This window comes from Mytilus trossulus, chromosome 7 (genome assembly GCF_036588685.1).
Source record: "Mytilus trossulus isolate FHL-02 chromosome 7, PNRI_Mtr1.1.1.hap1, whole genome shotgun sequence".
NCBI classification, from domain to species: domain Eukaryota; kingdom Metazoa; phylum Mollusca; class Bivalvia; order Mytilida; family Mytilidae; genus Mytilus; species Mytilus trossulus.
In genome coordinates, this window is record NC_086379.1 from 15,678,223 (window position 1) to 15,750,311 (window position 72,089).

A 72,089-nucleotide genomic window follows, 5' to 3' on the forward strand; every position below is an offset into this window, starting at 1 on the left:
GGGCTTAGAATTAACTTGTACAGTGTATGGGTAATGTCATATATTCTGGTACAGGGCTTAGAATTAACTTGTACAGTGTATGGGTAATGTCATATATTCTGGTACAGGGCTTAGAATTAACTTGTACAGTGTATGGGTAATGTCATATATTCTGGTACAGGGCTTAGAATTAACTTGTACAGTGTATGGGTAATGTCATATATTCTGGTACAGGGCTTAGAATTAACTTGTACAGTGTATGGGTAATGTCATATATTCTGGTACAGGGCTTAGAATTAACTTGTACAGTGTATGGGTAATGTCATATATTCTGGTACAGGGCTTAGAATTAACTTGTACAGTGTATGGGTAATGTCATATATTCTGGTACAGGGCTTAGAATTAACTTGTACAGTGTATGGGTAATGTCATATATTCTGGTACAGGGCTTAGACATCAAACTATGACTGTAATTGCAAAAAATCGTCAAAATTATTGCATTTTCTCTAACTATATTTTCAGAAATTTAACTGATTGAATTCTTTCAACAGTGGTGATTAAAAGTGAAGAAAGCACATTAAATGGAAGATAACCATTTAAAAAATTGTCTTAAAATCATAAATCTCAAATTTCAAATCCATAGCTGATTTTTTTTAAGATATGACATGTTGTTGATTAAATTTCTATTCTGGTTATGCTTCTTATTCTAGTAATACAAGAAAAAAGAGACTAGTAAATAAATTATAAAATTTTCCGACAGTCTGAAATTAAATTTTCTCTTCCTTTTCGTTTGTTTCGTTTTCCACATGCAGACGGAGATTCTCTATTCCTACGAAGAACCATTCTCATTGAATTTATTTTTCAATTTGATAAGTCTTATCAACGTCAGTTTGAGGCTCTCTTGTGGTATAATATTTCTCCCTTGTGATTGTAAGCAGACAATAATTTCATTAGTTCTATATATACATTCACAATTGAAACAAAGAGTTTGAACTTGATTGAATTATCAGTTTTATAGTGTTGACATAAAGAATTGATTTTGGCAAGTGAAAACGTCTTCAGAGGAGAAGATCGGTATAATTACTCTCTTTTGGTCACTCTTATTTTGATGTTAATTAATCGAATGGTTGTTGATTTTTATACGTCAAGTGGCAATATTCCATGAAGATTCAATAAAGGGTCAAACATACAATAAATCAGTCTGTCGTGTCTTTAAAAGACGTGAACCCCCAAGGGTGACTAAGCGAATCGAAATGTGGTAATTCTTGGTCTTCTTTTGACCCTTGTAAAGTTAGGCGTTCGTTTTGCTGTGCCTGAGGATGCACAAGTACGTAGCCACGGTCGGTAGCACTCAGGACGTTAAAAATGATGCCTATATTAGAAAAAAGTCACGCTGTCTGATCGTAACAACTCTTTGTGAAAGGCTATATGTGGCCTGCTGCAATTCAAAATATATGTCCCTGATTAATTTACCCGCATTTTTTAGTTGCAGTCCCAAGTTTCATGAACTTCATCCAGGACGCCCCAATAACAGGACAATCATGATACCTGTGTATGTTTTATTGAGTTATTGTCACTGTGACTGCAAATGGTAGAAAAACAACTACTGTAACAATCAATCTATCATGGACATGGAATAATGTTGAGACTTGAAGTTTCACTGCGACTAAAGATCAAAGAGCAATATTGAAATATTTGGTGAAAAGGTGATATACAATCAACCATGAGGATGGTATCTAAAAACAAGATATTCGAGTTGACGTTGAAGTCGTGTGATCTCACTCGAAATACATACACATACACACAAAATAGTACCAAAGTGAATGCTAGCCATAAAATAGTACCGATGCTAGCCATAAAATAGTATCGATGCTAGCCATAAAATTGTAACGATGCTAGCCATAAAATATAATTGCCGTCAGATTAGGACGGTCCAGTCAAATCCTTTGAAGTAACTCGTTTTCCAAAACTATTTTTTTTTTACCTAGCAGTATTATTAACAGGTAAACAAGTAACAGTTATGCATCATTCACAAATACCCGATAAGGTCAAATACGCCGAAGAAACTCGATAAGTCCGCTACCATTCTATACACCGTGAAATAAAGCCCCGTGTTACTCCCCCTCCATCTTGAGCAAACGGTTATGTAAATATTTCTTTTTGTGTGACTGTTTATTTATGTGGTTCTTTTTGTGGTCCGCGTTTAACCTTTGTCGATTTCTTTGAAAAGTCGCAGATTACAATGTCGGGTTAGAAATGAAGGATAAAAACGGTACATGTATATGTACATTTATTTATATTCGCTCCGAGGCAGGAGTACCAGATTATTCTTTAAGCCATTTATGTTAACCTATGTTTCTCTATTTTTTATTTTAGTTTGTACATTTCCCTTAATATTTGCTCCATTTTCTCTCTTCTATACCCTATTATGCGAAAATACGTCAGATATTACTATATTTAATTCTTCTATTCGAAATTGGGAAAATCGCTTCTTTTTAAGGCAAATAAAACGAGAACTTTAAAAGTGCATACGGTGTCAAACCATTCCTTATAAATATGAAAAATGTAAAGCTATGAATTCAATATTCAGACAAAATAGGATTGAAAATTGACAATTTGTAATTTTCTGATGAAAGACATGATCGATAAATGAATTTTACTGTCTAGTGGAAATATGAATGGTTTTTTTTTTATTTTCCATAAAATTCTATCAAATAGCAATAACACATGTATTGAACATGTTAAATCTGTTTCCCAAGACGATCAACCTATGATGTCATCTGTGAAATAGAAAATCACGAATACATTTACTGCTAAAAGACTTCACAAGAATTCAATTACACCTAAACTGTGACTTGGTATATATTCTTTTTTATGGTAAATTTTCCTACACATTTGATTTTTACGTCCCATATGAAGCTGAAATTAACTTCACGGAGAAATAAATTCGGTGAATTAGATATCACCTAGAAGAGTACTAATAAAGAGGATGAAGAGGTAACATGTCGACTCTGGTTTTGCAAAACCTGCATGACTTAAATAGTAAACATACAAGATAGATATAGGAAGATGTGGTATGAGTGCCAATGAGACAACTCTCCATCCAAATAACAATTTATAAAAGTAAACCATTATAGGTCAATGCACGGCCTTCAACACTGAGCCTTGGCTCACACCAAACAACAAGCTATAAAGGACCTAAAATTACTAGTGTAAAACCATTAAAACGGGAAAATCAACGGTCTAATCTATATAAAAAAAAACGAGAAATGAGAAACACGTATAAATTACACCAACAAACGAGTCACAACTACTGACATCAGATTCCTGACTTAGAACAGGTGCAATCATTTGCAGCGGGATAAAACGCTTTAATGATACCAAACCTTCTCCCTTTTTCTGAAACATTACTATAACATGTATAACATAACAATATAGAAAAACACACGATACAATATCAATTGGCTCAATCAAAAAAACGTTTGACGTACACTTCACATAACTTAGTATGTGCATGTGCCATGTAAATAATGTTTTATTCCGAATACCTGTCTGTTTAAAAACAAGAAAAGTGTAAACATGCACTTATTTATTAAAAATGAGTTATGATAATGGACGTTTTTAATGACCTTGACTGGCTATACAGCCCTCGCACGATCGGAATAAGAATAAGTAAGCTTCCTGATAAAGAAATATATACATCAACTGCATGGTCGAGGTTTTTTTTTAAGTCTTGAATATGCATGAAATACACATAATTGCTAATAGCCGTTTAGCAATCATCAATATTGAAAAAACGAGACTTTTTATCAGTTTCCAAACATTTGATGAAAATCATATGTCAGGAAACTATATAAAAAAGAAGATATGGTATGATTGCCAATGAGACAGCTATCTACAAAAGACCAAAATGACAAAGACATTAACAACTATAGGTCACCGTACGGCCTTCAACAATGAGCAAAGCCCATACCGCATTGTCAGCTATAAAAGGCCCCGATTAGACAATGTAAAACAATTCAAACGAGAAAACTAATATATGGTTTAACTCTCTCAGAAAAAAGTTGACCTTTGCTGAATTTAGCTTTATTTCAGTCTTTTTTGTCATAAAGATCCTAACAATTCTTCGCATTTATACATCCCTGACTTTCAAATGTTTTTTCGTATTTATACATTCTTATCTTTCAAATGATTAGATAAACAAAAACTTTAATCGATAATAATAATCTGTATTTGTCATATAAGTAACATTTTACTTGTGACATAAACAAAAGTAACAACAGCAATAAAATAACTGAGTTGAACACACACATATTTATATATATACAAGTAAAACTAACTTGAGTCCCCTGTCCTCAGCTCCAAAGACTGTTTTATAAAGGAACCTGTTTTTTTTCACTTGGTTTATATTAGAAGGATTAAGTAGGACTACTAGTTATGATAAAGTCATATCAAGAAAAGCGTTTCGGGCTCACGAGTTTTATAAATGGTTATTTTCATTCTGACTTATGAAACATGGAATTATAATAATCTAAGAAAAATTATAACTTTCGTTTGCTGTGTTTATTTTTTTTAATAAATCTAGTAGATAATGTAATTGTTTTTCGTTTGTTATTTGCTTTTTGTTGTTGTTTTGGAAAGAAAAAATATACATGAACCTACAACATCTAATGTAAGAGTGTAAGAGTCCAGCAATATTCGTCTTTGGTGTTAATGGTTGACCAGCATGTCCGGTTGTACTGTCTAATATTTTTGGTAGCTGTTGTTATACCTTTTATGTACGTCTATCATTCCCCGTTAATCCAAAACATATATCATATAATAGGTGTATCATAATGATTGACAATTTCCACCCCTAAAATAACAAATATACCTGGATGTACACGGTAGCTTCCCTGTTGTACATGTACAATTTGTGCATATTATTTAATAAAGCCCCCAGGAGGTTAAATTGTCGTTTTTTTTGTGGCAATCTTTTAATTTTATTTCGGAGAGACGTTTATCAGAATAATATCTTGAAAAGGGTGAGTTATATCTAGATTTATTCGTTTTTATTTATTTATTTGCATTATTCTTAAAATCACTTTTATTGTAATTGGATATTTCCGTAAATACGCACGAAGTAAATAATAACAATATCTAAGAACATTCGGTTATAAAAGATAAACCATTCAACTAGAATAATTATACAAATTTGAACAGTTTTTTATTTGCCTATTTTCCTTTTTGATTGGCAACAATTTCTATGAAAAATATCAAATCAGTGTTCAAAAAGTCTCGAAACAAATGTAAGCATTCATTTGAATAAATCAGTAAGGCAAATTGGATATCCATTTAACCAATTGGAAAAGTACTAAATGAAGACTTTTTGACTTTCTTTGACATTTCGATTTAGATTAGTGCTGGCATCTATATACGATTAAAGGGCGAATTCCAATAAATGGGTCGTGTCACATGTTTAAAACAACCAATGCATTAAACTGGGGTTTATTCCCGATTGTCTCACTTTTTAAAATTTTAGAGTTCTGGTTGTCTAACATGAAAAGTTCTGATTATCCAACATTATTTTATCATGAAGTCAAATGTTCTAAAATATACAAGTTAACTGTTGATTGTTTTGCTAAATAAACAGGAATTAAATATTGCACATACAATATCAATTTTATAAAAGTATAAACAAAAACGTTTTTTTAAATCAAAAGTTTCATTCATTTTTACTTTTAATTAAAAACAATTTTATATTTCGGAATAATGAAAAATTCCATTTTTTTAAAACAAATGTCAATTATACCGTAAATTTAATTTTATTTTTCCTATAAACTTGGTAAATAAATTTAGAAATAAAACATACAGTTGGAGAAAAAATAATGCATAAACTCATTTACATTTTACACTTAACACGAACTAGTTGATGAAGCCGATATGTTTCCATTTGTCTTTGCAATTTTACTAGTGAAGTTAGGGGACATCAATACAACATTCTCTGCGCTATTGTGCAAACACCTAATGTCAGATCCATCTGAACCCAACAACTTTCTTTATTGACAACGAAGTTGCTGTCTAGAGTTCTGCAAAATCAACCTTTCCAAGAATCACTATTGAAGGTTGTTTTCCCCAATATTCCCAGTGTCTTTGCAATAAAGATCAGTTAACAGGAATTGTCACCAATTATAAAGAAGAACAAGGCTTTCATTAGAATTAAGAAGATGTGGTATGATTTCTTATCAGACAAATCTCAACAAGAGATCAAAATGACACAGAAATTTACCGCTATAGGTCTCCGTACGGTCTTCAACAATAAGCAAAACCCATACTGCATATCAAAACAATTCCCATCTGTCCCACATTTTAAGTTCCCAATTGTTCCACTAACATATTCCCGATTGACCCACAAAATTTATTTACTTTTTCACCTGTAATTTCAAAAAGTGGGACAATCGGGAAGACACCAAACTGCATGATGTTAAGCTTCAAATGAAAATCGGGAAAATAAGGCATTGTTCATGCACTATTTAATTTTCGGAAATATTATTGACTTTTATAATATTTCAAGATATATGTGCATTTGTATAGAGAGCACACGAAATTGTCACAAAAACTTTTTTTTAAACCGGAAAATTCATGTTTGTAATGCACTTTATTTTTTACGATCTGAAATGTACAAGTTGTATAATGAAATCATTGATGGAACATGATAAAAGCTGGTTGAATGATTATGATTTCACTAAATATTTTTGATAACTTTCCTCGAATTTTAGTGTAATTATTGACGCATTGTAAACATACTCCTTAATAAGTTTCTATTTTAAATTGAATTCCTCAAAATAGTAAAATCTGTTATTTTCAAAATCAGCTCAAGACAGTAATCATTGAATGGTTGTGATAGTCCCCATTATTATTTATAATCCGTTACCAGTTTGTTGAGTATGTTATTATTTTTTTTCAGGATCGTATCACCATGGGATGGCTACGTCACATCCATTCTGCTCTAGAAGATATCGACTATAGACAACTCTCAACAAAACTTATACTAGTTTTCCTGTTCTTTGTGACATACGTCATCGGTTTTGTTATTTCTGCACTACTGTCGAAATCATCAACAACGTACGTTAATATGTCGAAAAAAGAAAAAATATTTTGGAATTCAGGATTTGTTCGTACATGCTTTTCGATATTTTGTGTAGGTGGATGTTTGTTGTGTTTATTTGTCGATAAAGATTACAAAGAAAATACAGTACACGATACAACACCGGCCAGTTTTATCCTATGTACCTCAGCACTTGGTTTTTTTGCTTTTGAGTGTACTGCTTTAACATTTTCTGACATAAGTTATAGAAAGTTTAGTTACCTTTTACAACTACATCATTGGATAGGTATGTTTGTCTTATTACAAGTAGTAGTATCTGACGTTGGCCACTTGTTCACTGTGAGGTGTTTACTTTTGGAATCGAGTGCGCCGTGTACCTTTACATGCTGGGTATTGCTGAAACTTGGGAAAGGAAAAACGACTATCTGGAAATTAAACCAATGTTTATTAGTACACGTTTACCATTTTCGGTCTTTTGTAGAATTAAACATATGCTATTTAACATTTTTCAAATACCGAAATGATCTACTCTCGGTGCTTCCAGTACCAGCGTATATACTAGCTTGTACATATGTGGTGTTGCTGACTTTTTTGTTGACACCGTACTGGACATATAAAAAGACGACACAACTATATATACCAAAGGATTTTGAGTTCAGTGATTCAACCAATCAAACGCACTTAAACGGTGATGTGAAAAAATGTGCTTAGTACAAGAAGATTTTAAAGAGGAATATATGTACCTTGTCGGGACTGTGCTAAATCGAAAAGAATGAAAGAAAGAGATGGAAATATTGTTATATTAATTTGAAATCTTAGTAGATCCCTGTTACATATTTTATATTTTGTTGAATATTGAATGCGTCTTAAATAGACAATAGACACAATACAAAGCATTAGTTTAGGTTTGAACTATGAATTGATAAGAAACACAAGCTAAATAAAGAAAATATTAAGACACAAACATGTTGAAGGAATCCCGATCTAATTCTTTCATAACTGATGTCTTGTTCATGGGTTCTTATATAAATGTTCAGTTATCGTTTTGTTTTGTCAACCATGCTCAAAGATTTTGATATTTATTTAAATAGAAATTAAAGATTATAAATTCGTGTATACCTGTATTCGTTCATGTCTGTCCTAATTTTTTTCCTAAAATTTGGCAGACGGGAGGTAACTCCTAATCGGAATAATGTACTAAATCATATCGATTATAAATGAGGCGAGTTAAAACGTTACAAGCGTGCTTGCATGACACCATCAGGTTCATATAACTATTTTTTACATCGGGATGACCGTAAGGCCATTCCAATGTATTGTTGCCACAGATAGTTGACTTTCGTTTTTGACCGGTTACAAATTGTATAAATACGCGGTGGTAAAAGATCGTAAAATATTTAGCATATTTATAAAAGCACCAACCCGTGGTAAAATAAGTATAAATGCAAGCCCTCTCCCCTTAATTATTTCTAAAGTAAAAAAATCATTAATATACATGCACACGTTCAGAAAACGGATACGGAAGAATGTCACAGGACCATTTTGCCTTCTCAAATCCAATCTATTAGAAAAATAGAAATATTACAGAAGAGTGTCCACCATGCACTTAAAATGTACCTTTAATTGAATAGTAGCAAAGAACGATACATAAATGGAAAAAAAATTGCATGTAACTGTTATATATATATACAAATATTAATATAAATTAATATTTAATGTAACAACAAACTAGAGTATGTATACCCATTTGTATCACTACATTATAATAGTTATCATGGTTATTACGGTAAGGTTTGATTCCTTATCTTTTATTCATCATCCACGCAAGAATTCGAACTTTCCATGTTGTCTCAGAAATAATATATCTCTGTACATTAACCTCACTTTCACGTAAAGAGATTCTGATACAAGTGGTTGTCAGTGGCGTTTTGACGTAAACGTAGCTTCGTGCATACGCTTCATGATATGCAACAGGCTTCAATGATATCAACCGTAATTCATAACACTGGCTTCAAGACTTTCCATGTGTAAGCAGAGCATAAACAGTAGTTCTTGGAAGAGAGACATATCTAATAACATTTAGACAAGTAGACACTCATTAATTACAGTCTGATTTAGACGATGCCAGCAGATTAGAGAAGAGGGACGAAAGGTATCAGGGGGACAGTCAAACTCATAAATCGAAAGTAAACTGACAACGCCTGGCTAAAACTGAAAAAAGACAAACAATAGAACACATGACACAACATAGAAAACTAAACAACACGAACCCACCACCAACAACTAGAGGTGATCTCAGGTGCTCCGAAAGGGTAATATATCCTGCTCCACATGTGCCACCCGTCGTGTTGCTTATGTTATAACAAATCCGGTAAATAGTCTAATTAGAGCTGTCCTGATCACCCGGATAAATGCCATACTCTGAGCAACAAGCGGAAAACACGAAAACCTACACAATCATGCAACAGCGACCACCAGCTTAGTAACTGATATGCTGGGAGACCTAAACTTGTATCCACTTGAAATAAGACGAATAAGATCACTAACAAAACTATCCACGAAACCGTTGCAGTTCGTACATCCAATTAAGAACCATATATATAATTTCACACTAATTTAGGCAAATACAACCAATATTGGGAAACAAGCTATCATGAATTATTCAATTTATCCGCGCATAGTAGCACAGTGGAATATATTGCAGCACTTGGCGGATTCAGAACTTTTCACAGGGGGACTCGTTCACTGTCCTAAACAAAGGGGGGGGGGGGGGGGGGGCTCCCGTCATGCTTCAGCGATTCCCTATACAATCAACTACATTTTCCACATCAAAGGGTCCGACTATGAATTGCTAAACAAACTGTTTCATGAAATACCGGAAAGAGTTTGAACTCCCATAAACCAAAAATCTGCTATGATCCATCAGGTTTTCTGACTTTAAGATTAATGGTTATGTAGAATGACATATAGATCTTTATATGGTGCCCATGTTCTTTTTTTGGTCTTTGTTGGGTTTTTTTTTTGGGGGGGGGGGGCGGGGGTAATTTCAAAATTAGAAATAGATGTGTGTAGTCGACCTGTTTTTAGTGGGGTTCGTGTTGCTTAGTAACTAGTTTCTATGTTATGTTTTGTGTACATTAATGTTGTTTGCCTTCGATGGAAGTTGTCACTGCGTTGACAATTTGTTATTGATTTTTTTTTAATGGAGGAAACATTTATTTAACCTCAAGGGGGTAATGTTTTTTTTTTGTCAGAGTCTGGACATAGTTTAGTTTTTCGACGCTATCCGTCTATTATTTCTTTTTTTCTTTAGGGTATGGGAAAGTTCTTGTTTCTGATTATTTATTGTGCATCTGCTCGACAACAATATTTTGTTTCTTTATGAAATTGGAGATCATAATAATTTTGTTTAAGTTAAAATGGTCGTTCACTTGTCTATTGGGTTTGAATATCTATTTCAGTGTGTCTGAGACTCTCTCGCATCTCCCACTTAATATTTCTATTTTTGACAAACCTTTTTATTATTAATATGTATTTTTCTGTGCATATAATTAATTATAATGAGTCATGTGTTGCAATCGATTAAGGTGTGTCCATTTCCGGAAAATAAAACACAGATGTCCGGGTTTGGTTTTTGTTTAGACAAATTTAATCACTTCCGGTAAATTGGCGACCAAAGCTTCGCTTTGTAAATTTTCACCTGTGTTACAGGTAAAATTGCATTAAATACCTATGTACAGGTATGAAAACATAGTATAAACAACAATGAAATACTCTTTGACATATTGAACGGCTATTTTTGGAATATTTTAAGCAAATGCAATACGAAATTGTGTTCTTTCACGCGAAGCCATTTGTTTGTTTAAAATCAAGAATCTGCTACTCAATTTTGAAAATATTTACCGAGTTTTCGAAGCCAAAACTTTACTTGAACACTTTTATAAATGAAAGTTGGAAATTTTTTGATAAAATCATAATAAACTGTTGTGATAAACGTATATATATGAATGTGAGATATGTGACATATTGTCCAAGTCTAAACTATTTTAAATTTGGTTAAATTTCCTTTTTCTTTGATAGTTTGAATGACAAGTTCACTTATATTTCATATTGTTTATTTTGTTTTCTGGTCATTTGTTGAAATATATGTTACTTGTATTCATATTTGATGTTGCTTTATATATTATTGTGCTTTACAATCAGAAAAAAAACCCGTCAACATCTTTATTAATGTAAGAAGTGTATTTTGTTGACCTTTTTATGGGGGTGGGAAGTTCCAAGATGACCCAAGAAAGCAAGCTCATTCATAGATGAACTAGCCTTACAGATCAATAGTGTAAATAAGTTTGGTGGGTGTGAAACTCTTGACTAGCCATATGTGTTTGACTTCTTTTCGTTTTAGCAGAATTGATGTCTACAAAAATAATTTAGTCAATGTTTTGTGCATTAACCTGTATGAATCTGGGTCTGTTCGCCGTAACACAAGTTCGAGCCATGCTGTTTGTGATTAATTATTTGGTATTAAATTGAGTTTTGATAAATGTATTGCTCTAAATATTGTTTTCCAAGTTTCAAAATAAAGTGAGACAGGGTTCTCGCTAAGGATTTTTGAAGGCAAGTCCAGGGACTCCTCATTTTTAGCCATGATGAGTCCAACAGCAAGACGAAAATAAATTATTGCAATATAATGTAATATTTTAGTCTCCATTTTACCAAACTTTAGCATTCTATTATCATCTTCCTAATAAAGCAATGAAATGACATTTAATTCAGATCACTTTAAAACTTTTGCTATAAAATATTGATATTTGCATTTAACTGTGTTCAGTTGATACAAAATACTTCAATCTTGATGCATCTGTGGACTCACCACTTTTTAAAATGGCGAGTCCAGAAAGATTTTGATGAGTCCAGGACTCATGGATTCACCTTAGTGAGAACCCTGTGAGATTCTGACAACATTTTTTATGTGTTGAATAAATCTCAATCATTTATTGATTAGTGTATTGATATCTAAAAACAATCATTGTTCCAAAATAAAGTGAGATCAAAGGTACCAAGCTGTTAAAAGCAACTATCTTTCTTGTTTTTCATTTATATTCTTCTGGAGTTGGAATAAAAATTGGGTGCAAATGTGTAGGGTGCGAATCAGAGCTACATGTAAATGTACATGTAGGAGGCAAATGGATCTGATACCAACCTGTATTATCAATTCTTGCAAATTGGTAACTGACACTTCACTTTTTAAAATAAAATTGGGAAGCCTTCAATTCATTATCATTTCATTTTGCAATTAATTTGACATTTGATAGTGTGTTTTAGAATTAGAGGTATGTGTTTTCCCTTATCAACTCAAAGACTCCCCTGCAGTTCTGGCTCATACCTCTTTCTAAATGTTAATACATGTATGAAGATATAGTAATTATGTAATTTCTAATTAGACTATCCATGGTTGAGCAAGTGATGTTCAGGTAGAAGTTAGCCATTATACATGTTATAGGTAATCCTACTGCCTACATTTATGACAGCAAAAAACAAAACCCATACCTATGACAAATGTATGAAAGTCCCAAGAAAGATAAAGATTCAAACGAGGAGACAAAAGACAAGGCCTGATTAATGTACAATAAACAAAAAATATATTTTATATACACATGATACATTTGCACTTTGTAAACAAAAAATATATTTTATATACATTATACATTTGCACATTGTTCAGAAATTAACAGCAACTACATGTACTGCATTAAAGTCTATCATGGGACAGGCACACATATTATGTCACATTATCTGAATGGATGTCCTACCCAGGCTACTTTCCCCCTAAGTTGGGACAGTGATAAAACAGAAAACTGCCATAATAAAAGAACAAATCAAACTACACCAAACAGTAAGCATGATATGCGAAAAAACAAAAATGAGATGGAAGACATTGTTCTCGTTAACCAATGCACCTGAGGCTCTGACATTTGATATAAAAAGGGTTTACATGGTTTACCAAACAATAGCATTCTATTATCATCTGCAGTTTTCTCTAGATTTTGATGTTTTAATACACAACAGTTTAAGTTTATGTGTACAATGTACACTTAACATTTTTCACTCTGTTAACCTTTCTGTTACGTTTTACCTCTTATTAAGTGAACCTAAATGTTTTTCCCATCTTTAAATTGTCTTGAAGATATGGCACTTTAAGTGGCAAACACAACAAAAGAATTTCATGCAGTACCGGTAACTATCAGACTATGAAGATGTTTTCATTTTAAAGTGAGGATTTATGATGTTTAATATCACACTTTGCTATCCATCTTTATTACTCTACCAGCTTCGAAGGCAGAAAGTCAATGAAAGTGTTGGTTCACCTGACTTAGAAAATAATCAAAACAAATGGGCATACATGTATAACATGTATAATCAATTTGTGAGGTGTGCATGTACAAATTGCTGTCTGTCTGCTACATATGTATTCTTATCTTTATAAATAATAAAATAGAGAATGGAAATGGGGAATGTGCCAAAGAGACAACAACCGGACCATAGAGCAGACAGCAGCAGAAGGTCACCAACAGGTCTTCAATGCAACTAGAAATTCATGTATATGTACAAACATATCTCAAATAGGAATTGAATATAATCTTATATAATTTTATATACATTACAGATAAAAAGAATCATGATGCTATAAATATACGGCATATAGTCAACAGAGACAAGACTTCAACTTTCTCTTTGTGACCAGGTCAATTGATATGACTGTTTATTAAACAATAAAATGGAACAAGAAGTTCAAATCCAGAGCATGCAAAGAGTGGTGAAAAGGAGAAAAAGTAGTAAAGAAGATATTAGTAAGTATTTAATGAAGGCAAAAAATACTGTGGATTCATTTATTTTCGTGGTTACCAATTTTGTTTGATTGAGGAAAAATGTATTTTAATGGATATTTGATTTTGTGGGTTTTCCCAAAGTCTGCATACATGTACAAGCCAATAGAAATTGTGTACTGTCATGACTATGGAACATTTAAATTCATAGTTCACATGTAACAACGAAATCCACGGAAATTAGTATCCCACAAATAAATGAATCCTCAGTATATACATGTAAATACACTCAGTTTTCTTCTGAAAAGTTTTGAATGATTTAGGATTGACAGAAAGAATTGTAGTCATGAATTTCAAAGGAACAAGACTGTATATGTATATACAGTAATAGGAAATTTTACAGGATGTGGGGTATAAATTAATGCCTATACCCTTTAAAGAAAAGCAACCTGCAGTCATGTTATTAAGTTCAAGATGTAAATTTAAAAGTAAATACAACATGTGTACAAGGAGATGTATTAACAAAAAAAGGGTAAACATCAGACAAACAAAAACACAAATAAGTAAAAGCCATCTACAGGTCAGCATGCAGTCTAAACATTTACAATAGTCCACACAATATGTCAAATCTAAACTATGAATAAATAGAATGTGATATCAAATCAATTAATTTGCAACATTTGATTATAACTTTGTATGCAATAGTTAACTGTTGACAGAATGTTAGCCTTAAGTACTTACACACTACTACATGTACAATGTATAAAACACTTAAAATTGGCAAAAAGTTCGTCTTAAGTAGTTTACAAATAGTATAACGGTGACTTATAGTTGTTAATTTTTGTGTCATTTTGGTCTTCTGTGGATAGTTCTCACATTGGCAATCATACCACATCTTCTTTTTGATATACATGTAATAACATTTAAAGTTGGAATGCCTGAATTACTTCTACAATAATAACATTTTACAGTTGGCAAAAAGTTCGCCTGAAGTAGTTTACAATAGTATAATTACATGTAAAGTTGGAATGCCTGAATTTCTTATACAATCATGACAATAATAACATTTTACAGTTGACAGAAAGTTTGCCTGCAGTACCTGTGGCAAGGCATTTAAACACAAACATCATCGTACTGAACATGAAAGACTACATACTGGTGAGAAACCTTACCATTGTGAATGGTGTGGCAAAAGATTTGCCCATTCTGGTTCCTTCAGTCAGCATAGAAACCAAGCATGGTGTAAGAATGCCGAGGGTAGAGATAGAGACAAGAAAAAGAGCAGAAGTAAAAGTGTGGAAGCAGAAAAGAAAAAGCCTAATGCTAAAGGTAGGTTAAAAACCAAGCAGCATTTTTTTGCAAGGTAAAAGAAAGGTATATTTTCATGTTTATTTTAGTAATGTTGTCCCCAGAATTTTGAAATAGCACCACAGAAATTTACATAGCACTTGTAGCACTGGTTTTCCAAAAAAATACAGCACCATAGCCCCAATAAACTCTAAGGTAGCACCATGGTAGAAAATATAGCATCAGGATACCACAGTGCTATAAGGCCCTGGCATGGGGAGTACACTGTTATGCTTATCGCCAAGAAATGAAACTTTTAAGCAAAATAAAAAATAAAAATGATACAAAAGGTATGGTTTGTGACCATGTTTTAAGTTGTTGATTGCTGCTACTAGCTAAATCAATGTAAATCCTATATTGTTTACCCTCAGTTTCTACTTTTTTTTCTCTTTATTATGAGAAAGTTATTGAAAAAAATCAAACTTTTTGTGCCTCAATCATGGAGCACTTTTCTCTTTCAGTCTCGTCATTTCTCCCTATCAGTTTCAAAAGTCATATCTTCCTAAGATTCTGAAGTAGTGTTATTCAGAAATGGGATTTTTAATCTTGTATTTTTTATTAGTAATAGAACTTAATAGGACTGCAACTATTTCGAAACATTACAATATTATTCAAGTGACTTTTTCTGAGGATTTAGGTACTCCATGCAGCAGATGTTCATGCTAACATTACTGATTTCAGGTAATGTATATGCATGAACATGTAAAGGTATTTTGAAAAAATTCATTGGAATAGTTGTTGCCATTAGGGGAAATAAAGATGAATTTTGTAAATGAAGTTATACATTACAGAGATGAAGAAAAGATAGAATGACCATTACTGGATTTCATTAAGGTTCCCGTAAATTTTTGACATCACAATAGAAAATGTCTGCATCTCATACGAAAAGTGATTGTTGTATGACATCAATAGATTAAGTGTGACTGTCACAGATTTCTAATTAGTGATAAGGTTTATCTTATCTTTGTAAATATAAATCCCAGGACATGTCTTAATTCTATTTTTCTATTTTGTAGTTTTAACTGCAAGACCAACGGAGCAGACAATTGTTAATCATCCCCATCCTCAAATTGTTACTACGGAAACCATTAAAATAGAACCATCAACTAAACAGACATACCCCATTTTAAACAGTCAGCTTTCACAACAAGCATACCATCATGTACCAAGCACAACAAGTGAACAGTCCTACCAAGTTCCAAACACATCTGTTGAACAATCTTACCAGCAAGCTGCCATTGAAACAAAAGACCTGTCTTATCATCAACAGATAGCCAAATTGTTACAAGGAGAAAATGGTGTTCAGATACCACCAGAATTTGCACAGTCTGCTTCAGCTTGGCTTGTTGATAATGCCGCTAACATGTTAGACATTCATTTAAGCAGTGTGGCCGAACAACATGAACAAGCGGGAGGAAGTTCAAACGTGCAATATTTGTATACAGTACCAGGAGATCAAAATACATACTGTCTCTCAGGCATTCCTTACGTTAACAAAGTTGTGGAGGCTCAGAATGAAGGCCAGGAAGGGGAGAAAGGAACACTCAGTGGTGATGGAAGCCAGTCTGCCTATGACTGCTTCAATATTTTCAATGTACAACCAAGATCTGAAAGTGAGACTATTAAAAAAGAGGGGGAGGCAAAGCCGGCCAATACTGAGGATTTCAGTGTTTTTAACGTACAACGTAAAAATGACGCAGAAAAAGCTGCAATGGAAGCTGGGGCCTTAGAATCATCAACAGCAGTTAACAATTTACTAGAATATGCTGCTGCCATAGAAAACAATGCACGTCTACATGAAGAACAGCAATCTGTAGGAGATGATATGGTAGGTGAGATTAAAACTGAAGATGGTGCTACAAACAAGTTACCTACTTATGATGAAGCTGTTAAAAAAGAAGATGGAATCAGAATCCAGTACAATGTCCCCATCAAAACCGAACCACATACCAGTGAAGATACTAAACAGTTTATTCCAGGTATTAATACTATTATTAGTAATGACATAAAACACAGTACTAGAATTTACAAATTTTATAGCATTATCTTATTTCGTTTTCATAAGGAAGACCACTTGCATACATATACAATGTAACAATGTAGAAGGCCATTTAAATTGAAATGACGCTATTGAAAAAAAAACTTCCTCATTGTGCTAAATTTTCTTTATCAGAATTTCGTTTGTTTAAATTAAGCTACAGATGTACATGTGATACTCAAAATATTTTATCTTTTTATTGACCTTAGCACAGTTAATAATTTATTTTGTTTTTTTCCTGCAAATTTAAATAAAAAACACATACCCATTGTAAAGTTTAATGCAAATAGTTTGGGTTTTTGCAATCTTATACTCAATGTAAAATAGCTTTCAAAGACAAAATCATAAAATACACATACATGACATAAATCATAATGAGCAAAGAACTCAACTGACTTAAACAGAGCATTGTTGTTTGTCTTTCTTTACCATATACATTTATTTCCTCTAGAGTTTATTTTTTTTGGTAAAGATTGCATGAAATGCAATCAAAACCTCATGGGACTGACTTGATATCTTTAATGTTCCAAGGCTTATCACTTACATGTACTACAATGTATTTGATACACAAAATATAATGCATTGATTATAACATTCTATTCATCGGATGAATTTCATACTATCAATGAACATTTCCAGAAATTTATCAATGTTATACGTACATGTATATGCTCAGATATTCAAGGCACAAAATGATGCCACACTTTAGAAAGGTGCAGGAATCTAATATATGATCTAAAAATATAAATTACAAATGTATGTTATTGTTAACCTCATCTTTAAAAATTGGAGTTATCTTCGAATTCCTTAGTCTAGAATAGCTGTTAAAGCAACAACAACCAATGCAATATTTAATTTACTTCCCTATGATATATTGAAGCAATCTTAACGGTTCTGCGCTTTCAAGCACTTTGATTTTGTATGGTCTGTTGTACTGTCTTAGTTATATTATTGATAGTTTCAGGAATAGCCATTAAACATGATAGTGGGCAATATCATTTGTGGAAAATATGAGAAAAACTTTTGTTTACCTGAAAGATTGAATCAATTTCATCTGTTATATTGCTTTCTTAACACAAATACACCTTCTGAATTCATGTAGATATAGGAAGATGTGGTGTGAGTGCCAATGAGACAACTCTCCATCCAAATAACAATTTATAAAAGTAAACCATTGTCTTGAATAGAGAACTAGAGTAGAAGTAGAACTAGAAGTTTTAGTTAAGATTTTCACGTACATGCATTTACATATAATGTATAAAGTGCCTAGAAAATCAACCTAACAATGTTAGAGTAGATTTGATTCATAACTTCCTCCCCAGCGCCGGGGCTGGAACCTGTACTTTTTTTCTAACTTCTACAACAACACCGCCTAGCATTGGGCAGAGACCTTATCCCCTCCGCTAACTCTAGCTTACAAAAAATAAGCTTTCGTTTCAGGAGGATTTACCTGCTTGTAGGAATTAAACAAGGATCTCTGTCAGATACAATACATGAAGTATTTATTTTTGTATACATGTATATTTTTTGGTAATTGTTAACATTTGATTTGTTTCAATTGTTTAAGAGTGATATTTGTTTAACTTCAATATCAAAAACTTAATGCTTGTGTTTAAATTACAGTTCAAGCCTTTGTTCAAAAAGTTGGATTAAAAAGAAAAAGACCATCTTTTGAAAAAGACTGATTTTTGTTAACCATCTTACCTCCTGAAATGTCAACAACTTGAACATGAAATTTCTTTTATTATGAATTATTTGCTATTTTTCAGCCATTTTACCTGTTAGCCAAGCAACAATGAACCAGAAGTTACCGTTCCCAATAAGTAACATCCAATGTGTTCTCTGTCAGGAAGAATGTGCCAATACCAATGCCTTAGTGGAACACATAAGGAACAAACATTACTGTCAAGTAGCTGACCAGCTCTCCACAGCTAACCACACAGAATCATTGCAGGACAAGACATCAACAACCAGTAGTGGGTTCACTATGACATCATAGTTGACATTTGGTGACATCATATCTGACACTTGATGACATCATAGCTGACACTTGGTGACATCATAGCTGACACTTGATGACATCATAGCGGACACTTGATGACATCATAGCTGACACTTGGTGACATCATAGACAGTACAAAACCATGCATTTTTTGTACATTCCTAGATATATCTTATTGTTTGTTATATGTTTGTTTTTATATTGTTATAACTTTTTGTGCACATTCACAAATTTGTTGAAAATAGTTTCAAAGATGTTCCTATTTTTCCTGAAGTTTATTTATTTACATACATCTAATTTCAGTTGTTGTGCATTGAAATTAAAACAGGATTAAGAAATACATTGAAAATTCTTTGACTGATCGTAGGTCATATTTTGACCTCTCATTTTCATATTCAGATTTGAAGAATTTTATAATCAATAATTAACAAGTAAAAATGTATTTGTTTTTTATGTAGATTATAGGTATATAGGACATCTTGTCAATCACTATAGAAACTAGTTATTATTACCATGGTTACGATTGATCAATTATACAAATTCTTATTTGTAATAAGATAATGAAAGTTCACTGGTATCTTTAAATGCAGTGTATTTGTACATGATTTTTGACATGTTGTTGATGTTTCTTAAGAAGAATGATCTCAAAATTGCAATGTTATGTTGTCCTAGTTTAATTTTTTCTTTCTACTAGGATTATAATTTCTTGCCTGTATATACACCTTTTACCTGGATGTCAATGTTACCACTTACAAGAGCACAAAACAAATGTATGTTGTTTTGAATATGTAATACATGTAGATCTTTTTGTAATTTTAGTTGTGGATACATGTGTTGAAAGTGACACATTTAATATGAAATATGTAAGCACAATGACTTCATACTATGATTTAATGCTTATTCCTCTTGAGAAAATTCAAAACAAAATACATGTAGGTTTTTATCAACATTTCACAGATGAAAAGTAGAAATCTAAAAGTTAAATTAAATATTTCACCTTAATTATTTTGAAAAGTTGCTACACAATCAACACTTCTTGGACCATAGTGTAAAACATTAAAGACATTGTCATGGAAATATATCTGGGATTTGTGTTTTATTGAAAAACATATCTTGAATGATATTATTGTCCATTTTTTTTTTTTAAACTTTATTTAGCTGACAACATTTTCAAAAATCTATTAAGTCACTTTTTAAGATTAAGATGATTTGAGGAGATAACATTTAGAAAGTTTCAAGTTAATTTTGGGTTTCAGTTCTTGTTTTCTTGATACATTAAAAAAATAGTTTAAAAACTCAGTGATTTGTTGCAATATATAGTTAAAATTGTCTCCCCTTAATTTAATAAGTTTGTTACCTCCCTTTGCATTTTTTTTCGCTTGTTAATGACTCTAATTTTAAAAAATCCAGGTTTAAAAAATAGATTGAATATTCAAGAAAGTAACGATTTCTAAATTAAAATAAACATGATACTGATTAATAAAATAAGTAAAATACAAAGCACTCATTGTTACTCTGACAATATAAAAGTTTCTATCAACCCTGTAATTGTTCAAATAATTCAATGATAAAAAATGGTGTTAACATTATGTTAAAATAAGACATCTTTCAAAGTGTAATGCAAAGAATTCATTTTGAATTTTACTTGTTTTTATTCAAATCACAAAAATTATGTTCCATAAAAGAATTATATGTAACTACACTTTTAAGAAAGCCAAAAATCAAAATTTTTTTGAATAAAACCTGATGATTTCTTAAATTAGAGGGTTTTTACAATCATTTAAGAACTGTTCCATTTAAACATACATGGTACTCAAGGAAGGCTCTTTCAAAATGGGGTATGGTGTGAAATTTAAAAATTGCACTTACATTTTCTTTATACTTGACACTTCAATGGGCCGTCCTTGAGAACAATGTATAATTTTAGGAACAGCCATAAAATAGATCTGTATACATATACTCAATTTAATTCTTATGTTGTTGTTATTTTAGAAATGGTTGTGATGAACTTCATGAACAAATGTGTTAAATACACTGTTAATAGATGATGATCAATCATTAATTATTGATAGTTATAATCAAACCGATGTCTGTATATAGTTTTATAAATTGTTTCTTATGTTTAAAAACATGCCTCATTTTAAAGATTTTATTTCAAAAGTTTGATAAACTTGTATAGCTATCTTGTAGTGCAAAATAAGAATTTGCGTAAAACAGAAAGTGCAAATATTTTTTGGGGGGTTATTTTTTTTAAAGTTTTTACAAAATTCACAGAGAAATGATTTCAACTTTTGTGACCTATGAACCTGACGTTGATTAAGAGGACATTTGTTTATGTTTTTTTTACCAAGGGTGATTTGAGAAATGTTTATCTACAAATTTATATATATTTTTTTTGTAAATGGTTGATTTTTATAGCTGTATAAGTAGCTTTGTATTGAAACAATAATCAATAATGGTAGCCATGCCTTCTTTTTAAAGGTAAAACAAAATAATTAAAGTCACTCAACTTGAAGATTCTCTTATGTATCAATAACAAAAAAAGAAGTGAACAAAAAATATGATTTGTGAGTTTATTTTTAGAAGTATTATTGCACAAATATTGGTGAATATTGTTGATATTGGTGAAAATTGTTGTATGCATAGTATTATTGCACAAATATTGGTGAATATTGTTGTATTCATAGTATTATTGTACAAATATTGGTGAATATTGTTGTATTCATAGTATTATTGCACAAATATTGGTGAATATTGTTGTATTCATAGTATTATTGCACAAATATTGGTGAATATTGTTGTATTCATAGTATTATTGCACAAATATTGGTGAATATTGTTGTATTCATAGTATTATTGCACAAATATTGGTGAATATTGTTGTATTCATAGTATTATTGCACAAATACTGGTGAATATTGTTGTATTCATAGTATTATTGCACAAATATTGGTGAATATTGTTGTAAGGAGATTGTAGGGAAAGTATTAACCAATATAAGTGTAATATTTATTTGTGTAAATCAAAACTTTTCAGTTGACACAAACTATGTAACCATTATTTACATCAACAGTTTCAAACTATATTGCACTAATACAATACTGTGAATGTAACACTGAGAGTTAATTTCAAATCGACATTAAGAAAGGTTCTGGGATCTTACAATTTGCAACATAACATCATTTTATAAATTTAGTTTTTCATCCAGAGGTTAAAGGTTACATCAGGCTGTTTTTATGGAATAACATTTTTATAAGTTATCTTCAACTTTAAGAATATACATTTTTTACGTGGATTAGGACACACAAAACTTATGCTTATAGGTAGGGGTTGAAAGCTGTGTTTTAGTTGCCTATATAAACATTCAATGTATCATAGATAAGATGATAACTAAAAAAATATTGAAAATTTAAAGGGGAAATTTGTTTTGAATGACCTTATTGTAATGAGTTTGTTTTATTTTTGTTTCTATATATTATGCAAATATATACAGTGTATACATTATTTATACTAAATTGTTGCACAAATTATATGTATATCTTGTTTACTGCAAATTATTTTGTACATAGAATTATTTTTACACCACAGAAAGTGTGCACATTGATAGTATAATTAAGTAGTAGATATTGTTTATACATGTAGTATACTTGTAAATATTTTAAATTGTATTTTTTTATTAATGAATTTGTTTATGTATCTATCAATAATGCTAAAACAAAAGTATATTCCCGCAATTTAACACATTAAAATGAAAAGTATAATTTTGAATTTAATCTTGTATTAAATTTTAGCTTCAAATTATATTATAGATTGACATCTTATTTATGATGGATAAAAAAACATAATTATGCAATTAAATATAATTTCAGAATGTTGTTTAGAAGCAAATATATAATTTTTTTATACCGAGAAAAATTGACTAATTAATCCAATATTTAGAATTTTTTTTACTTACTTTATGTAAAATGGTGAACTTTCAGTTTTCTACATTTAAAAATAGATATTTTTTTACCCTTAAACATGTTAAGACATATAAACAATCTAATAATGAATCCATGAAAATTAATTGTACCTGAATTTAATGACCCTATCTATTTCAAAAGTTTAAATGCAACAGATGATGATCAAATTTTTAATACGTTTGAACAAATCCTAATCTAAATTTTTAAGACAGATTTTCAAATGGAAGTTCTATGTTTATTTAAAAAAAGGTTGTACAAATGCCATCCATTTATTGCACTTTTTTTTAAGTGAGAACAGAAAAATCAGATGGAAATTCATAACATGAAAACAATAAATATCAGAACAAATTCATGCAAATTGAAAATTTTTATGACTAAAGGGAAATAACTCTTAAGACAATATAAAAAAAAGTAAAATCACAAAAATACTGATCTTAGAGGAAAATCAATTCGGAAAGTCATAATCACATGGCAAAATCAAATAATAAAACGCATCCTTAACGAATGGACTGTCATATAGATCAGAGTTCCAGGTTAACTCTTATAAAGTGTTTGATTCTACATATTTTACTTTGTAGAAGCTTTATGAAAGTTATGACATTAAGTTAAATGTTTTGTCTAGTTTTGCATTCATTTGTTCGGGCAGATGAATTAGTTAAAAAAAAAATGATCAGGGATATATCTATTCTGCATTGACATATTTTTTTCTCACATTTTATAAAACGGGAACTACAGCTCATATATACACTTAAGTTTTGTCTCATTTAAGTGTCAAACAACACAAAATATCTCATTTAATGTTAAGTTAAAAGATAACAATTCAATTAAGTCACTATTTACGATCTTTTGTTTCCAATAAAAAAGATATCATTACACACCATCTTGATTTAAACATTCAGTCCATGTAAATAAGATACTTTAATTTTACAATGCTGTTAAACTGTTATGTTGGCTTTGAAAGATTTATTTTCGTTATGTACGCTGTAGTGCTATATCTATAGAATTGATTATTGTTGAGTTCAGTACAGATAAATGCCATGCTTCTGAAAACTTAAATAAGGTGTGAAATTTCTTATAGGTTTGATATTAGAATTTTAGAGGCTACCTTTGATGGTTGCTAGGATAAATTAGAGAAGCTCATTTACAGGGGATTGATTGTGTTAACTGTTTTGAAGATTCACTAACTGTTCCAATTTTCTGGGAGTCAGTTTTTTTTTTGCACTTGAAAAAGTTCTTAATTAATAATTAAACAAATTGAAACATGTCTGAAGGTCAAAGTTATCATATCCAGTTCATACTGTTAATTCTTAAATTAAAGCGAGGTTTTTATTATTGTTAAAAATGCCAGTGTTGCAAACGCAATAATTTTAACTTGCATTTTGAAATATTTTATATGAATTGAACAGGATTTTTCTCAAAATCGTAAAAATTGGATTCACATTTAATTTTAAAATGACAAAATCGCAATAATAAATGCACACGATTATTTCTGAGTTAAATTAGTTTCAAAACACAGGAAGGGTGTTATGCTAGTATCATTTGTAATTTTCATGACTATACATAAGCACATATTAACTTTACCTATACAGACCTTTCATAATATAGATTGTGTATTATAATCTTTTCTAACATTAATTATTTACTTTAATATAGTTTTTATGAAACTTACATATTTCACCTGAAAACAAAAGATATAAGAGTGGGGTGTTTATAGAAATCAGATTTTCAGTCCTGAATTCATTTGTCTGATATATTTAAAGTACAGTCTCTAAGAAACAATACAAAGGAGTATTCACATTGCATTTGAAAACAAAGATTTCTCATCTAACCAAAACTTTTAGTTGATGTTTTTCTAAGGAGGGCTAACAAATCTTTGAAATAAAGCAGTTTAATTTCAAAGGCCCTGATTTGGTTTGAAACTACTTCTACCTAAATATGCTGCCCATGTAATGCCTAGCTTACTATATGGTAGGGTTTTGTTCATACAATGGATGACCTATGGTTGTTTAATTATTCTACAGACAGAGATATTTTATTGACTGTCAAATCCCACTGAAAAACACTCAAAATTTAAAAGTAGTGAAAAGGAGGGCATTTTTGTAAAACAAACCATTTGAAAGTTATATTTTAAGCCCTAAATGTGATTGTTGGAGCGATGAAATATCTTTAAAGATTGATTTAAACAAGTGAGTTACGGGTTTAAATGCAAAAAATCAAACTGAGAGAAAATAATGTGATACAGGAAACCGCAGTCATTTATTTTTACCTTACCTTAGAGGCAAATTAAATCTTTACACATGAGCAGTATAACAAAATGCCTTGTTATGAATCACAGACAGTTCTATTATATGGACACATTTTCTTTGTTTTAGATAATTTTTGGACCTTAAGATGTAATTTTTTATTATGAATGTTTATTAGGACTAACTTCTTGTTCTTTTACAGCTACAACATATCCTAACTGTTACACCTAAGTATGTTATAATTAGAAATATTGGTTACTTCTTCAATTGAGCATGGAGAGATGTTGGTTGGTGTTACATAATTTGACCATTAATTTTTGTGAGGAAAACTCTGTTTAGAAGAAAATACTAAACACATAACAATATTGGCTCAGAATAATTGTAGGACAAATTTTAAGGGTCAATTTTTATTATAGTTTGCACTTTTTTAGATCGTTTATTTAGTGGGAAACAAATAAATGTAAGAAAGTACTGGGATTTTTTTTGAGGTTAGTTTGCAATAGATATATGTATATGATCTGCTAGTCTAGATCTGATAATTTTGTTTATGTTACTTTGCATTTAGTCATTTCTACACAAATATACAGAGCTTCAATGTTGACATTTCATTTTATCACTAGTTATTCCAAAATTTCACATTTATTGTACAATGGACATTTATAGATAACAATATCATAATTTTCATTATCATTGCCATTGTAAATAAACATATTGTGTAAGATGTTTGCATTCAATTCCGTGATCAAATAAGTGTTACTTCAGTGGAATTAAAATTACTTTCAGTGAATGTTATACATTTCTCTTTAACCTATCAAGTTTCATTTAATGGATTTATCTCCTGTTTTATGGTTATATCTTCCATTGGATCAACTTATCTACCATTAGATGGAGTTATTTCCCATTTGATAAAGTTATCTACCATTAGATGGAGTTATTTCCCATTTGATAAAGTAATCTACCATTAGATGGAGTTATCTCCCATTTGATTGAGTTATCTCCCATTTGATAAAGTTATCTACCATTAGATGGAGTAATCTCCCATTTGATTGAGTTATTTCCCATTTGATAAAGTTATCTACCATTAGATGGAGTTATCTCCCATTTGATTGAGTTATCTCCTGTATCAGAGAAAAATTTCAAATACACATGATAACTGGCAAATTGCAGTTTTTTAGCTCACCTGGCCCGAAGGGCCAAGTGAGCTTTTCTCATCACTTGGCGTCCGGCGTCCGTCGTCGTCCGTCGTCGTCGTCGTCGTCCGTCGTCGTCCTGCGTTAACTTTTACAAAAATCTTCTCCTCTGAAACTACTGGGCCAAATTTAACCAAACTTGGCCACAATCATCATTGGGGTATCTAGTTTAAAAATTGTGTCCGGTGACCCCGCCAACTAACCAAGATGGCTGCCATGGCTATAAATAGAACATAGGGGTAAAATGCAGTTTTTGGCTTATAACTCAAAAACCAAAGCATTTAGGGCAAATCTGACATGGGGTAATATTGTTAATCAGGTTAAGATCTATCTGCCCTGAAATTTTCAGATGAATCTGACATTCCGTTGTTAGGTTGCTGCCCCTGAATTGGTAATTTTAAGGAAATTTTGTTGTTTTTGGTTATTATCTTGAATATTATTTCAGATAGAGATAAACTGTAAAAAGCAATAATGTTCAGCAAAGTAAGATCTACAAATAAGTCAACATGACCAAAATGATCAGTTGACCACTTTAGGAGTTATTGCCCTTTATAGTCAATTTTTAACCATTTTTCGTAAATCTTAGTAATCTTTTAGAAAAATCTTCTCCTCTGATACTGCTGGGCCAAATTATTTGAAACTTGGCCACAATCATCATTGGGGTATCTAGTTTAAAAATTGTGTCCGGTGACCCCGCCAACTAACCAAGATGACCGCCATGGCTATAAATAGAACATAGGGGTAAAATGCAGTTTTTGGCTTATAACTCAAAAACCAAAGCATTTAGAGCAAATCTGACATTGGGGTAAAATTGTTAATCAGGTGAAGATCTATCTGCCCTGAAATTTTCAGATGAATTGGACAACCTGTTTTTGGGTTGCGGCCCCTGAATTGGTAATTTTAAGGAAATTTTGCTGTTTTTGGTTATTATATTGAATATTATTATAGATATAGGTAAACTGTAAACAGCAATAATGTTCAGCAAGGTCAGATTTACAAATAAGTCAACATGACCAAAATGGTCAGTTGACCCCTTTAGGAGTTATTGCCCTTTAAAGTCAATTTTTAACCATTTTTTGAAATTTTATATATCTTTTACTAAAATCTTCTTCTCTGAAACTGCTGTGCCAAATTGATCCAAACTTGGCCACAATCATCTTTGGGGTTTCTTGTTTAAAAAATGTGTCCGGTGACCTGGCCATCAAACCAAGATGGCCGCCACGGCTAAAAATAGAACATAGGGGTAAAATGCAGTTTTTGGCTTATAACTCAAAAACCAAATAATTTAGAGAAAATCTGACATGAAGTAAAATTGTTAATCAGGTCAAGATCTATCTGCCCTGAAATTTTCAGATGAATTGGACAACCTGTTTTTGTGTTGCGGCCCCTGAATTGGTAATTTTAAGGAAATTTTGCTGTTTTTGGTTATTATATTGAATATTATTATAGATATAGGTAAACTGTAAACAGCAATAATGTTCAGCAAAGTAAGATCTACAAATAAGTCAACATGAACGAAATGGTCAATTGACCCCTGTAGGAGTTATTGACCTTTGTAGTCAATTTTCAATCTGCTTCCTTTGTTTAATATTCACATAGACCAAGGTGAGCGACACAGGCTCTTTAGAGCCTCTAGTTTATAGAATTGTTTTGTAAGACTAATATTGTGTCCATGCTTTTCTGATTTTACCAATATATTTTTAATTCTTAGTCAAGACCAGTAGTCTTGTTAGGGCATTTGTAAAATTTGTTTTCAGATTTGGTTATTAAGTTTATAATGGCAATGTGTTTGGATGCATATTGTCTAATGTCCAAGATTTAATGTTATGGTTTTTAGGACACATACAATTGAAGATTGATGCAAAGACTGAAATACATAGCTTCTTTCTTCATTTTCATGTTAGGGCAAAATTAATGAAAATATTATAGAGGAGGTAAATTAAAGCATGTCAAAAATAGCATGATGCATATATAAAACACTTGATTTATAGATGTTTTTTATATTGTGCCTTTCAGAGGAATTATACACATTTTATCAAAGTCATTGAACAATACAGGGAAATATAAAGATTGGAGTATCAACCGATTTGAGACTAAAGAAGTATTTTAAGAGCAACTGAACATGAAAAATTACAATCAATTTTTAACCATTAATTAAAACTTTTAAAACATGATACAATTAGAAGTAAGAAAATTGATAATTTGTGCCATGAAATACATATATTTTAAATTGGTTATTCAGAATTGATGTAGAAAAATTTGCTTTAAGTTGATTATACATTTAGTGGAACGATCATTTGATGGCAAGTTGAACTGGTTGTTAGGGCCTTTTCAGTATGTTTATTAAAAGAGTTATACTCTATTGGGAGCATGGAAAAATTCCTAGAATTATAATCTCAGAAATTGTACAGCATAATTATATGACATTACTTTATTATCTCTTTGAAAAAGTTGTTTATACAGATTGAATTTATGCCATAGTAGGACAAATATTTTATAATTACTACCCATAGTTTGTATTGTTCATTGTCCCACATGAGGTCGTTGTGATGATTTTTTTTACAAATTGTACATTTATCATGTTTCGTATACCATATTAAATATGTATTTGTTGTACTTAGTTCACGAATCAAACATTTTGTTTTTATATCTGTAATATTATCAAGGAAATCATTTTAGATGTGTAAAAATTGGTAGAACAATAGTTGTATTGGCTTGATAGAAAAATTCTTGATTTTAGAGTTTACTATTTGTTTGTTGAACACTGAATCTTCTTTGCAGCAAGGCATTCTGGGGAAAAGATTTGGTTTGTAAATTGTCAAAATTATTGAGGAACTTGAAGTGATTAAGGGATTCATGAAAAATCTTTCTGGTTCAGTGGTTAAACTATTTTTATCAGAGTTCCAAAGCTTTACACTCAGCTTTACAATTAAGAGCTGTTCAAGAAATGAGTAGTCCCCTCAATCTAACTGTTTAAAACCATTAAGTCAAAGTTTGTATAATGCAAGGTTTAAAAAAAATAAGAATTAATCATTCAGTTATAGATTTTGAAAATATTCATGTAGATAAAATTTTAGATTTAATATTCTTATTGTTTTTCCCATTTAATAATACTGAAAAGTTAACAAAAGTTATAATATTATAATTCTAAATTCCATACACAAGGATGTAAGAAACAGGACTTATACAATCCTAGCAGAGAACCTTATTGCTGGTGTGTTATTTACACTTCTAACTGACAGGAGAAGATTCTGTGTTCAACAAACAACGGTTGATTTTTTCGTATTGATATTCAATCTGAATTTCTTTGCTTTACCAAGGGAAATAACATTCCACTTATATATTTTATCTGTTTTCTTCATTCCTTTACAAATGCTTAAAGATATACTTCTTATTGTTACATAGCTTTAGAAATTCACCTAATTTTCTACACTTGAATAAATAGTATTTTCCTAGTACCTGTTATTTTTTTATTGCCAGTGTCACTGTGTTATTTTAATGCTGTATGTTTAGCTTCAAAAGATATCAAAAACTTACTCAAACTCATGAGTCGAATACAAACTAAAAATGGCATGACAAAAATCCCAAAACGGTCAAAAGACCAGCAAGTATATACAAAAGTAACAAAACATAGAAAAATCTAAAGAGTGCAACAAAAACTAAAAACCTGAGATGATCTCAAGTGTTCCTGAATGGTAATCACACCCGGCTATTTTGTGACACCAGTTCATTTTCTGTGTTGTCCTGTGACATTTTTCTGATATACTAGCTGGTTATCTTATGTCAAAGATTCGAATTAAACCTGTACACATGTATACTTTAGGGGCCAGATGAAGGACGCCTCCGGATGTGGGAATTTCTCGTTACATTGAAGACCTGTTGGTGGCCTTCTGCTGTTGTTTTTCCTATGGTCGGGTTTGTTGTCTCTTTGATACATTCCCCATTTCCATTCTCAATTTTATTTGATTCTTTACCTCCAGGATAACATCAAATCAAATTGAAGTATAAGGTCAAACTCCGCCTATTCATATTGGTTGCAGATGATAATCTAAATGGCAAAACTTGAACTTACATTTATACAACACAAAGCAAGCAAGTCAACCAAAGTCCCATTCTAACAGCAGTAGGAAATTAGTTCTAATGATGTTTGTTTTTTTTGTTTGATAATTTTCTGTTGATGCCAGATCTTAGATGATTGATTGATAGTTTTGAACGTCTAGCAGCAGGAATTCCCTGTATAGTCAATAGTTAAGGTGGACAAAATGAAGACAGAAATTACCAATACCACTTGAAAATGAGGTTATATTATAATGGTGACAGAAATATCGCCGTGAAATAAATCACGCACGCACATCTCCGATAGTAAATGCAATATGCTTAACCCTACAATGAACGTGAAACTCATCCAATCATAGACAAACTGACTTCCTTCAAACTGTAGGATTAACAGCTTGATCGAAGAATCAATAAAGTACCATATTTTAATACACCAGGTAACACTTGGAGTGCACATTTTAGATTAGATAGCTCGCTAAATCTATAGACTAGGTAATATGGAGCATTCTAGGTGAAATAAAAGAAAAAAGAAAGAGAGGATTTCACAATGTTGCCAAATTTTCTAAACAACAATATGTGACGCTGAATTAATCCGACGTCCCGTACTTGTATCTACATGTCAAGGATTGTATGAAATTGAAGTTAATCAACAAGAGAGTTTCAGCCGATTACATTGAGTGTGTACGTAAAAGTATTTATTTTGGTCAGATTAATGCTAGCTGAACTGTTTAGTCATTACAAGGTTAGGTACCCTCCTTTAAGGGTAGTCAGACAGATAAACAATATATATGTCTGTAGGACTACAACTACTTAAAAAAGAAGAGGTTCTTGCAACGGACAGTTGCTATTTCCCCATCGTATCGGAGAAGGCATAAAGTTTTACCCTTGTGCGTCCCGACATTGTGCTCCATTCTCTAACTTAAGATTGCCTCAACCAAATGTTATTTCAATCTTAAGTTAATCATTTACAAAATTAATGTAACAATAAACATAAAAAGTTTGAATTTTGGTGTCACTTTCATCGTTCTAGAGTTATGCTTTTTTACAAATGGAAAAATGGTGAATTAAATTGTCTCAACCAAATGTTACGAAACTTCTACACAATATTCAGATCATGTAGAAATACCGTCATTTTGACTGTTATTGAGTTCTGTCCTTTTTAACATTATGTACAAACGAGGGCATCCATTAAATATATATAATAATAAACATTTTTCTGCCTAGACCCTTTTGTGAACCATCTGATATACTAGCTGGTTCTCTTATGTCAAAGATTCGAGTTAAACCTGTACACATGTATACTTTAGTGGCCAGATGAAGGACGCCTCCGGATGTGGGAATTTCTCGTTACATTGAAGACCTGTTGGTGGCCTGCTGCTGTTGTTTTTCCTATGGTCGGGTTGTTGTCTCTTTGATACATTTCCCATTTCTATTCTCAATTTTATTTGATTCTTAACCTCCAGGATAACATCAAATCAAATTGAAGTATAAGGTCAAACTCCGCCTATTCATATTGGTTGCAGATGATAATCTTAATTGCAATGCTTGAACTTACATTTATACAACACAAAGCAAGCAAGTCAACCAAAGTCTCATTCTACATGCAGTAGGAAATTAGCTCTAATGATGTTTGTTTATTTATACAACATAAAGCAAGCAAGTCAACAAAGTCTCATTCTAACAGCAGTAGGAAATTAGTTCTAATGATATCGATGTTTGTTTTTTTGTTTGATAATTTTCTGTTGATGCCAGATCTTAGATGATTGATTGATAGTTTTGAACGTCTAGCAGCAGGAATTCCCTGTATAGTCAATAGTTAAGGTGGTCAAAATGAAGACAGAAATTTCCAATACCACTTGAAAATGAGGTTATATTATAATAGTGTCAGAAATATCGCCGTGAAATAAATCACGCACGCACATCTCCGATAGTAAATGCAAGGATGCTTAACCCTATAAGGAACGTGAAACTCATCCAATCATAGACAAACTGACTTCCTTCAAACTGTAGGATTAACAGCTTGATCGAAGAATCAATAAATTACCATATTTTAATACACCAGTTAACACTTGGAGTGCACATTTTAGATTAGATAGCTCGCTAAATCTATTGACAACGTTTTCTGACTAGGTAATATGGAGCATTCAATGTTAAATAAAAGAAAATAGAAAGAGAGGATTTCACAATGTTGCCAAATTTTCTAAACAGTAATATGTGACGCTGAATTAATCCGACGTCCCGTACTTGTATCTACATGTCAAGGATTGTATGAAATTGAACAGTTAATCAACAAGAGAGTTTCAGCCGATTACATTGAGCGTGTACGTAAAAGTATTTATTTTGGTCAGATTAATGCTAGCTGAACTGTTAAGTCATTACAAGGTTAGGTACCCTCCTTTAAGGGTAGTCAGACAGATAAACAATATATATATCTGTAGGATTACAACTACTTAAAAAAGAAGAGGTTCTTGCAACGGACAGTTGTTATTTCCCCATCGTATCGGAGAAGGCATAAAGTTTTACCCTTGTGCGTCCCGACATTGTGCTCCATTCTCTAACTTAAGATTGCCTCAACCAAATGTTATTTCAATCTTGAGTTAATCATTTACAAAATTAATGTAACAATAAACATAAAAAGTTTGAATTTTGGTGTCACTTTCATCGTTCTAGAGTTATGCTTTTTTACAAATGGAAAAATGGTGGATTAAATTTGTCTCAACCAAATGTTACGAACTTTCTACACAAAGTATTTATTTTGGTTAGATTAATGTTAGCTGAACTGTTAAGTCATTACAAGGTTAGGTACCCTCCTTTAAAGGTAGTCAGACAGATAAACAATATATATGTCTGTAGGACTACAACTACTTAAAAAGAAGAGGTTCTTGCAACGGACAGTTGTTATTTCCCCGTCGTATCGGAGAAGGCATAAAGTTTTACCCTTGTGCGTCCCGACATTGTGCTCTATTCTCTAACTTAAGATTGCCTCAACCAAATGTTATTTCAATCTTAGGTTAATCATTTACAAATGTAACAATAAACATAAAAAGTTTGAATTTTGGTGTCACTTTCATCGTTCTAGAGTTATGCTTTTTTACAAATGAAAAAAATGGTGAATTAAATTTGTCTCAACCAAATGTTACGAAACTTCTACACAATATTCAGATCATGTAGAAATAACGCCATTTTGACTGTTATTGAGTTCTGTTCTTTTTAACATTATGTACAAACGAGGGCATCCATTTAATATATATAATAATAAACATACACATAAAATCTATTCAGTGATTCTTGAGGCCAATATATTGGAAAGTTAAAAACGTAATGAACATGTTGAAGACCTGATTAAACAAAAAAGGATTAAACGTAAATCCAAAGCCGAACTACCACTAGTTTTTTTTCAATACTGCAGATATCATGCCTTTATTGATCAATGTAGCAGGGGCGGATATAGTCCGAGATTACTCTGGTGTCTAACGGCTGTTTTGCTAGACAAGCTGGGGCCTTGGTGTTGGTCCCAAGGCCCCAGCGTGTCTGGCAAAACAGCCGTTAGACGTCAGAGTAATCTCGGACTAGGGCGGATCCAGCCATTTTAAAAAGGAGGGAGGGGTCCTAATCCAGGACAAGGGGGGTCTATCTACACGTCCCCATTCAAATGCATTGATAGTCCAAAAAAAGGGGGTTCCAACCCCTGAATCTCCCCACCCTCTGGATCCGCGCCATTGTAGTGTATTGTGTTTTCGTTTATTTAATATTTGGTTCAAAGTCTCATATATATGTCCTTTGGTTGTAGTTAGATTGAGGATCCTTTAGTTTTATGATATTTCTTTATTTAACTTCTATTTCAAACCGCCGAAATTTGTTTTATGGAATATTATATAATTTAATTGGTTAGTGTAGTTGTGCATCCATAAATGTATTTCAGATCTGCTTTGCTGAGTTTAAAATATAAATTAAGTGGCTTAAATCAAAGTCATGTTAAAGAATACATTTCCACCAAAATTAAATCATTTCAAGGATTATAATAAAGACTTTGCAGAAACTGGCGCAACATTAAGCCATGTGATATCAGATTATTGGACATAGACAGCACTACCACTATGACAACAACATGTTTTATATCAAAATCAAGACATGGCAGATTCTAATTTTTGTCGTATCTATAAATTATTCCTATCTAATTTTTTTCACTCGCTACTAAACTTTGTACTTAATAACCCTTGTTTAAAAATTACCAAAAGACAGATTGTTTTATAATGCGACTACCAGTACCAAGATTTGCAAAGGTTTAAAGCGTCAGCACACGTAATTTACGAGAAAAGACTCGATTTTCTTGCTTTCTCTTATAGGTTGTGATGAATATCACTGATCTTCAATGTTACTCCTTCAAACATTTTATCAGGTGTATCCATCGAATGCAAACGGGAATCTTCCTCAAATCCAACATCTGCATATTCTTGTGATTTTTTGCGCTCCTTTTTGTCATCCATTTTACCAGACACTAAAGCTTTATTTTTGGACGCGATATTTAAAACATAGTACGAGCCTTCTTCTAAAGCATAGTCTGCGTCTGCATCTCCATTGCTCTTCACTGATTGGTTGTTAGAAGGTGATTCACTGTCGTCGTCAAGGATACTAGGGGTAGAACTGTGTACGTTTTCAATTTTTGTTATAACACAAGGGTCCGGACTGCCTGTTACGACATAGTTTGGATTGTATATTATGTTGATATTTTCGTTCTCATAATCGGCTGTAGGGTTTTGTTCTTTCTTCTGCAGCGTGGCATACTTGTCAAGACCGGTTTCGACTTTATTTCTCTTTTGTCTGCTTCTTCTGTTGAATAAAAAGAAATGCTACAAGTATTCATTTTGTACAAGAACAGAAATGAAGAGAATTATATTAGATATTGTATGTCTTTACTAGAATAAGATTAAATTTAGTCCTCACGAAAGATATGCCATTGCATGTCAAATAACACACACACACACACACACAATAAAATTTTGACGTTGAAGTATACGAAATATGCTTTTTTGTGCGTTTGTTATATAAATGTGTATTCAAGATATTGGAAGATATTTGTAATAATAGTAAATATACCTTTTCCAAATAATTAATCCGTTGACCACGAAGACAGTTGCAATACAAAAGCCAACTGTACTGATCACATAGATAGCTGAAAGTGAAGGTAAAACACGTTAAGTTACATGCTAGAAATTTTGATAACAATAGAATAATTGCAAAACACAGTATTTCATCGAACTTCAAAATGAAAAGACCTTAGCGCTTACAAGCTTTAAAAGGCCACAAAAAGACTAGATGTAAATCAATTCAAACAAGAAGGTTATCCTAGAAACTCGTGTCATGTGGCTTACTGTAACATCTGTTCGTGTTTTATTGCAACATATTTATATATATATAGATATAGATATCAAACGGTTTTACTGTAACATCGGTATCATACGTTTCTTTAATTGTAACATAGATATCAAACGTTTTGTTTTACTGTAACATAGATATCAAAACGTTTTGTTTTACTGTAACATAGATATCATACGTTTCTTTTACTGTTACATCGGTATCATACGTTTCTTTTACTGTGACATCGGTATCATACGTTTCTTTTACTGTAACATAGATATCAAACGTTTTGTTTTACTGTAACATAGATATCAGACGTTTTGTTTTACTGTAACATCGGTATCATACGTTTCTTTTACTGTAACATCGGAATAATACGTTTCTTTTACTGTTACATCGGTATCATACGTTTCTTTTACTGTAACATAGATATCAAACGTTTTGTTTTACTGTAACATAGATATTAAACGTTTTGTTTTACTGTAACATCGGTATCATACGTTTCTTTTACTGTAACATCGGTATAATACGTTTCTTTTACTGTTACATCGGTATCATACGTTTCTTTTACTGTAACATAGATATCAAACGTTTTGTTTTACTGTAACATAGATATCAAACGTTTTGTTTTACTGTAACATCGGTATCATACGTTTCTTTTACTGTTACATCGGTATCATACGTTTCTTTTACTGTAACATAGATATCAAACGTTTTGTTTTACTGTAACATAGATATCAAAGGTTTTTTTTTTACTGTAACATCAGTATCATACGTTTCTTTTACTGTTACATCGGTATCATACGTTTCTTTTACTGTTACATCGGTATCATATTTTTTACGTTTTTTCTGTAATTTTGGTGTCATATGTTGTTTTTTTTTGTAATTTTGGTGTCATATGTTTTTTTTCTGTAATTTCGGTGTCAGATGGTTTTTTTTCTGTAATTTTGGTGTCATATGTTTTTTTTCTGTAATTTCGGTGCATATGTTTTTTTTCTGTAATTTCGGTGTCCGATTTGTCTTTTTTTAATTAAACATCGGGATCAACTTTTTTTTAATGTACAGAATGTCACATCGGTATCATACGTTCTTTTCTGTAATTTCGATGTCATATGTTTTTTTCTCTGTATTTTCGATGTCATATGTTTTTTCTCTGTAATTTCGATGTCATATGTTTTTTTCTGTAATTTCGGAATCATATGTTTTTTTCTGTAATTTCGGTGTCATATGTTTTTCTCGGTAATTTCGGTAAAATATGTTTTTTTTTTAATTTATCATCGGGTTCATCTTTTTTTAAGGTACAAAATGTAACATCTGTATTATACGCTTTTTAAATATTACATTTGTATCGTAAGTTTTTTTTACTGTAACTTCAGTTTCAAATGTTTTTTGCTGTAACATCGGTACCATAAGTTTTTATCTGTCTGTAACATCGGTAAGATACGTTTTCAGGCGTTATAGTTTATATATACCTGTCTTTGATGTTCTCTCTTCGACATATTTTCCTCTTCCTTCCAGAACTTGACTAGGAATTGGTAAGGATTGCGTACTATTATCTACATACATAACATAAAGTGATATGTTTCAGACGAATTAATTCTAAAATGGTAGTTAGAAGTACTCGGTATTTGTTTAAATTCTATCTTTAATTAAAAAACAAAAAGCAAAATTTACAACAACATTATCTTAAGATAAGTACACTGATTTAAAAGACATTCTGAATGTACACGTGTTTAGCCAGAAAGTTACAATTTAACACAGAAAAACTCAGAACTAATACACGAAGAGAAACATATAAAGTCTTCAAAAATAGACCAGTTTATACCATATTTCATATTCTAAATTGTCCGGTATCTTGGCAAGCTGTACATTATTGAGACTTCAATATCATTAACGAACCAATTTTCCTGCACCAGATGCGCATTTTGACAATACACGTCTCTTCAGTGATGCTCGTATCTAAAATATTTGAAATCCAAAGCTTATATAAAAGGTGATTCAACATTCTTGGGTATAAAAGACGAGAGCATAATTATTACAAAATGCAGAAAAAAAATTGCAAATGAAATGGTAATAGTTGTTTGCTCATTACAGTAATATTAAAATATATAATACCTTCGTAGAAATAAAGAGTAAATCCATGATTTCCGAAAGGTTCTTCTGTGTGATATACGATAGAAAATTGTCCTGGAGGTAGGACCGTAGGTTTTGGTATGTCATTCCCACAGTAAGTGCCCACTTCCGGAGAGTTAAAGCTAGTTCCTCGTTTAATCTGTTTCAAAAAGAGATCGAAAAAAATAATTGTGAAAGCAAAAGATTTATCAATTAATAAGAGGGCAAACAGTAGTTCAAACTTTTATGTCAATGATAATTTCAATGCCTATATGAATAAGCTGGCCCTAACATGGAATTATTCTTGATTTGTGTCCACATTGCCATTTAATAGTTCTGATTATTAGTGATACATGTCTTACTTTGTTTTTTAGGCTTTGTAGAATAATGTTATTAGTTCGCCTTTTGTTGTTGTCATAATCGATTTGATACCTTTCATTTGGGTCAATCGGAGGAAAAATTTGATCCATATATATGCATAAACGGATTATTACTATAGCGATGCACCCTTTCCCCTTGAAGTTTTACATGTATCATGTAAGAAATTAGATAACTTTATGGATATCCGCTTCCGAGATATTTGTTTCAGTATATAAGTTAATAAAAGCTTTTTGGTTTTTTTTGATAATCTTTTGGATTAAGTTAGATAATTGTAAAATCAAGAAGGAAACATATTAAGGTTATACCTGGACATATTCAAATGTACAATCTTTACTTTTATCCAAATTAATAGATGTAAACTTCAGTATTACTGGACGATCGTTCTCAATAAGATAAACAAAATCTGTGACCAATGGTTCTCTATTGGGATCAGAGAAATACTCTAATGATTGGTCTGTACTGTTGATCCTCTTTATACAATCTGAACAGCCTACAGAAATAAGATCAACGTCGTTATTTAAAAGGAATCAATGATAAACAAATCTTTAATATTAAAAATCAATTACTAGTACCAAAAAGTTCAGCTCGAAAGTCTTAGTATACTTACATGTTAAATAAAATACCGATAAAATACAACTATTATTATCATATTTCCACAATTAAAATTTCTATTAATAGATCATCATTAAAAATTTAGTAAAAGCTTTATTTAGATCTCGCGCTGCAACATTTTCATATCATACCAGCTCAAAAATATACTCCATAAAACATGCATACTGAAAATATCCATTGAATAATTGAAAAATAAATTACGATAAGGAAAGTAAATTAAAAGTCGACCTATATGTCATGCATTTGTATGAAGATCATCGTCAGTTCTTTACTAGCCGCATCGCTTACTTGAAACTGCATTCCACAATCTGGAAATGATACATGTAGGTGATGCATGCCGCGATACTCCTTTATCGGTAATTCGAATATTTTCCCTTTGATCTTACTGCCTAATATTAATAATTAAATGCGTGTAATCATTGTTGATTGTATACGTACTGTAAAATTCTGCCTTGAATGTGTTGGAATCAACAGGTGATTCAGATATTAAGGTAAGCGTCAAAACACCGGAGACAGCAAAAATAGGTCTTGGAATAGAATTTCCACAAAATCTAACTGGCTCATCTGTGTTTTCTGTACCATCTTTAACCTTATTAAAGAAGAAATTAAAAAGTCACTGTGAATTGAAGCAATGCAATATGCAGACCCCTCAGAGAGTTTTTGCAAGTTTTCCTGAACGAACATATATGGCGTGACAATCACATTTTAAAAACGGAAAGTAAGTGCAACGATTAAAGTGAAATAATCGGAATAAGAACGACCTTGAAAACATTTTGATATACAATTTTCTTCCTTTTCCTTAAAACAAGTATAATAATTTACGCTGAAATCGATTTGACATTAATCTGCAAACCACAATTTATGTTCATTGCTCTTATGCTTACAATAGAGTACAACTGTCAACCTCTTTAATAGTTTCTCAAACGCGTATGATTCATTGTTAAAACTAGCGACATTGCTGTCATTCTTCTTTCACAATGACTCAATATTTTTATGATTGTATCCTGTACGTAGTATATTTGTCCTTGTAATGTGTTGATTTTTACATAACTTCTTCTAAATAACGAGTCACTGTAACAAGAAGACAAACTAGTTGTTAATGTCTGTCATTTTGGTCTTTTGTGGATAGTTGTCTCATTGGCAATCATACCACATCATCTTTTTGATAACGATGTTTTACCTCTATATAATTCTTTACACAGCCTGGTGAATTTTGAATGTTGACATGAAGAAATCTTAATATTACTGGATCTCCGGTAGGGTTATTGATCACATATGTACAGTTAACATTCCTCCGGCCTTTTGGTGGCTGTATCGTTCCAAAGGATGAGTTTATTTGTTGGCTGCATACTAAAAATTCAGAGTTTTTTTTTCATATGCATTCTTACGGAAAGCTTTTCAGTTTACGTTTATAATTTGAAATAAGTTACAGTTAGATTTTTGATGTCCACTGTGGAAAACTAATGATTCAAGATTGGCATATTGCAGAAATGTTGCTTGGTGTAAGAGAAATGTAGATTTGCAAAAGAGCAATCAAACATTTATTTAAAAAGTGTCCTATAAAAAAATATCCGATAAAAACGTTGAATGTTGAACCTTCGAATTCTTGTATTATAGGACTTTAAAAAAGCTGCACAATCATGTTTTTTTAATATGAATTTGATTCGTTAAAGGACATACAAAATCGAAAAGCTTACCACTGACGCTCTCTTCTGCGCTGTATAACAAAAGACCCGTTACAACCAAAACAAAACACAGCCTATCCATTTTTAACCCAGCTAGATGGTACACATCCTATTTGCAAGTAACATATTTAGTGAAAATCTGTCAAGCCAAGTTGATCGGATATAATTCTTAAGGGTTTGGCGATTAGATATTATCAATATTTTTTCAAAACAGGAGGAAAGCCGGAAAAACTACGACATATATCGGATATTGTTCACGTTGTTAAATACACGCGTAGGATTGTACTTCAACATTCTTACATTATAAAAAAAGTTAAAATAAGGGTAAGCACGTACAATATAGTTGACACAAACTACGCCAAAAAAACCGTGTAATACAGTTATCATGCGTACATAGTACTCGCGGGCAAGACTAAAAAAAATTATTCAGACACATGATTTTATAATGTAAATCTTAGTAAAGAAATAGCTTAATGTTGATAATATATTATTTTATCATATATTTATTTAATTAATACGTCTTCAATGCGGTTACAGATTATAATGAATCGCCCAGTATCATATTAACAGGTATTAAATACACACAAAACCATGATAATGAAATTAAAACTCAATTAGCTTGAGTTTTTCAGGATAGCTATTCAAACTATTGAATTTGTCATTGCAAGTCGTTCTCTTTTTTTACAAGTTAGTTCTAGGATAATAAGATATTACAGTACCTTTCATTAACTCTATATTCATAGCAATACTATATACAGTCAATAACGCATTATCAGCTGAAAGACAGCGCCAATTTATAAGGCACAAATTTTCATGCCTGGTTTATACCGACAGGGGATCAAACCCTCATCTTCCGCACTCGATAAATAAATATACGACGAATGAAATGATCGATCTTATATTATTAAGAAGTTTGTTTTGTAAATAAAAAACCCAACACTGGGAATTATAGCTGTATGATAGCGTCTGTCTGCTTTCAAGCGGGAAATAAACGTACTCTTGCCAAAATCGGGATGAATAAGTACGCAGCCACGTCCCGTCAGAATGGAGACTTTAAAACCGAAGTCTCTTGTAGAGAGAGTACCACAGTGACTATCTTTGCACGTTGAAAACCCTTGCAACAACTCTTTTGGGTCCGTAGGTAGCTTGTTGCAAGGTAAAATGTCTGTTCATATTCAAATATCATCATTTTCCTGTTGCAATCTAATTTTTCCGACTTTCATGATGAACTACATACTGGTATCGTACTTATTGTTTATTAGTTCTCTTCCTGAGTATGCATGATATATTTGCCACTGTACGTTAGGCAATCATTTAACCAATCAATCAATCAAGGCTATCTTAGTTCTGCGGGACTAAAACGTAAGAAATATTTTATCAACTATCTATTTGTGTAAATGACCTGATAAAAGGATACGTGTACTGCAAAATCAAACATGGATGTGTACACATAAACTAAACTCATTTTAAATTATGCATTGCTGTAGTAAACAATGCCTTTCGCTCGTTTGGAAAGATGCACTTAACTAGAGGCTCTCAAGAGCCTGTATCGCTCACCTGATTCTACTTGGGTTTTTGAAATCATATAAAAAAATATAAAATTTGGCTAAAAGTGACAACACAACCTCATTTATAAGAAAAGGAACATGTTTAATTTCATTCAAAAGTCCCCCACTGGCGGCCATCTTGGATGACGGATCGGCTACAAAGTAACAACACTTGGTCAGCACCTCATAAGGAACATTCATGCCATGTTTGGTTTTATTCCATTCAGTGGTTCTCTAAAAGAAGTCATTTGTATGCATTTCCCATAGGGTCCTATGTTAAACTAAGTTCCCTGCTGGCGGCCATCTTGGATGATGGATCAGCTACAAAGTAACAACACTTGGTCAGCACCTCATAAGGAACATTCATGCAATGTTTGGTTTTATTCCATTCAGTGGTTCTCTAAAAGAAGTCATTTGTATGCATTTCCTTATAGGGTCCTATGTTAAACTAAGTCCCCCGCTGGCGGCAATCTTGGATAATGGATCGGCTACAAAGTAACAACACTTGGTCAGCACCACATTAGGAACATTCATGCCATGTTTGATTTCATTCCTTCAGTGGTTCTCTAAAAGAAGTCATTTGTATGCATTTCCCATAGGGTCCTATGTTAAACTAAGTCCCACGCTGGCGGCCATCTTGGATGATGGATCAGCTACAAAGTAACAACACTTGGTCAGCACCACATAAGGAACATTCATGCCATGTTTGGTTTCATTCCATTCAGTGGTTCACTAGAAGAAGTGATTTGTATGCATTTCCAATAGGGTCCTATGTTAAACTAAGTCCCCCGCTGGCTGCCTTCTTGGATAATGGATCAGCTACAAAGTAACAACACTTGGTCAGCACTCCATAAGGAACATTCATGCTATGTTTGGTTTCATTCCATTTAGTGGTTCTCTAGAAGAAGTCATTTGTATGCATTTCCCATAGGGTCCTATGTTAAACTAAGTCCCCCGCTGGCGGCCATCTTGGATGATGGATCGGCTAAAAAGTAACAACACTTGGTCAGCATCCCATAAGGAACATTCATGCTATGTTTGGTTTTATTCCATTCAGTGGTTCTCTAAAAGAAGTCATTTGTATGCATTTCCCATAGGGTCCTATGTTAAACTAAGTCCCCGGCTGGCGGCTATCTTGGATGATGGATCAGCAACAAAGTAACAACACTTGGTCAGCACCTCATAAGGAACATTCATGCCATGTTTGGTTTCATTCCATTCAGTGGTTCTCTAAAAGAAGTCATTTGTATGCATTTCCCATAGGGTCCTATGTTAAACTAAGTCCCCCGCTGGCGGCCATCTTGGATGATGGATCGGCTACAAAGTAACAACACTTGGTCAGCACCCCATAAGGAACATTCATGCTATGTTTGGTTTTATTCCATTCAGTGGTTCTCTAAAAGAAGTCATTTGTATGCATTTCCCATAGGGTCCTGTGTTAAACTAAGTCCCCTGCTGGCGGCCATCTTTGATGATGGATCGGCTACAAAGTAACAACACTTGGTCAGCACCACATAAGGAACATTCATGCCATGTTTGGTTTCATTCCATTCAGTGGTTCACTAAAAGAAGTCATTTGTATGCATTTCCAATAGGGTGCTATGTTAAACTAAGTCCCCGCTGGTGGCCATCTTGGATAATGGATCGGCTACAAAGTAACAACACTTGGTCAGCACTCCATAAGGAATGAATATTCATGCTATGTTTGGTTTCATTCCATTTAGTGGTTCTCTAGAAGAAGTCATTTGTATGCATTTCCCATAGGGTCCTATGTTAAACTAAGTCCCCCGCTGGCGGCCATCTTGGATGATGGATCGGCTACAAAGTAACAACACTTGGTCAGCACCCCATTAGGATAATTCATGCTATGTTTGGTTTTATTCCATTCAGTGGTTCTCTAAAAGAAGTCATTTGTATGCATTTCCCATAGGGTCCTATGTTAAACTAAGTCCCCGGCTGGCGGCCATCTTGGATGATGGATCGGCAACAAAGTAACAACACTTGGTCAGCACCTCATAAGGAACATTCATGCCATGTTTGGTTTCATTCCATTCAATGGTTCTCTAAAAGAAGTCATTTGTATGCATTTCCCATAGTGTCCTATGTTAAACTAAGTCCCCCGCTGGCGGCCATCTTGGATGATGGATCGGCTACAAAGTAACAACACTTGGTCAGCACCTCATAAGGAACATTCATGCCATGTTTGGTTCCATTCCATTCAGTGGTTCTCTAGAAGAAGTTCAAAATGTAAATTGTTAACGACGACGACGACGGACGACGACGACGACGGACGACGGACGCCAAGTGGTGAGAAAAGCTCACTTGGCCCTTCGGGCCAGGTGAGCTAAAAATGCACGAGGTGAGTTATATTTTCAATTTATAATATTCATCCGTTTATCTGTTTATTGATTCCTCGTCGATCGATGTCGACCCGTAGAGAAGAAAACAAATGGCTAGTGTGTAAACAGTATTCTATAATGTGCCTTTTTCGTCAAACTTGAGGTTATTATTTTCATTTAAATGTAAAATGTAAAGTCGCTTTTGGTATACAAAGTGAATGAAACTCATTTCCTTGGGAAAAAAATCTTAAGATTAAATTACATATATAATACATGTACATGTATAATATATGTAATTTTGGTCGCATTATCTTAACTCTGATTGAATGTGTAGAAAACTACGGTAAACCGTGTGAGACATATCCAGGATGATATTATGATACAGAAGCTTTGATTTGAACCGAGAATGACGTATACATCTAGTTCGTCCAAATCGTTTAGGCACAACCAAAATCAGAAAGTACACGTACAGTCTTAATCGTGACAGTGACCCTACTAGAGACCTTTATGACAAGGCAATCACTGCACGATACTTTTTCGTGACGGTCCACAGTGACTATCTATGCACGTTGAAAACCCTTGCAACAACACTTTTGGGTCCGTAGGTAGCTTGTTGCAAGGTAAAATGTCTGTTCATATTCAAATATCATCATTTTCCTGTTGCAATCTAATTTCTCCGACTTGCATGGTGAACTACATACCGGTATCGTACTTATTGTTTATTAGTTCTCTTCCTGATTATGCATGACATATTTGCCACTGTACGTTAGGCAAACATTTAACCAATCAATCAAAGCTATCTTAGTTCTGCGGGACTAAAACGTAAGAAATATTTTATCAACTATCTATTTGTGTAAATGACCTGATAAAAGGATACGTGTACTGCAAAATCAAACATGGATGTGTACACATAAACTAAACTCATTTTAAATTATGCATTGCTGTAGTAAACAATGCCTTTCGCTCGTTTGGAAAGATGCACTTAAAAATGCACGAGGTGAGTTATATTTTCAATTTATAAGATTCATCCGTTTAATATCTGTTTATTGATTCCTCGTTGATCGATGTCGACCCGTAGAGAAGAAAACAAATGGCTAGTGTGTAAACAGTATTCTATAATGTGCCTTTTTCGTCAAACTTGAGGTTATTATTTTCATTTAAATGTAAAATGTAAAATCGCTTTTGGTATACAAAGTGAATGAAACTCATTTCCTTGGGAAAAAAATCTTAAGATTAAATTACATATATAATACATGTACATGTATAATATATGTAATTTTGGTCGCATTATCTTAACTCAGATTGAATGTGTAGAAAACTACGATAAACCGTGTGAGACCTAATCAGGATGATATTATGATACAGAAGCTTTGATTTAAAACGAGAATGACGTATACATCTAGTTCGTCAGCGTTTAGGTACCAAAATCAGAAAGTACACGTACAGTCTTTATCGTAACAGTGACCCTACTAGAGACCTTTATGACAAGGCAATCACTGCACAGTACTTTTTCGTGACGGTCCACTTATTTAATAGTTGATTCTGTACATATATACTATATAAAAAATGCTATCAATATGCATACACATGTTGTAGTGTACCATCTTTTTCAGCTTTTCATAGAACAGCCTATTGTTCACAGAAAATTGCAACAGTTGAGCCATCTTCTCCTAATATCCAAACGGAAATCCCTGGACCAAAGTCTCGACAGCTGTTAAAAGAACTGGACCGAATTCAGGTTTGTTCAAAGTTTTTATATTTAAGCAAAAAATTGTATGTTGGACCATCGTGTTTTCGAATTATTCTGCACACGTTTTGAAAGATTGAGTTTTCTCCGTTACACATTTCTAGTACCACGGTCGAATATTTTGTTTTTCATATTTTAATTTCTCATGTAAGTATACTTTATTTTTTACAATTTGTTCCTTACAAATGTCTCAAGATTAAAAACAAAATTATCATGAATTAGGCAAATAGGCATTGGTAGTATGTTTTATAATCTGTTGGTAAATATATGTAACAATCCAATTACAAATTTAGATATCAGAACTTGTGCTTGGAGCATACTGTTGCGAAGCATAAGAGCAAGAACGGAGATCTAATTCTAATAAGATTGTGTAAAATATGATTTTAGAACCTTAAATAGGGAAATTTACTAATCCGGTTAGGGAATAATCTCGTCTAATGTCTTCAATATCCAAGAGTTTTGATTTTCTAGTAACTAGTAGCATAAAAGAAAGCAAATAATAAACTAAAATATACAACAACAATTTACATTCAATACTATTTAGCCTACTTGAAAATCTTCAATACCATATATGACTCGCCTGAGAGAACGATGAAAGTTTTCCAAATTCGTTAGTGACCAATTTCTTCACAAAAGAATTCACAAGGACGATCAAGACAACCAATTACATGTAATACCCTTTTTCATTTATGTAAGAGCAATTGTTTTAAAAGATTGTAATTACTATGAAGTTTATGAGGAAGGAGACTTTGATATTAGTTGATTAGGGATTTCTTAACGAACAATGGTAAATATCTCATGCGTCAATTCTAACTAAATTGCTGATAGAAATTAACGTTCGGGCGTTTGTACGACACCAACATTGAAATACAAGTGAACAAAAAATAAACACACAGATTTCACCATATTAAATTTCACAGCTTTTATCTTATTTAGACTTGTGAATAATTACCATTACAGAATACAGGAGCGGTACAGTTCTTTGCTGACTATGATAAGAGTTATGGGAACTATCTTGTTGACGTGGACGATAATTGTATGTTGGATTTGTACACACAGATTGCTTCTATCCCCATAGGTATGTATAATTGCATGTTAGATCTGTACACACAGATTGCCTCTATCCCCATAGGTATGTATAATTGTATGTTAGATCTGTACACACAGATTGCTTCTATCCCCATAGGTATGTATAATTGTATGTTAGATCTGTACACACAGATTGCTTCTATCCCCATAGGTATGTATAATTGTATGTTAGATCTGTACACACAGATTGCTTCTATCCCCATAGGTATGTATAATTGTATGTTAGATCTGTACACACAGATTGCTTCTATCCCCATAGGTATGTATAATTGTCTGTTAGATCTGTACACACAGATTGCTTCTATCCCCATAGGTATGTATAATTGTCTGTTGGATCTGTACACACAGATTGCTTCTATACCCATAGGTATGTATTATTCTACACAAAAGTCTAGTTACAAATGAGTATACATAGGTATGCCACCATTCTCCATAAAAAGTAGTACAGTTATGTATAATTGTATGTTAGATCTGTACACACAGATTGCTTCTATCCCCATAGGTATGTATAATTGTATGTTGGATCTGTACACACAGATTGCTTCTATTCCCATAGGTATGTATAATTGTATGTTAGATCTGTACACACAGATTGCTTCTATCCCCATAGGTATGTATAATTGTATGTTAGATCTGTACACACAGATTGCTTCTATCCCCATATGTATGTATAATTGTATGTTAGATCTGTACACACAGATTGCTTCTATCCCCATAGGTATGTATAATTGTATGTTAGATCTGTACACACAGATTGCTTCTATCCCCATAGGTATGTATAATTGTCTGTTGGATCTGTACACACAGATTGCTTCTATCCCCATAGGTATGTATTATTCTACACAAAAGTCTAGTTATAAATGAGTATACATAGGTATGCCACCAGTCTCCATAAAAAGTAGTCCGAAGTTTCTCTCAAGTCTGACGGTCATTATAACTCAGACGTCAGGCTGAACATTTATACACCCTTTTCACCTTTTTTGAGTAAGTTCTTGAAATCACGTAAAACTGATTTTATTATGGAAAATGAAAACTAAAGCATCAATTTATATCTTATTTTTTCGCCAGGCTATAACCACCAGAGTTTAATTGATGCCGTGACGAACGAAGATAATTTGGTATGTTGTATTATAAAACAGTACAATTATAAAGACTCTAACTGCTTTTAATTGCTTGTTTTGTTCTTTGCAAATTATAAAGCTTATACACATAATATTCGTGTTATACAAGTATTGTGCACTCGCATTTCCCCCTGCATTTATGTGATTCCCTCAGTTGTTTCCCCTTGGTTTGTATATTCTATTTGAAATAATCTTGAGTAGCACACTCGAACACCAGTTCTTTCTGGTGGTCTCAACTGCTTTCTGTTTCCTCTCAATTATTAACCTCACTTTTTTTTAATGTTTCAGTCCAAATTCATGAAAAACGGTCTTAATTTGCATTCTACTTATGTCTATCTCTCAAGTTTACGGAATTTAATGATAATTGTTCATGCACTGGAAATAACTTGTTTAATTTATACTGTGGTGATTGTTTTGTAGCATTTTGGTACAATTTTATGATTATTGGCGTCATCTTCGACAAACATCATCTTTTCCTGTTTACCATTAATTTTATTGTTAGGTTATGGACGTACATCGGTATTTTTCCCACTCATTTAATGGACATTGAAAGCATATTGAAAAGTTTTGGAAATTTGATTTGAATGAAAAATATGTTTCTTTTTCTATGGTCGGGTTGTTGTCTCTTTGATACATTCCCCATTTCCATTCTCAATTTTATTCTTTATTTGAACATTTAATAAGATTACACTACTTGTAAATGATTGCTTGTTTTTTTCAGTCGACTTTTGTAAATCGACCTGCACTAGGATGTTACCCACCCCGAGATTGGATAACAAGATTACAAACATCACTGTTAGCGGTAGGGTTTTATGTAGAACTTTGATTTGAAGAGGTCAAATCGAAACGCAATAACTCTCTAAATATATATGTGATAGTTGTCCTATTTTCTGAGATCATATTTACTATCTTAAAAATAATAATAAAAAAAAATCGATAATTAAAAATTTCAAAATAAAACATAGCGCTGCGTTCAAAATTGTTTTTTCAATTAACCATCATCATTAACGTCTGGAACCGAATTTGTATGACGTGGAATACATATGCATGAAGAGTAGTGTAATCCAAACTGTATAATAAAAAAATAATAACTGAAGCTTTGTGAGTGCAACTATCTTTGTCAGAAGGGGTTCACAATACAAAGTAAAAAAATAAGTAAAGTGAGCATTTTCAATATTTATACTGTTGGAAATGGAACAAAAATATGAAAATAGAAGTATGGATTTCATAACATCGCTACACCGACAGAAAATCATTCGTCAATGTCTGATTACCACAGTTCATCCAATTTATTGTTTAACCATTGAAAACGAGTAAGTTTTTGAGAATGTTATACCTATTACGTAAGAAGTTTCTTTATATAAAACATAAGTATAGTTCGGAATAACTTCAAATGTTTATATAGGTTGCACCACCTGGTCTTTCTGAAGTACAGACCATGGCATGTGGAGCTTGTTCAGTTGAACATGCACAGAAAGCAATGTTTATTGCTTTTCAGGTAAGATTTTATATAATGAATTATTATTTTGAACGGTTACACTGGCTTCTTTCTGAGCAAAGTTTTAATTTCCTTCTTTATTTCAGCATTGTGAGTTTGCTTTTCATGTTTATCAAATTATATTAAAAATCTTAATCATTAAAAATAAGGAAGTAGACAATGACAGAACAACTGCATATCGACCATTAAACAAAACGAAGACTTATTTGTATATTGGTGTCTTGTTTTGTTTTCATTACTTATATAGTAAATGTAAAGTAAGTCTCAGTAAAATCCTATTTCTGTTTTAAGGAAATCGCATCAATGAAAGTTTCATTTTTATAACTTGACAAATATGAAAATGAAATTTCTCCAAACAACATACATGTTCTACTTTTCTAACACATCTTTATTTTAATTTTATTGAAGAGAAGAAAACGAGGAGGTGCTCCTCCAACCCAAGAGGAACTTCAATCATGTAAAACAAATGATCTTCCAGGCACTCCTAATTTGTCTGTATTGTCTTTTAAAAATGCTTTTCATGGACGGACGATGGGTATGTAAGATCAGCCGGAGTGTTTAATGCTTCAAGATACCTCTTTAAACGGGTTGTTGACTCTTTGACATATTACCCATTTCCCTTCTCAATTCTTTATTATATTTTTATAGTAAACATGGTAAATATGAAGCATTTTATACAACAGCTATGCCATTAAGAAAAAGCAAATCAAAGTTACATTAACGGATAAAGAAATTAATATATTAGTCGATGCTATTCATATTTATTGACGTGGTTACATCATTGTCTATAAAGGTAAAGGGAATGCATGGTGGATAAATTGAAGCAATAAAGTTAAAGATTCACAACAATAAAAATTTTCATATAAGAATACTGATGTGAATCAAATATTTATTTTGGGAATGGCCAGTTAGATACGTTTAGGTGTGGGGTCGTGAAATAGATTTGCATCTCTTTTCATCTTTGTAACATTAAGACAGCCAGATGACATTTGTATCGAAATCTTGAAACAAAACTAATATCATGTTGCTACCTTTTTCTAATTGCACCAACATGGCAGTTTCCATTGCTTATATTGAAGTTTGATTAAAGTCAATTAATCTAATTAATGTTGTAGGTGCACTAGCTCTAACACATACTAAACCGATGCATAAATTAGATTTCCCCCAACCTAAATGGCCTATTGCTACTTTCCCAATGTTAAAGTATCCTCTAGAGGACAACGCCAGGGAGAATCAAGCCGAGGAGAAACGATGCCTTGAAGAGGTAGTATATTTTACTCTATTGTAATGTCCTCACTTCTAACACAATCAATTTGTTTCAGTTTTGTCAGTTTATACAAAATAAAACCCAACCCAAACTATTAAAATTAAAAATCTTTTTCCTCTCCGCGGTCTAATTATTTTTACCCTATAAAGAATAGATAATTCTGTCTAAATAATTTATGTTATGTTCAATTTTATAATATATTTTATATATAAATGTATGCAATTATAAAGCGTCATAAAATCAAATATTGGCTAAATGTGCACAAGGAAGTCTTAGCTTAATCTGTGGTGTATACATAAGCTGACATTTCTCGCAATATTATTCGTATTACACCGAGGTTGTGAGTTTGAAGCCAGCAAGTGACAGGTGCGTTTGATTCCATAACATTGGACTAGGATTTTTAGTTTTTCCACCGATGATCGGTGGTTCTCTCTGGGGGTATCCTGCTTCCTTTATCAATAAAAACTGGCCGCCAAAAAAACACAGATTAGCACCGAGAGTGACGGTAACCACCAATCAATCATATCATTTTGGCGTAATAATGTCTAGCTTTTGTAAACATAAGTCTTATTTTGCCAAAGAGCTGACGATTTTCCAATACACACGTATTTGCATTAACATGTCTCTTATACTTTCAGTGATAAATACCATCACCCTTTAGTTTTCATAACCATTTATTTCAGGCACTTAAGAAAATTCAAAAAGACAAATGATTTTATTTTCATGTGCACTACGTTTAAAGCAAAATGTTAGCAATATACCCTTTCACACGTATATACTTTTAATTGAATTAATATAATGATGAATAATTTTAGAACTAAGTTAAATTTCTCACGTATTCAATTTATTTTGATCGTTTTAAGGTTGAAGATTTAATTGACACGTGGCAGAAGAAAGGTGAACCAATTGTTGGCGTAGTTATAGAACCAATACAGGGAGAGGGAGGAGACAACTTTGCCTCACCACAATTCTTTCAAGGTTTACAAGATATATGTATCAAGGTAATTCTTCCTTCATATTTTTTTAGTTTTCATAACAGTGTTATAGCTGTTTTCAAGGATCATTAGTTATCAAAGGTACCAGGATTATAAATTATTAGGCAAGCGCGTGTTTCTTTACTACCTCAGGAATAGATTACCTTAGCTGTATTTGGCAAAACATTAAGGAATTTTGGTACTCAATGCTCTTCAACTTCGTACTTTATGTGGCTTTTTGTGGATTCGAGCATCACTGATGAGTATTTTGTAGACGAAACGCGCGTCTGGCGTAAATGTAAAATTTAATCCTTGTAGTTTATTCGTTAACATACGTCTCATCAGTGACGCTCAGATCAAAATAGTTGTAAAGCCAAACAAGTACAAAATTGAAGTGCATTGAGGACCTAAAATTCCAAAAGCTTGTGCCACATAAGGCTAAAGTAATCTATTACATAAGAGAGCTGTGAGGAAAGAGAAATAAATCGAACTATAAATATGAAGAACGAAATTTCATGTCATGAATAGAGATTTAGGCAGAATTTGGAGAATACAAGTACCTGAAATGAAGAACCAAAATATATTCCCAAGCCGAAGGTCTAAACTGATTGTTTATTAGTTATTTATGTGACGTTATGGTTGCATTCTATAGTTCAAACGAAAATTTCGCATGCTTATTCAGAATTATAACATATAAAATGAGGATAAGATTGCCAATGAGAAAACTTACACACCAGAATTTCTTTCATATGATAACACATGCTAGACCGACATGCTGAATTAAGATGTAAACGTGCTTGTTCATACAAGATAAGCACATACTGTTTACAAGGTAGCAAACGTATTTATTTAGACACTTTATTTCGACATAGCTCTTACTCTTTTACTATTTAATCCCTATTATAATACTCACTTCAGCATTTTACCAGATGCAATCGACTGCGCAAAATATGTTCGTATTGGCTTCTATTCAAGCAAGTACTGTTCATTTACTATTTATGTTCAGATCTCCTATATTTAATAAAAAAAAAATGATTAACCAATTGTTTTGTAGAAAAGATGTGTTTGCGTATATTTTATTGCAAATACCTGAATAACAAGTTGACAATAAACCCAAGAATGTTGATCTTCAGCAGCGAAGGACAACATGTTGCATTCTTCTAAAAAGGAGCGATTATGTTGGACATGTACAGAAGTAGTTTGTCTTTGCCTTTAGAGCTGTTGCACAATTGTCCATGATGTTTTAGATTCAATGGTCCTTACTCTTGAAAGGTCGTTGAACGATTGTCCATGATGTTTACAATTCAATGGTCCTTATTCTGACAGGTCGTTGCAGAGTTTTCATGCATGAACACATATAAAAAGACGACCATGTGTTTGAGTCGTACCGGTTAAACAGAGAAACAGGATACAACGAGTAGTGATTTCGTTGGAAGGGCTCATTGGTGTAATCAATTTTTATGTTTTCACTTTAAAATTTGGAGAAGAAAATGTATCATGACAATCTTCTAGATCCTCTATATTTTTTGTCTTATTTCAGAATGATATCTGTTTTAATTTAGACGAAGTGCAAACCGGTTGTGGTGTAACAGGTCTATTCTGGGCTCATGAACATTTCAATCTTAAACAACCACCAGATATTGTTACATTTAGTAAAAAGATGTTAACTGGAGGCTTTTACTACAGGTCTGAATACAGATCACAAGAGGTAATATAGTTGATTCCATTACTTTTTTTTATCTTCTAGAATTTACATTTACAAGACAATCTCTAAGCATTTGCTAGAATTTGAAGACTCACATGCGTTCGTCATGCTTGGATAGTAAAATATAGGTCTTAACATTTATATTTAGACGTAACAAATGTTAGGTTTGTATTTTACCAATTTATAAACTCTTTGACAAAATCACAATTTCTTTATAATTTAGAAATTAATAAAATCATTAGAGATGTATTCATTGTCAAACAATACTAAAAGGAACTAATCGTAACCAGACTGTTAGTGAAATTAGGAGGCCTGGTTTGCATCACTATATTTCTATATACTTTATGATATCTAATATAGGCATATTTAATTTTGGTGTTTTGAATAGTTTTAATATTTGTTCTATATGTCAGAAAAAAGACCTTGTATAAATCTAGAATCATATGTCTTGTTCACTGAAACTGGTGTTGATTTTTCAACTGTTTCGATTATTTCAAGCATTCTGCTTCGAATGTACACGAGGAAGGCAAATTCAGAAAATTGCTTCCGACTCATATAATTATAAAGAGTTGTTTTCATTTTTATATTTGTTTTTATCAAAGGTGGAAACTATGTTTTTTGTAAGATGTCAAATTATCATGAATGATAAAGACAAATTCAATAAAACATAAAAATTAGAAGAGTCAATTGAGTGGTTTTGTTGCAGTTTGTAGAATTTGAATTATTTTCTTTGTCCTGATTCTGAAGTAGTTATTTTGTAGATAATATAATTGGGATTATATTCATTTAGAATTGACAACAGTATTTGTTTTTCTGAGTTGTTATGTGAGAATTTAATTTTTGAAATTTTCTGTTTTTTTTTCTCTATTTGTCGTTTACTTTCAGTTAGTATCTTTTTATTTTTTAAGGCTTTCAGAATATTTAACACATGGGTTGGAGACCCATCAAAGGTCGTTTTACTAGAAGCTGTCATTAAAGTAATCAAGCGGGACAATCTTCTAAATCGAGTTACAGAAATTGGAAATTATCTATGGCCCGAAGTAGAAAAAATACAGGTTAGTTAAAAATTGTTAATTATTTGAGTACTCTTCGGACAAGAGAAAATATGATGTTTTGTATATAAACTGATATCCCTTTTCTGCTCAAGATAAAAGCAACGTCTATTTTGAAATCATTGACTGTTAATACACATGGGGGAGGGATGGAATATGTGGCAGTCGTACGGGGGAAAATGATAAAAGGTACTTATATATGAGGATGTAGTACATAGTTACTCTAATGCAACGGGAACACTTAAATTTTCTACGTAATCTGATCATTTGACCTGAAATTTGTCTTGTTCTTTGTAAAACAAGAACTTTTGAGGATGTTCCAATGGTGGAGTTTATTCTAACTAAAACCTTGTTTTCTTTCAAATATAATTGTTTCTCTTTTGGGAAAAGTAGTCTGGACATTATGAAAATAACTCATATTCAAGCTTAAACCATGTTGGTGTTCTTCATGTACTTACAAACCATCATTTTCAGAAAAAATATCCAAATTTGCTTAGCAGAGTACGAGGTTTAGGCATAACGGGAGCAGTAGATTTTCCAAGCCTAGATGACAGAAATAAAGCTATATCCAAGTTATTATCAAAAGGTAAACTATACACCTAATAATAGTCTACAATATATGACCAGTATTATAAATAAAAGGACATGTTAGACATGCGTTTATGAAAAGCAACCGAAACCAACAAAAACAAAAAATCAACTTGACATCTGGTTTCTAGCAAATTCCTAGTGTGTTTGTAATGTGTCGATATATATAAAAACGTAGCAACAAGGGACAACGCATACTAAGATTCAGTAGAATAACGTTTTCTTTGTGACAAGAGTAAGTACAATGATATACCTTAAACAGAGAATCTCGTAAGATAAAAAAATCACCGCTCTCAAAGCTGAATGTCCGGGAGACTACATATAATTCTATGACATTATTTACTACATTGTTATATGGAAGATATTTGAAAATAAAATGATATACATGATTCAAAAATGTTTTAATCAAAATAGCCATTGTACAAAGAAAAGCATTAAAGTACACTTATGATATTGTTATAGGTGTTAATACCGGTGCCTGTGGAGAAAGCTCACTCAGACTGAGACCCACTCTTACCTTACAGAAACAGCATGTCGACATTTTTCTGGACAAGTTGAATTCAGTTTGCCAAGAAATGAACTAACTGATCATAATCTCGAATAATTCCTGTTTATTAACACATGCAATATTATTTTATTCAAGACAATTTTAAATTTCAATAAAAAGTTGAAATATTAAAATCTTTAAATCTTTGCTAGCTAATTTACAAATGTATTTAAGTAGGATATAAAGGCAACAGTAGTATATCCCTGATCAAAAGTCATAAATCGATTGAAAAAAAAACAACACAGGGAAACACATCAACTATAAGAAGGAGAAAAAATCGGACCAACAGAAACACTGAAGTGCAACAAATAACAACAACATTAATGCAACATTCTTAGAAATTAACTATTAGATAACAACATAGTTGTGTGTTTTCTATATATTTTAAAATCACAAGTTGATCAATCTCAGCATTTTCTTAAGGTAGATCATAAGAAAATATTTTTTGGGACAGAATTTTCTTATACTTAGCCAAAATGAAGATTTTACTATGCTCTTTTCAAAAAAATAATAATATGTATGGGTCACCGTGCTATTTTTCAAGCTATGAGTCGTTGAAAACTGCCTAAATTTGGCTAGATTGTTCATGGAAAAACACATTTGTGTGCATAAAAAAAATCTATGAGATAAAATTCCGTTTCATTAGGCGGATATATTTTCTGTCTCTTTAGGCGGATACATTTTCCGTCTCTTTAGGCGGATTTATTTTTGAGAAAAACATTTTTCCTTTTAATTAGACGGACATTTTTCCTCCTAAGACAGGCGGATAAATTTGCATATTTCGGCTCTATTCCGCCCGTAACCCGCCTGGAATCCATGTAAGAAAGATTCTTCGTGTAAAAGTGGACTTTAAACGGATTCCCTCTAAAATATCCGTCTGAAATCCATGTAAAATACGCCTGGATTTTTTCGTACAGGCAAGCAATATCTTATTCTCACTCGGTATGAAATCTTCAATTACTAAATCTCCTTTTATTCATGTTGCACCCTCACTTGCAGAACTCTCATTATATTTTTTTAGAAATACAAATGTTGATGTCTAAAAATAGTGTTTCTATTCTGAAAAATCTGGTTTCATAATAGCTTTTAATTTAGAGAAAGAAATTTCAAATGTTTCAATGTCTCTTTTTACAGCTTTTTTCAGATTCAATGAATAAATTTCTTTTTATTGCTATGGAACTAAGTTATTTACTTGTTTTACTTGCATGTTTACAAAAATAAATAGAAGCGTTGAAATTGACAATGACTTAAAAAAAATCAAAATTCAAAAGGATGAGAAAATGGCATCTATAGGTCCTCGAACGGCATTGGACATTATATACAAAAGTGAACATTATAAACCGTTCTACTCAACTATTTATAAAACCAGGTTCAACCCTCTATTTTTTTTCAATAAATGCCTGTACCAAGTCAGGAATATTTCAGTTGCTGTTCATTTGTTTCGTTGATTGATTACGTATGGTTATATGAGATATGTATGGACTTTCCCTTTTAAATGTTTTCTTTGAGTTCGTTTTCTTTATCATACTTTTTTAATTTTAATTAGTTCAGGACTTATAAAAAAATAAACCTTACCATTGATTTTAGAAATTACCATCTTTTATCATCAGGGAACAACAACATAATCATTTAAAAATTCCCCATGCTATTGAGAACAAGTTTAACGAGTATTTTGTACGTTTCCTCATCATTTTATTTGATTGTATAAATATAACAAGTAGGGCCAAGTGTTGCCAGCGTTACAACCTTATTTCAAAACTGTTTCACTGAGTCACGATGTAATTGTTCGTCATCAAAGCTAGACCACAGCATTAAAAGAAAATAAAAGAACTAAATCTTAATTTGCACTATGTTTAGATTAGTTGCAATAACTTGAATAAAAAAAAAGAATAGAAATTATGGCCTTACTCAACTATATTGATGAAAGAATTAAATAAAACAATAAATTTCAAGGTTGGTAGGACATGCTGTCTAAAACATGTTAAAGACGTAAATTGAAAAACTCATATGGTACGAAACGCAATGCATTGGATACTTTTTTCTAAAAAAAATTATTAGATACTCGTGAGACAAATAGTTTCCGTCATGAGCATGTTAACAGTCATCCTACAGAAGTAAACTCTATCAAATATCAATATATTCTTAATGAAACAAAGAGGAGCGAAAATTTCAACCGAAATACTCATACGTACTAAGTCATGAGTATTTTTATCAATCGTTTACGAAAGCCACATTCAAATAAAACGGGTATTTATTTTTTCATAACTATAACTCATGAAAAGAAACTGATACAGTTACTGAATTAAAATTATGTAAATGTCTAAGTATATAACTTAAACACTCTAATTAATACATTAAAAAGTTCTATTAGATGTTAAATAGAAATACGCAATATTTCGCTAAACAAATTAGCTTCATTAGGCGTGAAATCGGATACATGACAAATAATATTTTTGTAGTTTATTATATACAAGATTTGAGGAAAAGTGTAACATATTTATTGATGTTGCATAAAATATGTTTGTAGCTACAACTATATAAAGTTTGAATAAATTTTTAACACATTTATAGATGTTCGATTAATTGTATGAATTTCTATAAATTAAATTTCAAGATTGCACGATAATTATGGTTTTGATCTGCTTTTAAATCTTTTTTCGTCTCCTCACTGAGTCCACCAGGTTTAAGTGTTCGTAACGGGTGCATCCAAAATCTCTCTCTTTTTTGTCTTCCTTGTGTATCCCAATTTTGATTTTTCTAAATGATTTGAAATGTGACGTTTTCAAAATCATGTCCTGCTCTTTTAAGGTGTCTTGTAATTGAGCAGTTTCTTTGTTCTGTATAAAATGATCGATGGTTATTTAGTCGGATGTTAAATAGTGTTTCTGTTTCACCAACATATTGTAATTTGCAAGCTCCACACGTTAGAACATAAATGCAATTTTGCCTTTTGCAATTTGATGTTATAAATATGTTGTATTTTTTCCTGTGTGACTGTGCTGACGACTGTGCTATATATATTGTTTACATACACATACACAATTCAAAATCACTGTTAAGATCAATTACTCAAGATATATGATTCATAAATCCAATAAAATTAAAGAAATCTGGATGAATTGCGAATGAGAAAAATATCCACCAGAGTTCAAATGATGTATATATAGAAAGTAATTATAGGTCACCATATGTCCTCCAATAATGAATAAAAAAACCATGTTTAGTGAACTATAAAAAGACCCAATCAAAACAAGTAGAGAAAACTATTAACAAGCTAATATGTGAAAACAAAATATGATATGAACCAGAGGCAAGCACTTAAATACTTTGGATATTGTTGCTGTACTCTTGAATATCCATGTAGAATAGTTTAATGAATTTTAAATCAGAGTTATCATCAATATTTACCTTGTTTAATAACAATTTATTGAATGACTGACATTTCTTTACCAAAAGCCATGTGTACATTGCAATAGAAACATATTTTAGTTGGACACTACGTGACTATAAGGAAACGCAGATAAAAATGATTGCCTAAAAATAAACTATATATTGACTATTCCATCGAAAGTTCAAGAAAAACAACTGTGACATAAAAATCAAACCATACAAGTATATATATAATTTTTTTTAAACATACCACTTTATATTAGAATACCGAATGAAAATAGAAGATACCAAAAGTTGTCAAAACATTAACAAATAGAACTAATCAAAGTCAGATAATAAAAAAAGTAAAAGAATCGACTACATTGTTTTATCATGACTACGCACGATCATCATGCATAAATTTATTCCATGTAATTCGCACGTTGATCCGTACGCATATTTTTTGGGCGGGAATCATGCGACGCACGATTATCGGATGTAGCTTGTTTTGATCTTTGTCCGTGCGAAAAATATGCATGATTTACGCAAGCTTTTCGCACGATTATTATGGGTGGCACGTTTACTAGTTTACCCTAATTGTGTTTGTGATTTTGCCTAATCACAATAGTACATAACTATATCCCTAACTTTTTCTTTTTGCGTAATATTGTTTCTACAAATCTGTCGAGGGTTCGCTTTTATCGTCATCAATTTTATTTTAAACATTCCAATCACACTGTGGAACACTGCATCTTTTTATTTGTGGTAATACCCGATTGCTCAAGGGTTTATCATATTTCGTCACTGATGGATCAAGAACAAAGTAGTCGTCTTGATCTTCGTCAGAATTTAAAGATTTGTTCGCAGAAAGGATGTTGTTTCCTCCCGTGTTGGATGGACTACTTTTAAAATTTGTCATCTTAGTTTTTTGGTCGACAGACTGTACTCTTGTAAGTTGTTCGGTGTTCTTTTTCGTTGGTCTATAAAAGTAAATGTCATAATTATGAAATGAAAAAAAAACGGCAAATGAACTTTTACTTTAGATATTTTTACGGTTATCTAACATACGTATGGCTAAAGAAAAACAATATCATTTCGATGAAACCTTATCGTCGGAACAATTTTTCATGGAATATTTATCGTAATTTTGAACATTTTATCAGATTCTTGTCAGTTAGATAATTTATTACTCTTATGGAATATCTGTTTCGCAGATGATATCGAATATGTTCCTTATGTCGTAGCTACAATACTGTTCTCCTTCTACTAATGTGACCTACCAAATGAGACTATTTACCGGGTTTGTAATAACATGAGGAGCATGTAGAGCGGGGTGTACTAACCAATCCGGACACCTGTGATGACTCCCATTTTTAGGTGGGATTCGTGATGCTTAGTCTTTAAGTTTTCTATGGAAAGGATCACATAGATGTAAGTAACTTTAGGTCTGAGTACGCCCTTCAGCAATGAGCAAAGGCACAACAAGGCAAGCTGTAATAATTCAAACGAGAAGATATATATTGTCATACCCTAATTCTGTTTCATATCTTGTTTGGTCACAACGGCGATAACCTTTATCCACTCCTGCTTCCATTTTTCTCTGGTGAACTCCCCCTATATCTGTCGAGGATCCGATTTTATCTTCATCAATTTCATAATAAACATTCTCATCACCCTCTGCATCACTACATCTTTTAATTTCTAGTAACATTCAATTGCTCAAAGTTTTATGATATTTCATTACGGAGGGAGTTAGAACAAAGTACTCGCCTTGTGCCTCATTAGAATTGAGATATTTGTTATATTCTTCGTTGTTTGTACTGGAAGAAATGCCAACTATACTGAGTGCCAATGAAAACGCAACACTTGGTTTTTCAAAAATAAAATTTATATTAGAAATAACAATCTTTCAAAATGAATTGTTCTTGAAAATTAAAAACTCTAACAATAGATCGATATAAAACACAAATGTTTCATTGTCATCTTTCGGGCGCAACAGGTGAACGAAACATCTAATGTCGAATCATCAACTCACAGTCCTAACAAAAAAAGTTACAACCCCGTTGCTCAGCGCAATCTCGACAGCACCGTGGAATTGATTATCCCGGACGTTTAATGTGATCTCGAGGATTGTTAGTCCACTTGTCCCGCAAAGCAAACTCAAGCTGGCTTTATGATTTTGGTGGTGGTTTTCATCGTCTAAACCATGTCAAATCTGATGCAAAATTTGCTCGATCGGACCAAAATCCGGCGAAACGCATTGCCAAGATGGGTGTCAAATGTCTATGTAACCACCACTGACGGTTTTTGGTACATGATGAATGATTTTTGAACTTCAGAACTCGATGTTTACGCCAGACGGCCGTTTAGATGTCACTAAGAAAAGACGGTGGTGCTCTTTAACAATTTCTGCGCAATTGGTGCTTTACTGAAAATGCTCCAAAGGATTTACCGTGACTACCATTCAACTCTTGAGACCTTTTGACAGCCATCAGAGTCGATATCGGATATGTTAAAGACCAAATGTATCGGTCTTGCTGAGCGTTTTTTGCTTTTTGTACCCCGGGATGTAGCTTATCAATAAATGATTCATGTTGGTTGAAAAGGTGGATGCTTTGGGTTATTGTAGATGCTACAACTTCAGTTTTCTCGTAATTGTATGCTGTGAAAGGCTTCATTGGATCATATCAAAAACTGCATGTCGCTGGTTGTCATAAAGTCCTGACATTTACGCAGATGTTTATTGCAGTATATTAACAATAAGGGCGGGAAAATTCATGACATTAGCCATGCTTGAAATGACAAAATCGTGAAAATGGTGCGTATGTTGAAAAGCGGTGAACTCGGTTTATGTCCGTTCAAAATAACCCTTAGTTTGCATTTGTACAAAAAATCAATCAACCGTAAAGTTGTCGACAATTGTCTTAAAAGTCATTTTCAACCAACTACACAAAGTTCTAATATAAATAAAATAAAAATTATAAGATTCTTTTTAAAAACAAAAGTGTTGCGTTTTCATTGGCACTCAGTATATATTTGCTATATCAGATCTTTGATCGACAGACTGTGATCTTGTAAGTTGTTCCCTCCTCTTTTTCTTTGATCTATAAAATATATATTAAATTGAGGATAAGAATAAAGTCTGAAAACATCTACATTTTAACAGTTATATAACAATGAACGCGTTCTATGTTACCATCGGATGTATTCATGAACATGCAATGATGTAAATTTGTATTTTTATTAAAATTTAAAAAGAATCAAACATTATGTTCCGAAATGTTGTATTTTACTAGATTATGTCATGGTACAATTGAACATTAATTTAAAAACTGGTTGTTGTTTTTTCTTATAAGATGGCATCAGAAAAGAAAAAGATGAAAGGACAAATGTTTTTATACTTTCATAATTTTCTTTTCTCTTTTTTTACTATAAAAAAAAATGTTAGTTAATAATCTATATCGTTTTTCCATTTATTACAGGACAATTTCTAAACTACCATTCGATGTGAACGATGGCATTGAAGATCGTGCAGTACGTTAAACGTTTTACTTTTCGGTACTCTTTTTATCGGTTACCGGCAAGTGATATTTCTCGTTTTTTCCGTTAAATTGTACTATTTCGCTTATTTCTTGTAAAACACCATTAGTTTATCCCAAAAGTTTGATCCGAAGGTTAAACTTTGTGTGATTTTTTTTTTGTATTATAAATACATGAAATATTGATTGTTATCCTATATAAATATTGTAAAATATTAGTCTTTCAAAACAATTTTTAGACCTTTTGAAACCATTCGCTTTGCTTAGTGGATCTTGCGCTTCATAGTGTGACTCCGAATTCATATTTTAAAATATCAACTGTCAATCAGCTATGAAAAATTAAAACTTAAGAAGTTTTCCTTTCAGAGCTTATGTCCAAGAGTACAACCCATGGGAACCAATTGTGCTCCTCTTTTTGTCGACTTGTTTTTACTTTCATCAGAAACAAAATTCGTGAAGCAGTTTGAAAAAAAATGCAGACGCTATAAAGAGTTGCTTGGCCATTATGAAATATATGTGTCAAAGATGGTGACGTATACGTTTCAATTGTCGTAATTACAATCCTGTTTCTCCTCTAATGTTATCTATAATCTAATTAAACCTATCACAAAATTTTGCAATAACACGAGCAAAACAACGGATGCACCATGATGAACGGATAATCTGCTTATCTTTTCGAAATATCTGAGATAGCCTTTCCTTATGAGTGGAATTGGTGATGCTCATTCTTTGTGTCTTATTGTTCTGTTTTTGTTTTTGTCATTTAGAGGTTTAAAAATGTTGATAATTAAATATCCCTTTCTGTCTCCCGAGATTCTTGATGTTCGATATTTTTGTTAAAAGGATTTTTCAGTTGTATTTTGAAATGTGAAGTAAAAAATAATACCTTTGTCTGTATACATATATAATAGTCAGGGTCTGTGTATATCTGCGTCCAATCGTTTTTCGTTTGTCATGAAATATAAAAAATAAAAAACAAAAATCGAAAGTGTTTTCATTTTTCGTTTTTGATTTCTTAAAAACCAAAACGAAAAACAAAAGTGTTTTCGTTTTTCGTTTTTGATTTCACAAAACAAAAAACGAAAAACAAAAGTATTTTCATTTTTCAATTTTGATTTCTCAAAATCGAAAATCGAAAAATGAAAGTGTTTTCATTTTTCATTTTTGATTTCACAAAAAACGAAAAACGAAAGGGTATTTATTTTATCTTCCCAACACTGTCATTTGTCATTCATTTAAAGGTCGTTAAAGTATACATGCACAGCGGTTGTCAGACCAATACTAGTCTACTTTAATCGAAGATAATGTCGACGGATGCAAAAGTCTTTATCATTCTAAACAATAAGGGTGCGTGATCTTTACTTTTAAGTTTGGAGAGGTTAAATAATCTAAGATGATAATAGTGAAGCGTAACTATAGCCTCTTTTACAAATAAAGCAAACTATATACTGTGGGCGAGGGAAGGGCTCAAAGACTCCAGAAGAACTGAAAAAAAATGATACAAAATCTTTCAGACCCTTTCTTAGTCTAAAGCGCAAGTTTTCATTTATCTTTTTTATTATGTTTTGGTCTCGGAGCAAAATACATAGATACAGTGTAAGACTTTTAGTATTTACATGTATGAACAATATCAAAAGACATATGTAGGATGATGAAAAAAATAATGTAATCCACAAAGTCAGGTGTGTGGCTATTGTAAGTTTAAACATATTTATTATTTTTTTTTTACTTTATTCATGAAATGCACATTTATACCACTGGGGGTTGAAGGCATATACAAACAATACAATACAATTTACACAATAGAAAAATTAACAATTTTTAAACAATAATATTTATGCAGGCGTTGTGTCCACTCCCCTCAGTGCAAATGACCTTTTAATGAACGGAACAGTAAGCTGCATAATATCAAATGAAGATAGAATTAATTGTAATTAATAGTGGAGTGGAAATTTTCTCACCGAAACGGTGACCGAACCAGGAACTTATGTTTTTGTATAGTCCGATGCACTAACCTATGTCACTTTGGTATAATGAGGATCAATGGTCTAGTTCCTCGTTGAAGACTCTCCAGCTCCTTTTAAGATGAAGAACAGGAATAAAAGCCCTGATCATTAATAATTTGTATTTTTTCTGTATATTGTGTGCGATTTTGTCCCGTGTACATTTACTCCACATCTCTTTATTTTCTATTTCGGACCTGGACACGGCTCAATGCTAGTTTAGCCCTCCAATGTTAAAGGTCATATGTGTTTTTCAAATTATTTGATGCCGTGGGATTGGAATTTTTAGCTTTAATGTAAACCATGTCCGGTTTTTCACTGTATTTACAGCAAAGATAGACAGTTTTGTGTTCTGTAATATACTGTAACAGTTTAATTTTACATGTCCGGTCGCATCGTAACTTCTCAAAACATTTTTCGAACAATATCTGGACATCGGTGTCGTGGGCATGTACAATTGGTAAACCACACATGAACGGTCTTAAGTCTTCGTAGATCTATTCCAACTTGAAGTCTTTTTGAGTCTACGACAAGCAGAACATGATATTTTATTCCATTAAATATTGAAGCCATAGTAATGAAGTTCGAATACATTTTTTTTGTACTTGATTGGTGTTCCGTTAACGTAGCCGCACCACAAAAACGCGAGAGCTACTTTTGAATATTTCTTAAGTAGTTTTCCACTCACAAACACAATAATATTTTCAACATTTATTAAAACATCTTTTTTTACACTTTTTTACTTTTATGTTGTTTTAAAATATCAATTTGACTTGAATTTGGGATCCCTCTAACATTTTTACCCCCGCCACATTCAAAATGTATGTGCCTGTCCCAAGTCAGGAGCCTGTAATTCAGTGGTTGTCGTTTGTTTATGTGTTACATTTTTGTTTTTCGTTCAATTTTTGTGCATAAATTAGGCCGTTAGTTTTCTTGTTTGAATTGTTTTACATTGTCATTTTGGGGCCTTTTATATCGGACAATGCGGTATGGGCTTTGTTGAAGGCCGTACGATGACCTATAGTTGATAATTTCTGTGTTATTTTGGTCTCTTGTGGAGAGTTGTCTCATTGACAATCATACCACATCTTCTTTTTTTATATCTATATTAGTATACTAAATAAACATGTATATACCAAGCTAAGTCAGTTTATATCTTGTTTTTCGTCTGACTATACAAAAGGCGAGGAGAGCTACTTTGATAGATCAGGTTGACTTATAAGATATCTATATAAAGTAATGGGACAATGTATGACATGAAGACATCACCAAATCACCGTATGCAATACTCAAAAAGACATCAAGAGCTTACCATATAGTCATCAACTACCTACTTACAGGCCGTGAGCTTTGGTTGGCTCTGAACTTAAATCCAAGAGCACAGCAAAATGTCAAAATATTCTATTCAAGCTGGTTGACCGACCTTGAAGAAAAACATTGCAATTTTCAAAAGATATACACACACCCCTCAACTTTTAATAAGGAGATTTGGTATTAATGCAAATGAGTCAACTATCCCACAAAGTTTAAATCTAGTGGATGTAAGCAATTGTATATAGGCAACCATATAATCTTCAACAAGGAGAAAAAAAACATACGGTATTGTCGGCTAAATAGTCCATGAATTGAAAAATATGAAACAATTCAATTGAGAAAAATAACGGCCTATTTTAAAACAACATGAATAACAAAAAAAAAAAACACATATAAAAGACATCAACAAACGAAAACCACTGAACTACATGCTAATTGTATGATCGGTTGTCAGATGGACTTTTCGAATATTCTTAAAAAATAAAAATTCTTATTAAATATTTCGTAGAAGGGCAGACTAAAAATTTTCAGTGATTGCTAGACAGTTATCACGCACACACAATTGTAATTTTTCGAAGATATGCTTTTCTATCATCCAACTTAAAAGACTGTCGTCAAGTACTTGAAGAAATAGCTATTCGAACACACCAATTCTGTTTTTGTGATTCATTAGATACATGTAGGTATTTCACTTGACCCACATATTTCATCTTTCCGTGCTGGAATTTCTTTATGTTATAAAGTCAACCTGTAGCTTTGATATATAAAAATGGTATTATCTGAAGCGAGATGATATATCAAAAACTCTTGCTTTGTACGATTTAAAGACAAAATATACACCTCAAACACGCCCAACTTAAAAAAATGTACCCATTTTTCTCTTTTTGATACAAATGTTACCCATTTTGGGGATTTTTTTCTTGAGTCACATAATGGAAGAGCAGACACGAAGATTACTAAACTAATAGATTGATATGTTCTCCGTCCGTGGTAAAAAAAATCGGAGGTTATGCATTTTCTACATCTAACTTTATTTATTCAAACATTTATTCAAATATTTTATTGGACAAAGCACATATGATACAATGCGTATTCCAAGATATAAACACATACCCATGTCGTCGACTTGATATCTAATTGTTCTGCATTACTATAAAAAAAAAGTTTGTACAGAAAAACTTTTAAAAATTTTGTTACTACAGTAAACATTACAGTAAGCGTTTATCGCCTTCTCTTACACAGGTCGGGACCACTACCTTATATGGAAATGCATAAATTAGCATACTTATGTTCTCGCACATGTAATTGTTTATTTACATGTGACGCAATTTATTTTTACCTAGGTTTTTGACAAATCCACTAAATGAGACACAATGCATGATAGACTGCTTCGTGTTTACAATCAACCAAGGACACGTGTTTTTTACTGAAATACAACATATTTTTTCGTGCAATGCAGGATTCACAATTTCGCTTAGTTTTTCATTTTGTGTATCCACATTTATAGTTCGTGATATAAAGTATTACTTCCATGCTCAGGTTAACGAAGATTTGTTTCTATACGAAGAAAAAAGGGTTTGAATTACCCGATATATCATGGTCATTAACATGTTTGTTGATGGCACAGAGATTTCATGTATTTGTCCACCAGACAGCAACGAAACAACAGCGAAAAACACAATTACCAATGAGACAAACTTACTAGTGTAAAGTAAGCCGTCGATAACAGCCGGTGCTGATATTCACGAGTACCGCAATGTTCGTATAGATAATTAAAGGCAAATGTGAGATCCTTGAATTTTGTGTTCGTAAAAAAGACGAAGAAATATTTACATACATGGCAGTGTTAACAAAATCTATAAGTATTTTTTTGTCATATTTATTTCAGTATATGGGACTTCCAAACTGTTCCCTTTGTTTTGAAGGTAGTGAAGTCAGCAACTGTAGTTTCAGTTTGTTCGTTTTTTAACGTGCTCGGACATTTGCCAAACTGAATAAAATCATTACATTTCTTATACCTGCAAAGTAAAACTTTGGTTGGCTTGCTTGCCTTGTTTGTATAATTGTTTATATAAGCTTTGAAAATAAAATAGAAATCTTTAAACAATACATATATAGGCATATTTTAACTTGGATATTTTATATTTTGTACAATATATAAACTAAGCAAACAAGTTAACCAAAGATTTGCTCTACATGCATTAGGAAATAAGCTGTAGTGATTTTATCCATATGTATGTGCGACAAGGTGGAACATTTGATATGTTTTGTGAAAATTGCAGCGTTGGGTTTATAATAAAAGAAGAAGATGTGGTATGATTGCCAATGAGACAGCTGTCCACAAGAGACCAACATGACACAGAAATTAACATTTATAGATCACCGTACGGCCTTCAACAGTGAACAAAGCCCATACCGCATAGTCAGCTATAAAAGGCCCCGATATGACAATGTAAAACAATTCAAACGAGAAAACTAACGACATTGATTATATATACATAAAAAAGAATAAACGAAAAATAAATATGTAACACAAAAACAAACAACAACCACTGAAATACAGGCCCCTATACAATATATTTTTTTTTATGGGATAGATTTCTTGTCCTTTTATATATTTGATTGGGCCGGTTTGGTTTTTTTTTTATTGTTTTACACAAGTATTTTTTGGGCCATTAAAAGCTTACTTTTCAGCATTGAACCTATGACTGCTTACTTTACTAAAGTATGTCTTTGTTGGAAAGATGTTTCATTTGGCACTCATACCTTCTCTTCTTATTTGTATATACAAAGAACGTTTTAGAAAGAAAAAAAAAAAGGTAATATGACACCCACTCTGATCCAGAGACTTTTAATTTTATTTTACATTTGTCAACAGGACAGCAGCCGAACGATAAAAAAAACCTCTCAGGATGCATTTTGTGATGAAATTAGCTACGAACGGATATTATCGATGGATGAAACTAAAAAATGTATTGAGCTATATACCGTACCCACTCAGTGGCGGATTCAGGGGGCGGGGGTTCCGGGGATTTTTTGGACAATCAGTGCATTTGGATGGGGACATGTAGTTGGTACCCCCTACCCTCTTGTCCAGGTTTAGGACCCCCTTTTTAAAATGGCTGGATCCGCCCATGCTGCTTTCATAACACTTATTTTTAGCATACTGAATATTATGATGTTCTTACTATTAGTTCAGGTCCTGATAAAAACAAATACACATTCAGTACACAGAGAAGTGTTTCAATGAAAGTTTTTCTGTTTTTCTAGGCAGAAATGGTTCTGGAATCACATTATACAGGTTAAGAGCTCAAATGATTTTCTTACTGGACAGTAGTCACTTCATTGGATATTTCACTGTGCCATGTCGTGAAATTAATGCAGGTTAAATTCTAATTCGTAAACTCAAACGAATATAAAATATTTATCAAATAACCACAAACTCTCACATGGGAGACGCCACTTGCAGAGACAAGTGCACATTTTATTATTCGTATATGTATAATGAAATCAATGTTTTTGTGTAAATACACCGAACATTCTCAAATGGTACTGGTTACCGCATACTAAAGGTCAACAAATCTGAAAAGAAATAATATAAAATTATTATATTATTTATTTGGAAAAGTGCTACTGGTCACTTTAACTGCAATGGCTCGAATGACTTTAAACTACCTGAATTCACTCGTGCATGAAACTTTAAACCCCATTCAAACCGACCTTACTATAAATAACTACACACGTGTTAACTATAAACAACAACAACATTCTTAATGTTCGACTTTTGTACAACTTTGATAAATACATTTCAATTCATAACATTGGACAAAACCGGTTCAACTACTTTTGCAAGGGGAAAAAGAAAGTCGAATCGTGAAGCCAATAAACAATATTTTTTTAATCTGAGCTTGCATATTGAAGATTACGTTATATATTTTACATTAAATATATTTGCAGAATAAAAACTTTGGTAATGACAGTCCCAGACAATATATTAGTTGACTGTTTCCCCACTAATTCCACGCGGTTTAAGTAGTAGTTTACTTGTAGTAGCCCACAATGCATTGTATTTCATTGAGTCGATTGGTCAGTTATTCAAGGCCACTGGCCTTGTGTTTTGGAAATTACTATGCAAATATATCCTGACGTCAGAAAATCTAGAAGTCTCGACCTGTTACAATTTGAGCCTCGATTCTTTTGCTGTATTTCAACTGGGTTTCCATGGGTTATCGGAATCCATTTTTCTATTTTTAGATATTATAGTATAGTTATACGACTAGGTTGTCCGTTCACTTTTCGCGGGCTCGTTTTTCTCGTGCTAGAGACTCATTTGTCCATCCAGGCATGGATATTTAAACCTCGTCTGGACTGTTTTTTTTTCAGATTGGGATAACTTTCGTCCTGGTAAGTTGTATTTTAAATTTATTTTATTCGTTTTCAATGATTTACTTGAATATTTATTTCTCTACATTTGATTATTTTTTTCTAATTTTAGAGTCAAACATTTCTTAATTCATAAATTTACGTTTCCGTTAAAAAAAAATAAGAGAAATTGTACACTAACTAGATATTTTATGATTTTGAGTTTATGGGGTATATTTGGGTATCGATAGTGAATAATGATAAATCCGAGAGATATTTTAGAGTATCGGTCGTTAATCTTCTGAATTGTTCGAGCCATACTTTGAAATTGAATTCTGTATAATCCCATGTTTTTTAAGGTCTTAAACTGGTAATGCTATTGGAAAATGTATCAGACGTAATTAAACGGAAAAAATAAATTAAGGCGTGTTTTATTTTCTTTTACCATTTACATGGTTGAAGTTTGGTTATTGGTTCAATGTTTTTGTTATTTTTTGTTCTTAATCAATTTGTTATTTGGTTAATGAAACCTTCCAAGGACGGTTTAGAGATTTTCAAAATGATGGCCTGCTGCCTACTGGTGATTTTTTTTTTATCTCTGTGTTTAATAGTCTTTTTCATTAAAAGTAAGAGCTCTAACATACAGAATGGAGAAAAAAAACTCCTGACTCTCATATTTGAAATTTAAACTTTAGCTTATATGTTCATATCTATATCTGGTATGGCCGGTTTATTTAGTTTGTGAAATATAAGTTAAATAAGAATGCCTCAACATGCTCAAAGAGAAAAGACTTTCGTGTTATATGACCTGCAGTTTTAACCATTATTTCTGAATCCTTGACTCTTCAGACCCTTTTTTAACCGGTCTCATCATGACTACATGCAATAAGTCACCTATACCTGACTATGTACAATATTTATATAAGAAGATGTGGTATGAGTGCCAATGAGACAACTCTCCATCCAAGTTACAATTTATAAAGGTAAACTATGATAGATCAAAGTATGGTCTTTAACACGGAGTCTTGGCTCACATCGAACAGCAATCTATAAAGAACCCCAAAAAATTCTAGTGTAAAACCGTTCAAACGGGAAAACCAACGATCTAATCTATTTAAAAACAAGACACAAGAAACACTTATGAACGACATC

The 72,089-nt window shown here is 32.2% G+C and overlaps 4 protein-coding genes and 1 long non-coding RNA gene across 7 annotated transcripts in view; 4 read left to right on the top strand and 1 right to left on the bottom strand.

Moving 5' to 3' along the window:
* Nucleotides 1-4,923: 4,923 nt before the first annotated feature.
* LOC134726849 (uncharacterized) lies at nucleotides 4,924-8,182 on the top strand. The gene is made up of 2 exons (XR_010108655.1): nucleotides 4,924-5,003; nucleotides 6,926-8,182. It is a non-coding gene; the product is annotated as an uncharacterized LOC134726849 (long non-coding RNA).
* A 2,197-nt stretch (nucleotides 8,183-10,379) lies between these two features.
* On the top strand, nucleotides 10,380-22,869 carry LOC134724694 (uncharacterized). 2 transcript variants are annotated; one of them, XM_063587869.1, is made up of 5 exons: nucleotides 10,380-10,806; nucleotides 13,731-13,914; nucleotides 14,965-15,219; nucleotides 16,254-17,216; nucleotides 19,045-22,869. In XM_063587869.1, exons 2-5 carry the CDS (start codon nucleotides 13,842-13,844, stop codon nucleotides 19,272-19,274), a joined length of 1,521 nt encoding a protein of 506 aa, XP_063443939.1. In that variant the 5' UTR covers nucleotides 10,380-10,806; nucleotides 13,731-13,841; the 3' UTR covers nucleotides 19,275-22,869. The 2 variants fall into 2 exon arrangements, with proteins under 2 accessions (XP_063443939.1, XP_063443938.1); XM_063587868.1 differs by having other exon boundaries at nucleotides 10,380-10,777.
* Nucleotides 22,870-34,824: 11,955 nt separating this feature from the next.
* LOC134724695 (cubilin-like) lies at nucleotides 34,825-41,054 on the bottom strand. Its single transcript, XM_063587870.1, has 8 exons — nucleotides 40,889-41,054; nucleotides 40,372-40,541; nucleotides 39,630-39,780; nucleotides 38,885-39,069; nucleotides 38,202-38,358; nucleotides 37,559-37,642; nucleotides 35,826-35,901; nucleotides 34,825-35,558 (listed from the first exon to the last, which is right to left on the bottom strand). The coding sequence occupies exons 1-8, from the start codon at nucleotides 40,956-40,958 to the stop codon at nucleotides 35,069-35,071; spliced, it is 1,383 nt and encodes a 460-aa protein (XP_063443940.1). The 5' UTR covers nucleotides 40,959-41,054; the 3' UTR covers nucleotides 34,825-35,068.
* Nucleotides 41,055-45,600: 4,546 nt separating this feature from the next.
* LOC134724697 (4-aminobutyrate aminotransferase, mitochondrial-like) lies at nucleotides 45,601-56,470 on the top strand. Its single transcript, XM_063587871.1, has 13 exons — nucleotides 45,601-45,759; nucleotides 46,376-46,500; nucleotides 47,470-47,587; nucleotides 48,667-48,716; nucleotides 49,441-49,521; nucleotides 50,125-50,217; nucleotides 50,626-50,752; nucleotides 51,333-51,481; nucleotides 52,348-52,485; nucleotides 53,999-54,166; nucleotides 55,072-55,218; nucleotides 55,690-55,801; nucleotides 56,266-56,470. Exons 1-13 carry the CDS (start codon nucleotides 45,696-45,698, stop codon nucleotides 56,385-56,387), a joined length of 1,494 nt encoding a protein of 497 aa, XP_063443941.1. The 5' UTR covers nucleotides 45,601-45,695; the 3' UTR covers nucleotides 56,388-56,470.
* Nucleotides 56,471-70,843: 14,373 nt separating this feature from the next.
* Nucleotides 70,844-72,089, top strand: part of LOC134726850 (collagen alpha-1(VIII) chain-like) — a 7,689-nt gene continuing 6,443 nt past the window's right edge. For both annotated transcript variants that reach the window (XM_063591252.1, XM_063591253.1), the window contains exon 1: nucleotides 70,844-70,979. The gene's annotated coding sequence lies outside the window, so the exon portion shown is untranslated. The remainder of the gene's footprint in view (nucleotides 70,980-72,089) is intronic.

What these genes read in the sequence shown, in the direction of transcription:
- LOC134724694 (XM_063587869.1), top strand. Translation starts at nt 13,842, where the DNA reads ATGGAACAAGAAGTTCAAATCCAGAGCATGCAAAGAGTGGTGAAAAGG. An exon ending in AAGTAGTAAAGAAGATATTA is followed by an intron (nt 13,915 to 14,964) that starts GTAAGTATTTAA and finishes AACATTTTACAG; the next exon opens with TTGACAGAAAGTTTGCCTGC. An exon ending in TACTAAACAGTTTATTCCAG is followed by an intron (nt 17,217 to 19,044) that starts GTATTAATACTA and finishes GCTATTTTTCAG; the next exon opens with CCATTTTACCTGTTAGCCAA.
- LOC134724695 (XM_063587870.1), bottom strand. Translation starts at nt 40,958, where the DNA reads ATGGATAGGCTGTGTTTTGTTTTGGTTGTAACGGGTCTTTTGTTATAC. An exon ending in CGCAGAAGAGAGCGTCAGTG is followed by an intron (nt 40,542 to 40,888) that starts GTAAGCTTTTCG and finishes CTGAATTTTTAG; the next exon opens with TATGCAGCCAACAAATAAAC. An exon ending in AGAGAGAACATCAAAGACAG is followed by an intron (nt 35,902 to 37,558) that starts GTATATATAAAC and finishes CTTCACTTTCAG; the next exon opens with CTATCTATGTGATCAGTACA.
- LOC134724697 (XM_063587871.1), top strand. Translation starts at nt 45,696, where the DNA reads ATGCATTGCTGTAGTAAACAATGCCTTTCGCTCGTTTGGAAAGATGCA. An exon ending in AAGAACTGGACCGAATTCAG is followed by an intron (nt 46,501 to 47,469) that starts GTTTGTTCAAAG and finishes TTACCATTACAG; the next exon opens with AATACAGGAGCGGTACAGTT. An exon ending in AGAAACGATGCCTTGAAGAG is followed by an intron (nt 51,482 to 52,347) that starts GTAGTATATTTT and finishes GATCGTTTTAAG; the next exon opens with GTTGAAGATTTAATTGACAC.